General features: G+C 35.1%; 3 protein-coding genes across 7 annotated transcripts in view; 1 reads left to right on the forward strand and 2 right to left on the reverse strand.

Annotated features, from left to right (window-relative positions):
* Positions 1-4,693, reverse strand: part of LOC122282950 (metal tolerance protein 10-like) — a 5,076-nt gene extending 383 nt beyond the window's left edge. Inside the window, exons 1-6 of one of the 2 annotated variants that reach the window (XM_043095041.1) lie at positions 4,409-4,693; positions 4,163-4,275; positions 3,755-4,000; positions 2,869-2,949; positions 484-714; positions 1-248 (exon numbers count right to left, since the gene is read on the reverse strand). The exon at positions 1-248 is cut by the window's left edge and continues 383 nt beyond it. In XM_043095041.1, the coding sequence (XP_042950975.1) occupies positions 1-248; positions 484-714; positions 2,869-2,949; positions 3,755-4,000; positions 4,163-4,275; positions 4,409-4,592 (1,103 nt within the window). In that variant the 5' untranslated portion in view covers positions 4,593-4,693. Of the gene's footprint in view, positions 249-483; positions 715-2,868; positions 2,950-3,754; positions 4,001-4,162; positions 4,276-4,384 lie in introns of both variants that reach the window. The other variant, XM_043095040.1, reaches the window with a different exon arrangement.
* Positions 4,694-20,353: 15,660 nt separating this feature from the next.
* LOC122281152 (DCN1-like protein 2) lies at positions 20,354-49,699 on the forward strand. 3 transcript variants are annotated; one of them, XM_043092452.1, is made up of 12 exons: positions 20,354-20,571; positions 24,442-24,503; positions 33,013-33,149; positions 33,875-33,933; positions 34,076-34,099; positions 35,737-35,819; positions 35,937-36,001; positions 36,209-36,258; positions 37,121-37,222; positions 38,409-38,468; positions 39,150-39,186; positions 49,632-49,699. In XM_043092452.1, the coding sequence occupies exons 1-12, from the start codon at positions 20,569-20,571 to the stop codon at positions 49,682-49,684; spliced, it is 735 nt and encodes a 244-aa protein (XP_042948386.1). In that variant the 5' UTR covers positions 20,354-20,568; the 3' UTR covers positions 49,685-49,699. The 3 variants fall into 3 exon arrangements, with proteins under 3 accessions (XP_042948386.1, XP_042948387.1, XP_042948385.1); XM_043092453.1 differs by lacking the exon at positions 49,632-49,699 and adding an exon at positions 39,615-40,142 and having other exon boundaries at positions 20,360-20,571; XM_043092451.1 differs by lacking the exon at positions 49,632-49,699 and having other exon boundaries at positions 20,373-20,571; positions 39,150-39,575.
* A 16,781-nt stretch (positions 49,700-66,480) lies between these two features.
* Positions 66,481-72,089, reverse strand: part of LOC122281990 (glyceraldehyde-3-phosphate dehydrogenase GAPCP2, chloroplastic-like) — a 7,953-nt gene continuing 2,344 nt past the window's right edge. The window contains exons 5-14 of one of the 2 annotated variants that reach the window (XM_043093891.1): positions 69,965-70,065; positions 68,847-68,959; positions 68,579-68,678; positions 68,303-68,449; positions 68,007-68,067; positions 67,811-67,908; positions 67,571-67,713; positions 67,372-67,450; positions 66,900-66,994; positions 66,481-66,780 (exon numbers count right to left, since the gene is read on the reverse strand). In XM_043093891.1, the coding sequence (XP_042949825.1) occupies positions 66,726-66,780; positions 66,900-66,994; positions 67,372-67,450; positions 67,571-67,713; positions 67,811-67,908; positions 68,007-68,067; positions 68,303-68,449; positions 68,579-68,678; positions 68,847-68,959; positions 69,965-70,065 (992 nt within the window). In that variant the 3' untranslated portion in view covers positions 66,481-66,725. Of the gene's footprint in view, positions 66,781-66,899; positions 66,995-67,366; positions 67,451-67,570; positions 67,714-67,810; positions 67,909-68,006; positions 68,068-68,302; positions 68,450-68,578; positions 68,679-68,846; positions 68,960-69,964; positions 70,066-72,089 lie in introns of both variants that reach the window. The other variant, XM_043093889.1, reaches the window with a different exon arrangement.

The raw sequence follows: 72,089 nt of genomic DNA on the forward strand, positions 1-72,089 counted from the left end.
AGGGTCTCCCCAATATTATGTGCTTGACCAAGGGACATGTTCTCTGGTAAAACTATGTCAACCTCAACAAAGTAATTGCAGCCAAATGTGTATGCTCTAACTGTATCAATGTGCTTGATCTCCTTGTCATGGTTCCAAATGAGATATGTTAGCTTTGCTATATACTCTGGTGGGGCTGTTCTTCCAATTAATGACCAAACATTCTCCATCACAGTTTTTGCCCAATTACCCACTGTATATAGAGCTATCTGCATTGTCATTTCATTGTGCATACTGTTAAGTACTACTATTGGATTAGGAAAAAAACAAAATCTACTTGCAAGTTATTTTTACACTCTCAATACACCATTCAAGTGGGTCCCACGACGATAAAAAAGTATCGGCATTTTAACTTCTTTTTTTTATATAATTATAATGGGTCCCATAACAAGTGGTGTGTCGACACACCATACTTAAATTTAAAAACCAGTATCAAGAACTTACAATGATGGCACCAACAGGATCAATCCACCAGTAGAATTTGATAGCTAAAACTGCTGCTGCAAGACCGATTGAGTTTGTGATCACATCGAAGAGATGATCTTGAGCATAGGCTTTAACAATTTCATTTTTGAATCTGCGACAGTATGCCATGAGCACAAATTTAACTATTGTGACTGAGACCATGATTCCTATCATCCATTTTTCTTTTGCGGGGTCCCTTTCAGGTTGAGTCTGCAGGCATAAGGTCAATTGTGACTTCAGAAAATTGTAATGACTTAATTGAAAAATAGAAATGTAAGCAAGCATTCCAAGCACTTAATTTCAATAGTAATCGTTTATTAAAGGCTGTATATAACTTAATATTTTGTCACATAAAGTACCTAACAAGTTTGATCATCTAAAAACAAAATAAAAAAATATCGAGGAATATTAGAATTCCCCAAAAATTAATTTTGGGTAGCATATCTGTCAAAGTTAGAGCTGAGATAAAGAAAAACTACTGAGAGATCAGAAAAATGAATGATGAAAAATTATAAAACTAAATTGTATTGCAGTATTTCTTCTTTACATAGAATGAGCTATATTTATAAAATAGCCAAAACTAATTAGCCAACAAACTAAAATAACAGTAATATAACATAATTACATGGGTGAAATAGTATTTCTAATTCTCCCCCTCAAGCTGGAACATCTTGATTTGTACATGCAGCAAAACTTGCATTATATAGTCCATAAACGAAATATTGATTGTTTGAAGTTCATTGATTCTTAGCCAGGGAAGGCAAATAAACATAGAAATAATAACACTAAACCCATAGATATTAATACTATGCAATGTTAATGTTGCCAAAAGATTCATAGAGAATGACAGTGTCTAGGAAATGGAGTAATATTGCACTCCAGGAGTTAGAGAGAAAGTAAGAAATATATATGAAAATGAGTAAGAAAGAAAGAGACCAAAAACATAATCAGAAAGTAACAAATTGAGCATCAGATGGAAAATTGGAAACACCAAATTGGTGTTAGAATCACTGGGAAATTAGTATTGTGAAACAACAGGAAACACCAAAAAAAATATTGGAGAAGGCTGAACAATACAGCAATCATGCTGGAAATAACTTGAAGCTGCCAAAACAACAGCTAGAGCAATGCTAAAACAATAAGAAAAAGCCCTAAACCAAGAGGCAAAATATTGGATCTATTAGAAACTTCTAAACTGGGAATAAAACGATTGAATTGGTGGTAAGAGAAATCGCATGCTTAGAAAGTCCTTGCCGAGGGCAATATAGAATCTAGGACATTAGCTTGTAAATGAAGAAGTTAAAAAGAAGGCTACATCAAGTATTGGACAGATAAAGTTTGAAAGAATGTGTTATTCCAATTGAAATCTTTCATCAAACAGAAGAAGAGGAGCAATATTTCTGATAACACCATAAAAGCAAGAAGCTACTAATCAGATCATCAAACACAAAACAAATTAAACTACCATCTTGTGAGGGAAAATGATGAAAGATCATTTGATACAACAAAGAACAGGTGTAAAAAATTGATTGACCAACTTGATTAAAATCCTCAAAAAATCCAAACTTGGTGAAGAACACGTATATAATCGGAGGAACATCATATTACAAACAAAGAAACTGCAGAAGATATACAGCTAGCAAAGCTTGAAATTGCTATATTAGCATGTCAAAAATGGAGTTGGGAGAGAGAAAATATACCGAGAGAAAGAATTGAAAGATGAAAACTTGAGAAAACTAATAACAGTACAAGTAATGGACTAATATTTCTAATAATTTCTATACATCAACTGTTGACTAAATTGTATGGGAAAAATAAAGGCATCCACTTATCTTTTGAGAGATTAAAATCCATCCATTTAATTATGAGAAATGTTTAGTTAAAAAAATTACACAAGGAAGTTTACACACTGACGTGACTTAATGTAATACCTTAAGTTTGACAATCTAATAACCCACATTATACCACGCCAATGTGTACTTATGTAAGACTTTTGTGTAGACAAAACATTTCTCTTTAATCAAGTTTATTTAGATAGAACCAACTTTCATTACAATAGTTATAGCACTATTCTATAACATTCGGCTTAGGTCCCGTTTGGTTACACAGATGAGATGAGATGAGATGAAACGTTTTAAATAGTAATTAATAAAATATTGTTATAATATAATTTTTTAATATTAATTTTATATTGAGATTTGAAAAAGTTAGATTGTTTATTATATTTTGTATTGGGATTTGAAAAAGTTATAATAATGAATTGAGATGAGATTTTTGGTTTTGGTTAAACAAACAATGCCTACAACGACAAGTTTATAAACCAAGACCCGGTGTTGGCTGACCCAAACCACAAGAGAAACTTGCCTTTGCAATAAGCTGTCGACCTGATTCGAACAATATTTGTAATCCAAGAGTTGCCATCACTGATGCAAAAACCACAATGCCCTGCAAAATGGTGCATTTGAACAAGATAAGACAATGGAAGCATTCTGATTGCTACGCCTGGTAAAAGGGAAAAAGTAGGTAGCAATTTTCCTTACCCTTTTCCTTACCACAAGATAACTAAGAGACCTCATTTTAAAAAGAAATGAGGTCCCACACGATTGTAAAGGTCCATCATATTATTCTTATTTGACAATGCAACACATTTTTTAATGCTAAAAAGGGTAGGAGGAGGCAACCGGGGTGGTCTACCTATCTGGGCTTTACCATAGTAGAACCATATCCTTTGAAACCGGACAGAGGAAACCTAGACCGCAAAAAGCCGTATGCATGCGCTCATTCAAGTCGAATTTAACACATAGCATAGCCAGGCCCACCAAAAAGGCTCAATGAACCGCCTAGGGGTTAGCTCAAGTGATAAAGGTTTTGGGTTTAGGGATGTGTTCCTCCAATCTAAAGTTTAAATCCCTTTAAATGCAAACAATCTCTAGAGGTTATCGAATTGAGGGATTTTTTTCCTTTAATTATCCAAAGTGTACTTGCAAAAAACTTTTTGCGGATGGCCTATGCACCCTCGGGATTAGTCGGATGTTGTTCCTGGGACCCCGGTGCCAATCAAGTAAAAATAAAAAATAAAAATAAAAAATAAAAAAAGGTCAATAAATTTTTAGACAGCTAATACTAAAAAGTGTAAGGAGAATTCATTGACGGAATCGAACTCAAAACAATGCAATACATCCTTTCTAAAGAATCAAAATACTAAACCCAAGTTTTTGTTTATTATTTTTAAACAGGGGAAGGGGCTTACCACAGGTTGCATTCGGTTCTTTCCTATAGGATAGCGATATTGATTAGGTTTGCTCATAGCATAAGAGGTATACCATAGGATAAAACCGGATAAAAGATCCAAAAGAGAGTCTAAGGTAGAAGCTATCACTGCCAGTGATCTGCTCTCAACCGAAGCATACACTTTCGCCACGAATATCACTATGTTTGCAATGTTTGATGCATATATTGCTATCCTCTCGGTCCTAGCAACTTGGTTCGCTTCTTCCTGAATCACAAAGTTTCTATGCACATCAGAGAGAGAGAGAGATAGATGCAGAGATAAAGATAATAACATTCTGAGACCTTGTAACAGGCCATTTGAATCCCAAGTGGCTAGTCAACAAGAACTCAATCTCAATCATTGCAGGCATAACCAATATTATCAGACCTCGGTCGAACTTGTAGGCAACACGCCGATCTCAGTAAATTTGTCGACTTCATTGAATCCTTCGAGGATTTTGACCTGCCTCTTGTAAAAGGCCGCAAGTTTTCTTTCTCTCACTAATAAAAAAAGAAGGCAACAAGAAGTTTAATGTAATTGAACAAAACAAGAACTAGTGAACGATGTTGAACAAGAAGAGTCTAAACAGAACAAGAAATCATGTCTTACTTAACAGTACAAGAACTGTCTTACTTAAAGCCTTAACAAAATATCCAAACCCAAAATCAGAATTGATGTGTCTCTCTGGCAACTGAAATCCATCCATGTTGAGCTGCCATGATGGCTGCCTTGTTGCTACAACCATCGGCCCTGTCCCCGCTGGCGACAGAAGCTCCGTTCGGTAGTCAAAAGATTCCGTCCGAAGATCGTTTTCCATTTGTTCTTGTTACATGAAGAGAAAGGAACAACTCTCTCTAAGTTCTTAAATAGAGCAACTTTCATTTAAGGTTGAAAAAGAATTCAGAATTCATTAAGCACACCATGAAAAATGCCAACATAATTTTAGTTTATGTGTATACGTCACTTATAATTTCCACGAAAGTTCTTTTTTTTTCTTTTTCTGGCAATTAATTTAATAATTGTTGGTTTTTTTTTTTTTTTTATTCTTTTGCAATGAGGATGTGGGGGCGGCCGGATTGATTACCCACCCGATACAAATTTATTGCGATGCTTTTGTTCTTTTTAGCGGTTTGGACGTTATGTTGGATGAAGTTAAGTTAAGTTGAGATAAAAATTAAAAGTTAAATAAAGTATTATTTTTTAATATTATTATTATTTTAAGATTTAAAAAAGTTGAATTGTTTATTATATTTTATGTTAGAAGTTTGAAAAATTGTAATGATTAAAGGAGATGAGTTGAGAAGAGTTGATGAATCAAACGCAGTCTAACATTACTCTCATCTTACTCTCATCCGACTTGCTAATTAAAATTTACTTATTTACTGCATTATATCCCTGAATGGTCGTCGTACTCATTGGTTATCCAACTTAAATAAATTTATCTGCAACTGTGTGGATGTAAGAGCTACAAAAATCTAGTGTCGTGTGTAGCGATGGAAATCAATCCAATCCTAGAGGATAATGGACTCAAACTTTCGATTCATCATTTTTTCAGATCAAACTGTTAGCTATCGGTCTAATCAGTCCATATTAATCCCATTAGCTTTTCCTGTTCGGATCGAGAATTTTACACCCCTAGTCGTGTGCGATTAGTTCCTTCTTCTTCTTTTTTCTTCTATTATTGTTCCTTAGGAGGACTATTTAATACAATCTATAAGTATTATAAAACCAACATGTTCAATTTCTCTTTGTAACTTATTCTTAAATTATTGAAAAAATTCGACAACATACCTAAGCTATCCTTTCTCGTATTATGTTATATAGTGTGTTTAACAGATAATTCCAATAAATTAATGGTCGTGTAGTAGGTAAATTAAGCCTTACAACAGGAGCAGTTTGGAGTGGGTAGCAAGACTAAACTACCCACACTAGTACAACACAAAAGTGGCATTATCCATTTTTAGTGCATACTATTTCCTGTGCTGTGGAACGTCGAAAGAGCTGACTTTATCTGTTTAATTAATTGTAAGTATGGAAGGAATCCCACCGCGCGCAGGGATATATATATCTTCACGTCGTTCACAACTATCGATTAAGACTGCAGATAATGGTATTTTGTGCTTTTTGGCGATCTGTCTTTCTCATTCTTCTTTCTTTCCTCAGCAGAAAGTTACTGAACCATATAATAAGTTTAACAGGAATAAAAAGAGAGAGAGAGAGAGGTTTATGCAGACTTGTGGACCAAGTATAGAAGCTCGAGCTAGATATATATGCATGAGGAGCACACCGCCCATGATCTGGCCACGAATGCATACACATGGCACGCATGCATGGGGTCGGACATGCGTGTGTGCATTAATTGACTACTTGTCGTTTGAGGTATTCCAACATTCTAATTAAATTTTAGATTTTATGATCTTGTAGTTTAATTAACATGCATGACATGACCATGTAGAATTTGATCTCAAATTTAATTAAAAGACTAGGATATAGAAGGAAAATAATAGTTCATTGCATGCAATTTTTTATAACTCAAATCACCATATATCAATATTAAGTCCTATTTTAGAGTAACAAAACAAAATTGGGGATTTTGTTGCATCTTAAGAACAATTTTGTCTAAATTCTATAAAACTCAAGAAAAGAGAGAATATATTCTAAAGAAGTTGTTACAATTAAGGGTGTAAGCTGGTCGGTCAAGATTGGAGAAACTGACCAGACCGAACCGAAGTTGGGGTCTATCAGTCTCGGTCTCAAAATATGTGGACTGACGACATTCGGTCTAGTCCCAGGGTTTACAAATTTTGGATCAAATCGGACTGAACCATGTATATATATATATTTTTAAATATTTTTAATAATTTAATATATTATTTTTATATAATAATTATATAAGTTCATCTAATTTTTATCTAATTTATTATCATTGATCATATAAAAATATAACATAATACATGCTATCAATTAATAATAAATCATAAATCATATGATAATTTATGCCATTATATGTAAATAGTTAATACATCATACTTTCATACATACTCTACTATTTATACTTAATTAATATAATTAGGTAATTTTTTTAAATACATCATACATTCATACATACTCTACTATTTATACTTAATTAATATAATTAGGTAATTTTTTTAAATACATCATACATTCATACATACTCTACTATTTACTCTTAATTAGGACTGTAATCAAGTCGAGCCGAGCCAGTTTTTGACTTGCTGAGCTCGGCTCGACTCAAAATACCCGAACTTGAGATTTTTTTTATTCCTTGTTCGAACTCGACTCGATAAGCTAAACTCTTAACTCAAGCTCATCCCACAAACGAGTTCGAGTCGAGCCGAGCTCGAACTCGAGTTTTAATTTTTTTTTAATAAGATTGAATAATTAATAAATTAAAAAAAGAACTAATATTGAATTTATATAACTAACAAATAGAATCTCTATTAAATTATAGAATTTTAAAAAATTTATAAATAATGAATATATAACTAGTTGATATTTATCCAAAATAATAATATATTATATACATACATATATTGTTAATATATACACTTAATATGATAGTATATATCTATTTTATATATAGTTTCCACATACTAGTATATGAAATTATTAAATTTTATCAACTAATTATTAGATAAATTATAAAGTATATCTGTGATGTATATTCACTAAATAGACAAAAGTAATTAGATTACATATTATATATTTAATTATAAAAGTGGTATGCTTATATTATTAGCTAATACATATATCCATGTATACATATATACATAAGTGTATGTATAAATTTATCAATATATGAATAAGTTTTAATCGAGTTGAGCTAACGAGCCGACTTAAGCATAAACTAGCAAGTCTTAGTCAAGTCGAGTCGAGTTTTCTCGGATATGTATCATTTACAAATCGAGTGGGTATCTGGTTCACGAACAAGCTTTTTTTTTCACTAGTCGAGTTCGATTCAAGTTTAATCGAGCGAGTACCAAGTGGGCTATCGAATAGACTGGTTCATTTATAGCCCTACTCTTAATTAAAATAATTAGGTAATTTTTTTAAAATACCTAAGTTGTAAGCAAATATGAATCTATGTACAATGAAATTATTTAATATTCATTAACCATATATAAAATATATGACGTTATTAATAATTATGCATACTAAAGAATAAAGTCTAAATTAGTAAGTAATAACTATCAACATCATAAATATAATTATAGTAAAATATTTTTTTTAATAAGTACGTTAAATAATCCACATTGATAATTTACTTAATTTTAATTTAGTAATTTAAAAAATTATTAATTTATTTGAAAAAAAGAAGAAAAATAAATAAAAAATAATTGGGCCGGATCAATAAATATTGGTCCAGTCCTAGAAAAATGATGGACCGAATCGAACCGGGCCGATTTACACCCTTAGTTACAATCGAGACTTAAGAGTCCATAATATTTATTTTATAGTATCGTGGTTTTCTCTTATAGTATTAGTATTTCTAATTATAAGAATAAATCAAGTAGTGTCATTTGAAAGCTTTTAAATAGAATTATTCTTTCTTATAAAAGTAGATCACCTCATATTTAATGAGCTCAAAGTCAAAGTGCCCATATCTTTTCAAAAGGAGGCCCACATCATGTATAGTTCAATTCGGTCAAATAATTAGAAATGTTCTATTCCATGATTCAAGTAACTTTTCTTATGATTTTTGGTGCTCAACTAAATCAACAGACAAGGTGCAACCAATGACCATAGTAGCAACTGAAGATACATTTTGTTTACAATCATGTGCACTAAGGTTTAGTTATAAGGTATATAGTCATTGATTGATTGGCGAGTCCTCTCCATTTAGTAACGGTGGTCGGGGTGTGTGTCTCTCTCTTTCTTGTGGACAAAGAGTATAGTCTCTTGTAATTTGTCTTTGAGAATGGAGAATAAACTCTCCAAACTCTGCAAGGGTCTAAAACTCACTGATGAAGAGAGATAAAAAGTAGTGATGCCAGAGGAAGATGTTATGATTTTGGTAGAGAAAAGAAAAAGATGCTTGGTTGCTCTCATAGTTGCAGACAAGGAGGTGAACATATGTGCTTTTTATCCATAATAGCGAAAATATGGTAAACTGAATGGTGCACAATGTTCAAAGAAGTGGGATGGAATCGGTCTTTAATCGAGTTTCAAGGGGAAAAAGAGAAAATAGAATAATGCAAGGGCATGCATGGTCCTTTATTAAGTTTCTTGCAAGTTTGAAAGAATGGGTTGGTGATACAATGCCTAAAGACATCAATTTTTTCTCTAAACCATTTTGGATACAGTTTCATGTTATGCCTTTTTTTGGTATGAATAAAACATTGGTGCAATAATAGGACCAATGATCATGGTGGATGATGATGATAGTGGTACGACTTGGGGAGAATTTTTAAGAGTAAAGGTTTTGGTAGACATCACAAAATTATTGGCAAGAGGTCAATTCTTAAATATTGGAGATAAACGTTTCTGGATTTCCTTCATATATGAGAGCCTGGCTAATTTTTGTTTTCACTGTGGTAAAGCATACTCATAGAAGGTGCTCAAAGTTATTGAAATGAGACTATGTGACAATCTGCAGGATTAGTATGGCACATGGTTTAGAGTAGGCATCCAGGAGTCTGTGAAAAGGAAACCACCGGCAACCTACGAAAGGGTAGCTCTGATGAAGTTCTTCCTAGACAAAAAAAAAATGAAAGAAGTTACAAGAGGATGCAATCATAGATCTAGTAATACAAGATTCCTTAAAATCAAGAATTGCTCAGTTGATAGATGATGAATTTAGAAATAATTTAAATGGAGGAAGTCAAGGGAGTGGTAACTTGTCACAACTAGATATAAATTAAAAAAGAATGATTCTTCAATCATATCTTTTTATGCAGGAGAGGGAAAAAGTTTCCTCCAAGATTTTAGTGAGTAGCTCGATCTCAACCCTTCTAATAAGGAAGGTCACATGATTTATTTTATGCACATCAGTTGTTAAGTATGTATTCATCTCATATCCCCTAATAGTATGGTTGGTAACGCATGAAATAAAAAAGCATTATCCAATTGGAAGAGGAGAGCTAGAGAAGGAAAAATGAAGGAGTATTGTGATAGATTGGAATCACCAAAGAATCTAGATATCAAATGTTCTAATAAGAAAAGAAGTACCATGGGAGAGAAAGAGCAGATGTTGACTGTTAAAAGAATCAAATACTAAAATTTTGTTGGAGTAACCAACAAACATAATTGGCAAAGACTATCCAGCAACCCTACCAACAATTATGAATCTATTATGCTGGAATTGTCGAAAACTTGGAAACCTTTGAATAGTTTGAGAACTCCACCTTCTGATGAGGAAAAAACTCTCAATGTTGATTTTTCTTATTGAAACCAAGTGTAAAAGAGTAAGACTAGAAGCTAAACTAGGGTTGAAAATAGTTTTATGGTTGATAACATCGGTAGAAGTGGAGGCATTACTGTTATGTGGAAAAAGGAAGTACAAGTTGAGCTAAACTACTCTTTTCAGAGTCATATTTCTTTGATTATAAGCAATTATGTTGTTAATAAAAAAATGGATATTGACTAATTTCTATGGACACCCTATAACAACAAAAATGATGGAAAGTTAGCAAATGATTAGATTGCTTAAACCCAGCAATCAAATGCCATGGATATGCATGGGGACTTTAATGAAATTATTTCTTAAGAAGAAAAGTTTGGAATAACAGCCAGATCATGTAGACAAATGGAGTTATTTAGACAAGCACTAGAAGACTGTAAATTAAGTGATTTGGGATTCAAGAATTCTAAATTTACTTGGTGTAACAATAGGAATGGAATGGAGTTCACAAAAGAGAGATTGGACAGTATTGGGGAATTGTGATTGGCATTTGCTCTATGGTCTAATATATATTCATGTACTTCATGTCCAAAGTTCTGACAACTATATTTTGTTTATTTCTTGCCATAATCAAGAGAGAGATTTCATGCCTAGGAAGAAAATTTTCAGATATGAGGCTAATTGGACTAAAAAGAAATATTGTAAAGATATTATCAAGAAAGCTTGGGGGTCCTCACTTGCCTTTTCTAGTAAGGTTGAGACCACAAAGAAGTCTGGATAAATGCAGGAACAATCTAGTGAGCTGGAGCAAAAATTCATAATAATAAAAGGAAGTCCATATCTTAAGAGAGAAATGATTAGGGAGCTGCAACTTTTTAATTTAGGAGATTCCACTGAGAGTATAAAATAATTACAAAGAGAAGTTGACTGCTTTCTTGAAAAAGAGGATTTGAAATGACATCAAAGAGTTAAACAAAGCTGGCTAAAAGAAGGAGATAGGAATACCAAGTATTTTTATTTATGCGTGTAAATCAAAGAAAGCAAACTAATACTATTTACAAGGTCTCAAATGGTGAGGGCAGTTATGCAATAGGACAAAAGGAGATTAGTAGCATGTTCTAATCTTTTTATCATGATCTTTTTACTACATTCACAGCCAGGAGGGATTATATAAGCACTAGCTCATATTGGCCCAACAGTAACTGATGAGATGAATATGATCTTGTTGATCAAAGACTTTTTTAGTGAAGAGGTTGAAAAGCCAATATTTGAGATGAATCCTCTTAGCTCCATAGGACCAAATGGATTTCTAGCTGCTTTTTATCAAGATCATTGGAATATAGTGGAAGTAAGTCACTACTACAGTTAAGGAAATTCTTAGTTCAAGAAGAGGATTTAAAGATATGAATGAAACTTACATTGCTCTAATTCCAAAGAAAAAAACCTCTAAGTTAGTGTATAATTATCACCCTATTAGTCTTTGTAATTTTTTCTATAAAATCATTGTAAAGGTATTGACAAATAGATTGAAACCTATTCTCCAAGGGCTAATATCTCCAACATAGAGTGCTTTTGTTCTAGGTAGACTAATATATGATAATATTATTATGGCATATGAAGCTATGCACACAATACAAAATCGAATGAGAGGCAGAAAAGAAGGCTACGTGATACTCAAGCTAGACATGAGTAAGACTTATGATATAGAGTTTAATGAACTTTTCGGAAGTTATTATGCAAAAAAAGGGATTTGAGAACAAATAGATTAATTTAATAATGAAATGTGTGAGCACTATTAATTATTCCATTATCATAAATGGTATCCCACAAAGAGGTTTCAAGCCATCAAAATGAATCAGACATGGATCCTTTATCTCCCTATCTATTCACTCAATACTCAGAAGTATTAAGCTCTATCCTGAATTATGTTGAAAAATATGGACATATCTCAGCAATTCCACTTGCTCGAGGCTCTTTACACATTAACCATTTATTTTTGCATATGATAACCTTCTTTTTTATAAGGCCATTTCATGGGAATGGAGCAGACTTTTTAGACTTTTTGAAACATTTGAACAAGCCTCAAGTCAAAAATTAAATTTGGGAAAAAAAAAAATCAATCTTCTTGAGCAAAAACACTAGTCAAGAAGTGAAGGAACTAATCTTGGCCATAGCAAGGATAAGAGCTTCAGTGTTTTATGAAAAGTACTTGGGGTTACATTCTTATGTAGGTAGACACAAATTAAAAGCTTTCAACTCAATCAGGGACAAGATCAGAAGTAGAATGAGCAATTGGAAGGTGAAATTCTATTCACAAGTAGACAAGGAGACCCTTCTCAAGTTAATTATTCAGGCCATACCTACTTACAACACAAACACTTTCAAGATCCCAAAGGTTATTTTGACTGAGATAAATAGACTTGTGTAGATTTTCTAGTGGGGACAAAAGGAAGATACATAAAAAAAAGAATTAAACAAATAAATAATTCACTAGTTAAACTGGCATTAATTAGGCAAGGCAAAATGTGCAGGTGGACTTGGCTTATGGGATTTTGAAAATTTTAACCTTTGCCAGCAAGATTGGGGGCTTATTCAGAATCCAAATTCTTTGGCAGCAATGGTTTTAAAAGCAAAATATTTCCCTCAAATAGATTTCTTTAAAACCAAACTTGGAAGTAATGTATCATTCATATGAAAAGGCATAATGGCAGCTAGACGACTCATGGAAAATAAGAAATGGAGAATCAATAAAGATATGGAAATTCAAATGGATCCCAAAACCATCATATTTCATAATTTGAAAACTAGTGAGAATATTAGATGAAGATGCAAGGGTGAAAAAATTGATAGATAGTGACACAAAGTATTGGAATCTACCCTTGCTAAAAGATTTGTTTTCTAACTCTGAGATTAAGGTTATCAAGGCTTCCCATAAGTCTTGCAATAGCTTAAGACAAGTTGACCTGAGGAGTATGGCAGATTGTAAATTCTCAGTAAACAATGCATATCATCTTCAAGGAGAAATAATGGAGAGAAAGAAGGGGCAGTCATCGAGCAATAGTTTCAACTCAGAGATTTGGTATAAGATTTGGAAGCTCAAATTGCCAAATGCTGTCAAAGTTTTTCTATGAAGAGAAAGTCATGAGTCTCTTCCAACAAAACTCAATTTTTTCAAAATGAAGGTGGTGGATTCCCTAAACTGCCATATATGTATGGAAAATCCTAAAAATGTAGCACATGCTATTTGGAGTTGCAAATTAGCACAAGATGTATGGGGGCTATGCTCAAGAAGATTACAAAAGTGCATCATTGAGGAGAAACCTTTTAAGGAAGTGTTTACATATTTATGCTCATACATGAATGAAGAGGAACTTGAAGAGATTGTAGTAACAACTCAATAGATATGGAAAAGAAGAAATATCTCTGTCTTTGAAGGAAAATGCATACCTCCTTGCATATTGGTGAACCAATCACTCCAGGCAATAGGTGACTACAAAAGATCATCACAATAGATTCCTAATAGTGTAGCAATAACACAATTGATAAAGTTCATTGCAAAGTGGGAATAGGAATTGTAGTAAGGAACTAGGGAAGAAGATTCATAGCAACACTGAGAGATATATCTAGATGGTCTATTGCGGGAATTCATTGTAGCTCTTAAAGCCACTATCTTTTGCATTGAGTTGGGCTTGTAGCGAATAATGTTTGAAAGAGATATACTGACAGTGGTTAATGCCATTAAAAGTTGTGAGGAGAAATGGAAATCAGTGGGGATGATTGTTAGAGATGTCAAGAAATTGTTTTAAAAGGTGGACCACGATTATCTTTCTTATATTCATTCTTTGCTTTAATGAGAACAATAAAGACAATCTTTTTCTATAAAAAAGAAGTTATAAAGTATAGTCTCACCAATACATCTTTGCCAATCCTCACTAGTTTAAACTATTGAACTAATTTTAAATTCCCTAATTTTAGGGTACGAGGATCCCCAGTACCATTTGAAAGATACATTAAAATTTTATTTGGCCAAATTTCTATCCATAGCAACATAAACAAGAAGATAAATACTAACGGTACTTACAAAAAAATTTAATTCTCTACATGTCAATTATTAATATGCTAAAAATTATAAAATTTGAATTTCAAAAGAAAATTGACAAAATAAATTATGCAGGTAAAATTATAAATATATATAACACTACTCTATTGTTGAATATAAGATTTCAAGTTTCGTGTAATTATATATTTACATATAGATTTTGATGATAACAAATGAATTCAAAGAATAAATGAGTCTCAAATTCAAGTTGTCTACACAATAGAGTTAAGCACATCAAGGAACCAAATATAAGCAAGAAGGGAACAAGTTCACATTAAAACTCATAGAGTAATATTGTAAATCTCTTAAAAATTTGAAACTAAAATTAAGACTAAAAATTAATATTTTATCATAAAAGATTAAAATATATTTTTCACATGTGCATGAATATTTTGAAAATTAAATTTGAAAATTTTGAAAGATGATTGATTGTCATCTTTCATATGTGCATGACATGATTAAAGATTTGAATTTTAAAAATATTAAAGATGATTGATTGTCATCTTTCACATGTGCATGTTTTATTTGAATATTTTCAAAAGTGATTGATGCTCTTTTTGACTTATGTAAAAAGTAGATGATTTTGTTTGAAAATTTTGAAAATATTAAAAATGATTGATTTTCATCTTTCACATGTGCATGTTTTATTTGAATATTTTCAAAAGTGATTTATGATCTTTTTGACTTATGCAAAAAGTAGATGATTTTGTTTGAAAATTTTGAAAAGTAAATAGTACTTCTTTTTTCATATGCAAAAAGTAAAAAGATTATATTTGAAATTTTTAAAAAATGAATGATGTTATCTTTGACAAATAAAAAAGAAGAAACTTTTATTTTGAATTTTTTGAAAAAGTGAATTATGTTATCTTTGGCATGTGAATCTTTTTAAATTTGAATATAAAGTCTCATATGCCTATAAATAGATCATTTGAGAGTTTTATATTTACAACACCAAGAGCATACAACATTCATTCAAAGTTTTCATTAACTCTTCTTTAAGTATTGAGTCTTAAATCTTGTTCATTTTGAGAGAGATATAGTTTGCGTTGTATTGTTCTTATTTCACTCATTAAGGAGCATTTTCTGATAACCTACCCACTATTAACTCTTGTATCAGTAAAAAATTGTGTATACTCATTGTGTGTGTAAAAAGTGTTTTACATAGGGAATAGTTGAATCACCACGTGTAAGTTAATTGCAAGTATAGAAAGTGTTCTACACAAATCCTTTGTAGCGGTGTTGTTCAAAGGTGTAATAGATTTATATCTCCATCTAAAGGAGGTTGAATAGTGAATTTGGGAATACTCAAGGGGTAGCTTGAGGTGAGAACGTAGGCAGTAGGGCCGAACCTCGTTAACATACTAAGTTTGCTTCTCTCTTACCCTTACTATTTATATTTATTGCTGCTTCGTATTTTGTTTATACCTTATATTTTATATTTGATTTATAATTATTAATTTTTTTTAATATAACCCAATTTACCTTCCTTTTGTATTAGTCATTTGGGCAACATCTATAAATAATAGAGAGGAAATAAGCTAGATACAATTTCCTTCAAAGTTTAGGGTTGAAAAGCATTTGTCGTATTCTAAAATCCTTAACAAATACATTTAGAAATAAAACATGGAAACTTAGATTCTTAAGATCATATGTGAAGAATAATATATTGTTAACATTTTTTTTTTCGGTATAATAAACATGACAAAGTCATTCTTTTAATCTAAACTTGAAATGAAAGACAATGGTCTAGCAACCTATGTCATGGAACTAAGAATTTCTAAGACAGATAATTCGAGGTTGTCATTTTTGAACCAAAAGAAGTGTTTGGAGAAAGCATTAAAAGACTTAGGTAGGGTTTAGATAATGAGTTGTAGGTAGGGTTTAGATAATGAGTTGAGATGAGATGAGATGACTTGATATGGTTCGTAAATAGTAGTGAGATAGTTGAGTTGATATGGATTGATAGGAGATGAGATTGTTTTAACTTTTTTGGGATTTGAGAGTTGTGGGTTCTACCAATGATTGCATAGTGTTTATAATAATTTAAATATTGATTTTAAATAAAATTTAATGGATAATTGGTAACTAATAAAATACATTCTTATAAAAAAAATAATAAAATATACAACCAAAAAAGTTGAAAAAGCTGAAAAATATATTACTCAGCATCCTCTGTAAATTGAAAAAGTTGCATTCGTCTAAAAAGCAAAATGTAGAAAGACATTAATTTGTCTTTTGTGAAAATAGATGAAACATTGTCTGTTAGCGTTTGGTTACGAAGATAATCTTACAATACAAACAAAAACTATGTATCCAAATCCAGCCTTAGACAAGAAAATATTAGATATGATTTGAGTGCTTTTATCTACAAGGGCCAAAACATTAGTAAAAGATGTGTTCACAAGATGAGCCATAAATAAAGGAAATAAAATGCTAAGTAATGTTTGATTGGCAGGAAAACGTTGGCTGCACATGCACTGAATAATAAGTCAACTCTCTCTTTTCAAACAAATGAGATGTTCTTAATGCAATTAGTAGGCAAAATGAATGTTATATGCTTCGGCGTTACCTTATATATGAAATGAATGTTATGTGCACTGAAGAAGGTAATGCCGAAGCATATAAAATTCAAATGATCAATCAATTATCTTAAAAACGAATCACAAGTGAATGCTCTTTGCTTAAAAAGAAGTAAACGGTAAAACATGACGAATTTAGTAAATCCCATATATATATATATATATAATGTTATATTTATTAAAACAATACCAATATATACAAAAATGTTGGGAATTTGGACCTCCAAATTCACCCCCCTAGGATCTATCATTTGCAGGAATAATAAGAAAAATAGAGAAATAATAACAACACAAGAAATTTACGTGAAAACTCCAAAACAGGAGAAAAACCACCAGACCCAGAGAAGAAAATTCACTATGTGAAAAATTGTTACAATCACACAATTTTTCTCCTCACCACACCTACAAAGCTACCCCACTAGTAAATCTTTAACTCTACACCTCTTCCCCTTTTACAAAAGGTTAATAGAAGAATTTAACTAAAGCCAAAAGTTATTAGATAAGCTTTCAACTGGTACACTTAAACTAAGAGGCTAAGCCCCTTATTTATAGCCTTAAGTTTTGCCCCTCATTTAATAACCCACCGGTGTGGGACTAAAAAGAAGCAAAACTCAACAATCTCCACCTTGCGACTTTGACTGGTCCCACAGCCAAGCTCCACCTCAATGAAGATCTTCATAGCTTCCGCTATTATGCTTCACCATAAAAGCATACCCACTTAGAATAAATCAATTTCAAGCATTTCACTTCAGCCCATGTCGAAAATAACCTTGTTGAAAATTATGGTGTAACTTCCACGTTTGGCTCTCCTGGAAGTTCATCAGCCATCGACATGAATTTCCACCACACCCTGCATCAATGCCAAACCAATGCCTGTGTGCAAACTTGTGGACCCGCTAATATTAACACATCCTCTATCATGGCAACTTTGGGAATTAGCGGCATGTTATGAGGATGTACATGTCTCTTTTTAAAGATCAAAATCTTCCATGGAGAGAGACACAATATTAGCATCAATATCAGTATCTCCATTTACTGACTTGGAGCCACTTGCCGAACTTGCTCCAACTCTTGGACAATTTTTCTTGACGTGCCCAGATTGTCCACATCCCCAGCAGACTACTTTCTTTTTCATGGAGTTCTTTATCTTCCCATTTCCAGCTGCTACCATCGCTAAGTTTTCAAGTGAAACATTACTTCCACTACTTAGTCTTCTCTCTTCAGAAAAGATTTTACTGGTAACTTCTGAAAAAATTATTTTCTCCTTCCCATGTATCAAAATAGGTTTCATGTGCTCATAGGAAGGTAGAAGAGACCAGATGAGTCTCAAGGCTTGATCCTCATCATCAATTTTAACTCCAATAGCTTCTAGTTCAGCGACAATGCCATTGAGATCACTTAAATGATCTGAAATAGTTGTACCTTCACTCATCCGCAGTGTATGAAACTGCTCCTTCAGGTACACACAATTTGAGACGCCCTTCGTCTGATACAACTCTTCAAGTTTTTTCCAGAGTTCCTTTGCCGTAGATATTCCATGCACATTTGCAAGAACATTTTTGGCCAGGCACAGACGTATTGCACTTGCTGTTCTCAAATCCAGATCCTCCCAATCTTCATCGCTCATTTTATATCTGCTACTTTCACCAGTCACACTAGTACCAGTGCTGACTTCATGTGTTGGTCTGCCCTTCAATACCTTGTGTAATCCTGATTGAATCAAGACATCCTTGACTTGTACTTGCCACAAGCCAAAATTGATTCTCCCATCAAATTTCTCCACTTCAAATTTGACAAGATTTGAAAGCCTACTTCCTGACATTGCTTTGATGAATTTACTGTAGAAATGAATAGTACCTCACTAAGTCAGTTCCTAGGAAAGATTGGAGGGTCACAATGGACACACTTAAAATTTCCAATCTCCTAGACAGAACCTCCTTAGACTGTACGTATCCACACTACCACATCAAAGCTCCACCCCACAAAAACAACTTAGTGGCTCTGACACCAATTGTTGGAAATTTGGACCTCCAAATTCACCCCCCCTAGGATCTACCCTTTGCAGGAATAACAAGAAAAATAGAGAAATAATAACAACATAAGAAATTTACGTGGAAACTCCAAAACAGGAGAAAAACCACCAGACCCAGAGAAGAAAATTCACTATGTGAAAAATTGTTACAATCACACAATTTTTCTCCTCACCACATCCACAAAGCTACCCCACTAGTAAATCTTTAACTCTACACCTCTTCCTCTTTTACAAAAGGTTAATAGAGGAATTTAACTAAAGTCAAAAGTTATTAGATAAGCTTTCAACTGATGCACTTAAACTAAGAAGCTAAGCCCCTTATTTATAGCCTTAAGTTTTGCCCCTCATTTAATAACCCACCGGTGTGGGACTAAAAAGAAGCAAAACTCAACAAAAAACAACAAGTTGCCCAATTTTCATAGGAGGTGGCCCAACTTCCTTACTTACGTAGGTAAAATTTGCCAAAGGCACTCCCTTAACTCGATTTATTATTGTAATAGTAGTTTCCTATAATACCAATAGTAGCAGTACTATCAAGATGAATTAATACGAATGAAACTAGTTTTTTCCATAAAATAAATTCATGGTATAAATTTTTCAACTAAGTTGCCTCCTCACTTGTTGAAGCCAAAGTTACAAGTTCAACTTCGTTAGTTGAGTTCGCAATAATGACTTGTTATTTATATTTCTAAAATATAGCGCCACCAACCAAAGTAATAACATAACTAGTAATAGAATGACAAGGCACCTTATAAAGTATTCAAATCCGCATTATTGAAGCCTTCAGGTGTAGTATGATACCTTTTATAAGGCAAACCGTAATTTTTTGTATCAGATAAATATTTCATTATCCAACCCTTTACATGCCAATGATCATTTCCTGGCAAAGTAGTTAATCTACTAAGTACTATTGCATATGCAATGTCAAGTCTAGTACAATCTGTTGCATAATGTAAACTATCAATCAAGAGAATTCCATCAAACACTTTTGGGACCATCATATCATTCTTTGCACAATACTCTCGAAAACGTATTTAGGTCGAGAATTTCATATTGGCTCTATGTGTAATGTGTGAGCGTGTGGTTGAGATGAAGTGTTAGTGGATTTTGTGTCATCACACCACATGAACATTGGTGAAAATATTTACTCAAGAGGACACTACTCATAGTGGGACAAATCATTTTAGTTCCCTCAAATGATGTCCTAAGAAGAAATTCCAATGCATCTATTGATTCTTTTTACTTTTGAGTGATATTTTCAATTAAAAATTGGCAAAAAAATCAATTAAATAGTGAAAAAAAGGGAAGAAATGCATCATGGGAGAAGTAAGTGGTTCCACTTTTTTTAAGTTCTTGCTTTGGTTTGCTGCATAATCAATTCTTGTCATTCTGAGAATTAAGGTAGCTTCTTAGAGTCGATCAAGAACGTCATTTCCTTGTGATCAATGCTGGGCAGAGGGCAAAGAGGGGGGCAAAAAATCACTGAGCAGCTTGGACAAGCTTAAACAGCAGCAAACAGAGGGGCATTTTGGTAAACTCGTTACAGGACCGACTGGGAGACAAAAACCTCCACGGAAGAAGTGAGAGAACAAAATCCAACCCAAACTTCTACACTCTAGAGAGGGGGGCAGAGAGACGGAGACAGAGAGAGGAACCCTAATTCTCTCTCTCTACATCTGCTGCTTCTTCTGAATCAGAGTTTTTGTTCACGACGCCTAAAAGATGGTCAGTGATTCGATTATTTTGTTTCAGTTTATAGTCTGTTTTAAATTTTGAGTTGTTTCTCGAACCTTTCTAGAATTGTGTTTTTTGCGATTCCCATTTTTTTCTTGGTCTGTGATTTATTTTAGTTTCTTGCCCCATTTAATCGGGCAAGTTCTTGGTTTACGGATTTTAGCTCGCTTCATTTAATTTGTTTCCTCTGCGGAAGCCTATGTTTGGTTTCTGAGAAAACTGAAGTCAAGAGAAAGAAGTGTAACACTCCCCAGTCATTTGATAAAAATACATTGAGATCGCTCACTTTGAGGGGAGCACCTCCTGTAAAGAAGAAGGAGAATAGAGAGAAGAGTAGAAACTTCTTAATGCATTTCGATAGATCCCCTCTGAGTAGGGAGTCCTCCTTTCATGGTGATATCCCAAAATGGGCCTAGCTTGACAATAGGAAAATTAAATGTAAAGGGTTTAATTGTTATGGGTCGAGGCCCAATATTTGTTACAACCCAAAGTAAATAAAAGCAACTAATAACATAACAGAAAAATAGATGTTGGCCCATGGCCCGTGGCCTTCTCGCCCAAAGTTCAGCTTCTTCCTTGGGCTGTGACAAACCCTTTCCCTTCAAAGCACCTTGCCCACAAGGCGCGGTTGTGCTTCCAAAGTAGACGTCAAAAGGCTGTTGAACCTTCCACCACCCGGGTCAAATACGAGGATTTTCTTTTCACTAATTTTGTCATACTTCTGTCTTGTAATTTCTGCCTTCGGTCCCTGCTGAGGAAGAATTTCTCTCAAGAAGTACATAAGGACAGATACGCGGGCTTCTAAACCATTCAATTAATTTCTTTTCATCAAATCCTGAAGAAGATTGACTATGATTTCCCTTCATGCTCAATTTGAAGACTCCTCGGCAGATTTCCACAATTTTATCAATATTTCCAGCACATATATATAACAAAGAGTAGCAGCCAATGCATTACCACCATTCAGGCGTTTAGGAGCGTGTCATAGGGCTCAGTCCTTTTCTCTGTTTGTGCAAAACTACATAGAAGAGCAAGGGTTTCCTTCCAGAATCAAAAGGGTCTAGTATAAACCATGCTCAAGAGATCATTGTTCACCATAGCAGAAACAACCCTTGGGCAATGTGAATGGCTCATCCTAAGTGTTGGTCAGGAGAGTGCTCTCCCACAAGGATGCACCACCATCGTGGGGAATTACTAAAGCATCAGCCATTTTATGTGCAGATATGCACTGTGCAATTGCCCCCTTGTAATCCTCAACAATTAAAGCACGTTGGACACCATCATTAAATGCAGGGTCAACACTCTCCCCAACTCCAGCTGGTTCTTGTTTCAATTGTTCCAAACCCCTGCAGTTCAAGAAATAATAAGCACTTAGGGTCAGATTTTTTAACTTCTTACAACCATTGCCAATAGCCTGTATTAGTAAGTCTCTGCAAATTATATAGAGGCAGCAACTCCAGCCATGAACAAGAAGTGCCACTAGCTGCCAAAGCCTCATCAGTAAACTGGCAACTCCAGTCCCCTCCTCTAACTCCAACTAAACCAGCTCTTTTGCTAAATGTACAAATTACAATTAAATTGTCATGCTTCTTTTGCATCAACTGAAAAAGATGTATGGCTTCCTCAAAAAAATCAGGCTTACCATAAACCATTAGAAGGGTATTGTAACTGACAATAATAGGTTCAATTCCCATCTTCTTAAAAACACTTTACAGTCCCTCCATACCTCCCATTACTAGCACAAGCAGTAATCAAAGAAGTATAAGCATAAACATCAATATCAATCTCAAATTTCTACTAACCTCCATATAAACCACCAAACCCAAGAGTGCTAGGAAAAAAATCTTTAACACCCATTTTATCAAACACCATTTCTGCATATTCCAAATACCCATTAGAAGCAAGAGCAGCTAAAAGATGGTTACCTAAAACTTTGAGAACTTTGAGGTTAGAGAGGTTGGTGAGCTCCCTTAGAATTGATCCCGTCAGCTTGTTGTTGCTTTAGCCTTAGAAATCTGAGTGGCTTCAACTTGGATAAAGATTTTTGGATTGCTCCTTCATATCCATTTTCATACAAATCCATGTTGACACAGTTTTTTAAATTACCCAATGCTTTTGGGATTTTACCTCCTATCTCATTCTTATAAAGCTCCAAGTACTGTAGATGCTTGAGCTCCACAAGCTTTGAACCTAAAGTCCTAGAGATATTAAAATTTCCCAATTCCAAGCGAATCATGTGTTGGAATCACAGGTGACACGGACCCAGGTGTAGGGATTAACCAGGGAGGGGTCCCGGCTCTTCAACACATTTGTTGGATCAGAAAGCTTGCTTCTCAAAGCATGCAACACATTTCCTAACTGTGCGGGATGAAATATAGTTTGGATGGGTTTTTGTGGTGGGGTGAGAGAGTTGCAGAGATCAATCTTGGAGTCAATCTTGAGAGAGGAGGGTTGGTTGCGAGATAGATCTATAACGAAAGGCCATCGGTGGAGATGACTATGATAATCCATTACCGGGGTCAAGCTCCCATATGTGGTGTTGGGAGTAAGTGTTGGGGTTTAGAGTGTGGTGCTGGCTTGGATGGATGTTGGGGTATCTAAGAGGTAGACCTAGTTTCTCTGCCCTGAGAGAGAGAGAGAGAGAGGGAGAGAGGTTTTACAAGGTATTTGGCCTTCCTCTTCTTTGATGAAGTCTTCGGCATGGCCCTCCTTACCGACGCCGCTGTCGGCCCTTGCATCTAGAGCTTTCCCTATATTTTTAAACGCTGCTGCTTGTAACAAATCGAGTTCTGGATTTTCGGTGGTGGAGTTAGCAGGGTCATTGTCGATTGCACAGCTTTTTCTCCTTTTGTTTCCCCTTTTTCTTCTATAACTACTTTTTTTTTTTTTTTTCCTTCCTTCCTTTTGTTGAACCTATAGCCTCTTCCTTCTCTTCTTTTAAGTCTATAGAGCCCAAATCTTCACTCATGCTCATATCAAGAAAGAGATATCCATCTTCAAATACCCTTGTTTCTGTCAGCATAACATCATCTTCCAAGAGAAATTCACCGTACATCAATTTTTGTTGCTCCAATGGATATATGTCTTCCATATGCATATTCAATGTTCAACTTCACATAGTAAATGGTAGAGGAAGGTTCAACTAAGATCTTTAAATTTTCACCATATAAAGACTTTACTATGAGAATTCTTTCTCCAAGATCTCTACGTATTTCATCATGGAGTGCATGATGATAATTCTGAAAACAGAGTTGAAGTTCTGCATTACTCAATTCAACCATATCAGGACCTAACTCTCTGGTACCAATTTGTAACACTCCCTAATCATTTGATAAAAATACATTGAGATTGCTCACTTCGAGGGGAGCCCCTCGAGTGAAGAAGGAGAATAGAGAGAAGAGCAGAGAATTCTTAATGCATTTTGATAGATCCCCTCTGAGTAGGGAGTCCTCCTTACATAGTGATATCCCAAAATGGGCCTAGCTAGACAAAAGGAAAATTAAATGAAATGATATGGGCCGAGGCCCAATATCTGTTACAACCCAAAGTAAATAAAAGCAACTAATAACATAACAGAAAATGGTTACCCTCACACATATTAGAGGATGGCAAGAGGTTTACATATGCATGATCATTAGACATTTGCTTTATATTTCATTAGCTTCAATTTAGTAACCAGTTTAAGTTGACGTGCGATTTGTATACAAATAAACTTTGTACTTTTGTTTTAAATTTTTTGATCTTTGTTTATTTGTAATCAGAATTCATATTGCATTGAGTTTTGGTTGTGGTATTTTTATGCATATATTTATTCCATAATATTTATACGTGCATACCCTATTTTTCATCTTTTTTTGACAGCATAAATTAGGTAGAGGCCACCGTGACAAACTCCAACAATTTATGACAATCACTGGTGCAAGGTAATACCCCGGCATTTTTGTTTTATAAATTTTGATCTGGAGGCTTATTGATACTCCTTTAATTTACTCTGCCAAAGTACTTGCAACAAAGCACTTTTCTATGGTGGAGGTTGGGCCTGAAAGTATGACCTTAATGGGGTACTCTATCATCTTTGTGCAATTCATGCATGCTTCTGGGATAATCATCCTGCACAATTCCCTTTATTTCTAGATGGCTTTTTTTTTTTTTTTGATAAGTAATAAGAAAATTTTATTCATATGAATGAAATAGGCATAGCCCATGTACACAGGAAGTTTGTTTCTCTAATTTTCTAGATTTCATTGTATTATGTTCCTTTTTGTCCCCTTTGTTCTTTTTTGTCTGCCCCCAAGTTGGGTGTTTCCTATTGTATACTTCTTGTGTACTCGGTTGGCCCCTCTGCTTTTTGAATATGATTGCCTTACGAAAAATATAACAATCCACCTGCACAATTTATTAGTAATGTTAAGAAATGCAAAAATCTGGCATAAATTTGATTTATAATCCAACTAGAGGTTATCAATTTTTGGCTGTTCCAGTGCAACTTTACACAAGAAAGGTTTGTGGTCTTGGGTATTTTTGTTTTAGCTTCAGATTGTGCTTATTCCTCAGATATTTGGTTCTTACAATGACTTCCTTAACGTTATCTTTAATGCATATTGAACTTCTAATCTAGAAAGCTTTTTTCTGCTACCTGTTATAAATGGATTATTTCATGTATGAATTATTACTGTCTTTTGGGTGCCTCTTCTAGTCATGAGTTTCTTTGATCTCCAGCATGGAAAATCGTTCTATTTCGCATGTGTTAATTTTTTGGACAAATTACAAATGGATTTCTTGTGGGGGTGGTGTGAGGAGTAGTTCATTCCATGTGGTTTAAGTGTTCCAAGGCATGCTCTCTAGTATCCGTGGGAGGATGAGAGTCTGAAGTTAATTTTAGAGTAACACTGTTATCGAGCTCTCTTGGGAAATGGCTGTTGCATTATGCAAATGAGTGTGTTTTGGAGAATGATAGTGGATGCAAAATATGGTAGCTCATGAGGAGTGTGGTGTTCTAGTGAAGTTAATGGGCTGTTTGGAGTAGGCCTTTGGAAAAATATCAAGAGGGGTTGGGTGAAAGTTTTACTAGATATGTTGTACATGATGGATCAATGATAAAATTTTGGCACAAGGTCAAGTGTGGGGATTAGAATCTTTTTTTTAATTAGTAAATCAGATTTTATTGATCTTAGGATTAGGCAAAAGCCCAAATACACGGGTTGTATACGAGAGCAATTTCGTTGGAGGAACTTGTTCGGAGGACAGAATTACTCTTAGATCTGGAGAGGGTCACCCCATTGGAGGAGATTTCTTGGTAGCAAAAATCACAGGCTTTGTGGCTGAAAGAGGGTGATCATAGCATGAAGTTCTTTAGAGTGGCAAACTCCCATAGGTGAACTAATGCTATTGAGATGCTGAATATTGATGGAGCTGTTTGTACGGAGATGTAACAACCCTGCCCTACGAAGGGTGGAATTGCTACGTACATACTTGTACCTCTTCCTTTTCTTTCTCCTTTTTTTTTTTTTTTTTCTAGTAATATGTGATCAGCATGAACATTACACGTGTACTTTAAATTTCTAATTTAATAAAGGGAACACTTGATAGACATTCTATTCAAATATTCATCCATAAGAGACTGTTAAAGTCCATCATACATTCATAAAAACGTAACTGTTCTAGTTAGGAAGGGACTCCATCTCTACCATACATACAATAAGGCACTAAGTTGATGTATAAGGGTTTACCATCACCCCACCATAATAGTTAAACCATACTAACAGATACATGGTTTAAAGTCAAACCCAACAAAATGTCCCGACAATGAACTCGACCCAACATAAAATATCCATAAACATAACCTATCATCCATGTAAGGTCGAACCAACAGGGAAGACACTAAGCGTCTACATCTCCCTCTACAGTAGTGCCTTGCTCCCCAGCCTCTTCGTCATTACTTGGACATTTAAAATATAAATACAAAGTGAGTCAAATACTCAGCATGTAGTACACCATGCCGTTAATGTAATAATCATCTATTCTTTTTCTTTTGAAAACATGCATACACAAACATTTTGAGGAATAAGCAATACTTTCATGCATAAACATTTTTTTGAGAAATAACTATGCTGTCATGTTTCACTTTCCTTTAGCCGGTATACACTATTACGCCCCGTGTGTTAGGGTTAGCGGTCTTTTGGAGCTGGACTCCGCCCGTGGCACGGGTTGGAAATCCCTTTCAGTTAGGGGGCAACACTAGGTGCGTCGCCAGTACTACTTACCCGGCATTGCAATCTGTCCTGTCTTTTGGTACCATCATTCATTTATTAGTCATGGTCATTACGTAATTTCATATATTAAAACATTCATTTCCTTTCAATCTTTTCTTTCTTTCATTCAGTCATTTCCTTTTCATTTAACAATGCATTCATAGAAAAAATCATTTAAAAGAATGAGCTTTAACATCATCTTTCATGGCATCCATAAAGCATCAGTTCATGGCATCTTTTAAAGCATCAGTTCATAGGAACATTTAAAACACTTTCTTTGCGTCATATCAGGTCATGGCATCGCTTAAAACATCAGTTCATAGAGACATTTTAAAACATTTTCTTCGCGTCGTTTAAGGTATCGTGTTAAGCATAAGGCATAAGTCTCACATTTCATTTCATGAAAATACATACAATGCATACTACGTATACCATCCATTTGCATGCACACTCTTAATACTTTGGGTGCATAAAAAGGGGATGCCAAGAAAGGCTTGTACATACCATATTCATTTACTCTTTTCTTTAGAAGAACATTTGCAATAAGAGAGAGAGATAGACATTTTTTCATAAGGAAAACTTGGTGTAAGAAGTATGGTCATAGCTACTTATCTCTATGCTCCTCGATACTTCTAACATCAATATAGGTCCTATTCCAATAAATAGCATAAGTGTGTTAATACTCATACAATATTCTTTAGCCCTCCCTTTAAAAGAGAAAGCCACTATATTATAATCTAACGTCCATTCTATGGTTAGCATTAACCTAATGACTACTCTTCACCTCAACTTTCAAGAGCAATAAATTAAATATTAAGACATGCTAGCTGTCCATGGAAGGCTATTTAAAAAGCTTACATGAAAAGTAGTTAAGAATTCATAGGCTTCAAGCAAGGTCTCTAAGCTCACTTTGGGTTATGGATATTAAGAGATAAAATCTGGAAATTCTTAACAATGAGCTTAAAAATAGATTTTTGGCATCTCAAGTAGGCTAAACAAGCTTAGCAAACATGCCTTTTAAATCAACTTGTGGTCCCTCATAAAAATGTTACTTATCAATATTTTCGACTCTTGCGTTAGGCAGAATTTAACCAAATGAGGGACAACATACATGGGCTATTTTTCACTTCAAGATAGGGTATGGCATGACATGGGCTTAGGGGTACTTGGACAGCTTTACATATCATAATATATTATGCACAATTAATCTCCTATACCTAAACCAACTATGCTATACATAAGAAATATTTAAATAGTTTAGATAACATAACCCATTAAAATTAGAGTAGTATAACAAGGTTACCCATTAAGCAACATTAAAACCTTTAAACACTCAAGCTTATAATTTACTCATTTAATACTCTTTTTGAAGCAAGCTGTAAAACCTTTAAACCGATCCTCTAGCATCCTAAAAACAAGTTGCCAACCAACCTCAACAAAAGACACATGGTACCAACATAAATAAACGAAAATCACTTTAATCATCATGTATGATTAAACCAAGTTTAATAGTAACATAGCATTTTCGAAATATAGGAAAATACATAGCAAAACTACTTCAACATTTTCGGTTTGGGCCAAAAACAGAGCATCCACATTTATTTGCAACATAGACAATAACTATATTTAAAATACAAGCTAAAACAACTTAGTTGGCCTCCAAAATAAAACTAAAACCAAATGGGTCAAGTTAGGGTTTTTACCTTAATCTCTTAACCTCTTTCAAGAGGTAAAATGGAGGACCAAATGGTAATGTAGCCGTGTAGATGAAGAACACAATGACACTATTTTTAAAACCTCAAAACTGAAACATCAATATGTGAGAAAAATGGTGGAATTCGAAACTCATAAGAAAATCATAGTGAAAATTAAATCAAGAGGGTCTTACCTTCAAAGTTTTCCTTTTGGGAAGATGAAAACAAGGATCTAAACTCAAGCTTGGAAGCAAACTGAAATGGGTATGGAGAATGGGTATTGCACAGCTTGGGGAGGAAGGAAACCGTTTCCTCTCCTCCTTGTGGGTCGCACGGCTTGGGGATGAGAAGGAAAATCTTGGTCTTTTGAGCTTGAAGATGAGAAGAAGAAGAAGAGGAAAAAGAAATGGAGCTGAGGGAGGGCGTCGGCTTGGAGAAGAAGAGAAGAGACTTTCCTTCTTGCTTTGAAGATGACTGATGCGTTCAACAAAAATAAAGACTTACTTTTAGTCCAACCTTGTTTCATAAGCTAGGAAAGTGACCGACGGATTGAGATAGAATAAGAGCTTAAGTCACTTGGTCAAACCTTACCTCATAAGCTAGAAGGATGACCAATGGGTTCAAAGAATAAAGACTTAAGTTGTTTTACTTTTTGGTCAAATCTTGTCTCATAAACTAGAAAAAATGAATGGTGGGGATTAAATGTGGGGAGATTTTTCCTTTACATACTCATTCACGAGTGGAGAATAATTGGACTATTTCTTAAATAATTAAAGTTAAGAGGGCTTAAGAGAAAAATATTGTGAGGTCTTAAAATCACACCCATAATTTATTTTAATAGCCCACATAAAAAAATAAAAGCACACCCATCTTAAAATAAAATAATAAAATAAGAAAATTTTTATCTTAAAATATTTAACTTAAAAGAATTAATAAAATGACGTAAAGACTTACGTAGTAGGACTCGGGTATTACAACTCTCTCCCCTTAAAAATAATCTCATCTTCGAGATTGAACGTAGTTCAAAGAAAAATGTGGGATACTTTTCCCTCGTATCGTCCTCATGCTCCCATGTCGCCTCTTGTTCGGTGTGGTGGTTCCATAGCACCTTGACCATCGGAATTGTTTTGCTGCAGAGCACTTGTACTTTCCGATCTAGGATCTAAACCAGTGCTTCTTTATAGGAGAAACCCTCATGTACTTCAAGGACACATACTCAATCACATGGGAGGGATCATGCACATACTTTTGAAGCATTGAAATGTGAAATACCTCGTGCATGGCTGAGAATTGTGGAGTGAGTGCTAGTCTGTAAGCCACTGCTCCTATTGTTTCCAAGATCTCAAATGGGTCAATAAATTTGGGAGCTAGCTTGCCTTTCTTCCCAAACCTCATCACCCCTTTCACAGGAGCTGCCCTTAGAAATACACTATCCCCAACCTCAAAAGTGTAGCTCATTCCTTCGGCAGTCCGCATATTTCTTTTGTCGTTCCTAAGCCAATGCTTACGTAGGTCCTTACGTCATTTCCTTTGAGGTACGTTCAATCTCGAGGACGAGATGAGTTTAAGGGAGGAGAGTTGTAATACCCAAATCTTACTATGTAGGTCCTTACATCATTTCAATTTATTCTTAAGTTAAATATTTTAAAATAAAGATTTTTACTATTTTATTATTTTATTTTAAGATGTGTGTGCTTTTATTTTTATGTGGGCTATTAAAATAAATTAAGGGCATGATTTTAAGACCTTACAATATTTCTCTTAAACCCTCTAATTTTCATTATTTAAGAAATGACTCAATTAATCTCCACCCTTGGATGAGTAGGTAAGGGAAATAAGACCTCCGGTTTGGGTGTTGAGAATTCTTAACCCTCTCCACTACTATTCATTACTTTATTAGTACTTTTTCACTACTATTAACAACATACCTCAACACTTATCAACACCCAAACCCAACCGGACCGTTTATTTCCCTAGCTTGCAAGGTAAGATTTGACCAAAGTGACTTAATCCTTATTTCTTGTTGAATCCATCGGTCACCTAGCAAAGAAAGAACAAGTTTCCTTTTCCTCCAAGCCGACACCCCCTCCATCTCTCCATTTCTCTTCTTTTTCTTCTCATCTTCAAGCTCAAAAGACCAAGAATTACCCTTCTCATCTCCAAACCGTGCGACCCCAAGGAAGAGAGGACACGGTTTCCTTCCTCTCCAAGCCACAGAAGTTACTTTCTCTCATACCCATTTTCGGTTTACTTCCAAGCTTGAGCTTAGATCCTTGTTTTCATCTTCCCAAAGGGAAAAATTTGAAGGTAAGACCCTCTTGATTCACTTTCCACTATGATTTTCTTATGGGTTTCGAATTTCACTACCTATCTCACATATTGATGTTTCAGTTTTGGGGTTTTAAAAACGGTGTCATTGTGTTCTTCATCTACAAAAAACTAGAGGTTATTTGTATTCCTTGGAAACCCCCGCCTACATCACCAATCAATGTTTCTTGGCCCACTATTGGCCAAACCACCTGGGCACTAGGTCCAATGTGAGTAGGATCACTTAACCATGCTTCATAATTGGAAAAACGAGCACCGTGGAAATACATGCCACTCAGCCAAAGAAAGATGATGGAAAGTTGTCCGAAATGGGCACTAAATACTTTTCGAGATATCTCCTCCAAATCGCTAGTATGGCTATCAAAATCGTGAGCATCAGCATGTAGGTTCCAGATCCAAGCAGTAGTATCAGGCCCTTTAACTATTGTTCTTAAGAAATGACCGGGTCTGGCCCATTGCTCGAAAGAAGTTTTTATGGGATCCCTATCTACCAAATTTTTACTTCTGGTTCCGGCGAACGAATAATCATTGAGTCCCATTTGGTCCTCCACTTTACCTCTTGAAAGAGGCAATACAAGGAGGTGGGGTTTATTACCACATTCTTGTATCGCTTGTATTCGGTTTCACCTAAAAGGAGTGGAGCGGATAAGATCTGGTTGGCCCCTCAAAGTGCGTGGTGTTTAATTTGGTCATTCTATAATGTGTAGTATTCATAGGACTCTTTATAGTGGTTCAGGTGAAGAGCTCATATTTCACCATGGCATAGGGTCAAGTGTGGGGATCAAACTCTCATGGTAGCTTGCTAGAGTTATTCAACATTGTTCACTTTTGAGGAATCTTTATTTTTAGATCATTTGCAATGTTGTGGCAATGCACCCCAATTGGATGTCATGGGAGCACAATACAAGGAGGTGGAGTTTATTACCACATTCTTGCATCGCTTGTAATCGGTTTTGCCTAATAGGGGTGGAGCAGATAAGATCTGGTTGGCCCCTCAAAGCACATGGTGTTTAATGTAAAATCATTCTGTAATGTGTTATATTCATAGTGGGTCTCTTTGTAGAGTGGTTTAGATGAAGAGCTCAAATTTCACCAAATAAATTGGGCTAAGATGTGCCCTTCAATTTCAAATGGTGGTTAGGGAGGCACTTACTTTTGTTCAACCATGCCCTTTTAGAGAAATGGCTTTGGCGGGCATCAAGTGTCAAAATGAAAGGGAGTCTTTGTGGGAAGCATAGTGAATTCCAAATTTAGGCATGCCTGGGGCGGTTGATGTTCTAATGAGGTGCATGGGCGATATGGGGTGGGGTTATTTGCAAAATTCGTCCCTGGGTTTTACGAATTTGCAAAAAACTCTAATTTTAGTAATTACCTCCTTGAGTTTACAATTTTTGCAATTAAATCTGTCCATCTTCTGTCAAATTCACTAATGGCAAGGTTGCCATGTGGAATGATATGCCATGTTGCAAGATTGCAAATGCTATCTATAAAAAAATTTAGAACATGAATGTGAATTTCTTGCATTCCTTTTTCGTTTTTGGACCGAATTCAAATGATTGCCTTTAAGCATTGAACTTGATGCAACTATTCACTGATAAAAAAAAGCATGGAACTTGATGCAACTATTCTTGAGCTTGAAGTAAAGTGAATTAGTGATTTTTTCAGGATCATTGACAGCTATAATTCTGATTTGAAGAATCATAAAAAATGCCAAATGATGACATAAATCTGACAAAGTATTTGGATGATGTTTGAGTGTTGCAAGCTTATAGTCCTCTTAAGCTTGTAACAATTTGAGTTTTTAATTATTATTTTATTATCATCCCCCTCTCCCAAATCTCTCCTCCCTTCCCACCCTCCCAAGTATCATGCATTTGAAATTGGAGGCTTAGGTCAGCTTTTATCATGTGTGTTTGTGCGATCTTAGCCGGTCATCTTGTACTTGTAGTTTCTATAATTTCCTGTTTATTGATAAGAAAATCTGGTGCTTTATACAAATGCTTTGCTTGAGATCATGTGGTAGTGTTTGTGTATTCTCACATGCACGTTTCTATTGTGTCAGAGAGTGCAAAAAAGAGAGAGAGAGTAGCCTTATTTTTGTATTGTTTTAAGTTGAAATGTTACTGATATTAGAATCTTACATTCCAATCCTATTTCAGTGAAAAAGTTGCCCACCAGACTTTAAAGGCCAGTGATTGGAATCTTGAAGGAGCATTCGATGTATTCTACAGCCAGCCCCAGGTTAAAAACTTTACCGACTCTAGACATTTGGAGGAGCTCTTCAATAGATATAAAGGCAAGCTTTACTTATACTCTCACTTGGGCTACCCCATCTAGCATCGCACTGCATGTCTTCTTCCCTTAGTACTTGGCATAGTTTTTTTTTTTTTGGGGGGGGGGGGGGGGGGGGGGAGGTGTTGAGGGTGGGGTGTGGTGTGGCTCGGCTCAAGATTACTTGTCATAACCCCCTAGGGGTTGGCTTAAGTGGTAAGGGCCTTGGTCTTGGTGGTATGCTCCCTCCAAATTTAAGGTCTGAATCCTCTTGAGCGCAAACAATATCTAGGGGCCATTGGGCTGGGGGAGTTTCTCCTTGAATTATTACGATGTGCACTTGCTGAAAACTCTTTACCAAGGGCTTGTGCACCCTAGTGATTAGTTGGTGCTTTGCTCTTGGACCATGGTGTGCCAATAAAAAAAGGGTTTACTTGTCATTTACAACAGTGTTATCAGTATGGACTTATGTAGAGCTTATTAGTTTTTTTACCCTTTTTGTTGAGCAAGAGCTCATGACTTGGTGCGGAAAGTTCAATATGTTAGTTTTTAGTGGAGCAGGGTCTTTGTAATGTCGGTTTCAATTTCAGACTGTAAGCATTGGTGAGTGGAAATGACTTAACCAACTTCAATTTAGGACTTTGTAAGCATTGGGCGGTGGAAATGACTTTTTTTTTTCTTTTATTCTTTTTTTTGTTAGTGTTTAAAATATCTCTTGGCTAAGAAAATTGTGTCTGATATGTTTCACAGATCCATACAGTGATATGATACTGGTTGATGGTATTACTCTCCTTTGCAATGATCTTCAGGTAGCTATTACGAATCAGTTTTCTAATACTGCTTTCAAAATCTGGAGTTTAGTGATTACTTTTGACTTCTGTAAATTCTAAGTTTATCTTAAATAAATTGATGCTCATAGTTTAAATGACATGAACCCATTTTTTTTGGCAGGTGGATCCGCAAGATATTGTTACGGTATGTGTAACGCTTTGAGATTATGTCTCTGAGGCTGGCATGCCTAAATATCTGTTTGTTGCGGAGGAATTATCCTTAAGCTTGATTTTTTTTGTTTTAGTTTTACAAAATTTCTCATCCTCCAGTAATAAAGAATGTACAATTTAAAACTCAGCAGTCTAAGAAAATTTTAGAAATCTGGCAGAATCAGGAAGTTTATAGTTGGATTCTGATCCCTTCTCCCTCTGTCCCCCTAAAAAAAGGACCAAAAGAGGAGTTCAATCATGGCTGTAACTGGCTGTTTATTGAGTTGATATCAGAAGTGATATGTAGCTCGTTTATTTTTTTTCAATTTTCATAGTTTCCTCATTTTTTTTTTTTTTTTGTCTTTTGCCTGAGCAGTTAATGCCCCCTTTTCCCCCTTTTCTTTTCTAGTGTTAACTATAATTTAGGTTAATCAAGGAGGTTGGCGAGATGCAGATTTATATAGTTCTGAATTCCTCATTTTTTATAAGTAATAAGAGAACTAAATTTAAAACAGAAAAGAAGCAATCTAAGCACACAGGATGTATTCAATTAATTCACCTATCTAGAAAGAGAAAATAATAGAAGAAAATCATGTAAATTAAGCTCATTGAAATCTATAGATGCTGTCAAAAAGAGTAGAGCATGGAGAAAGATAGTCTATAGCTCCTCAGTTGTTGGTTCACAATACTCAAAACTTCTTTCATTTCTTTCCCTCCAATACGTCATATGAGGCAAGTAGGAACCATTTTCCACTCTGCTATGATTTCTCGACAATCACAAATCCTCTAATTCTTTTGAGCATGATCCATCCCATCCCAACCTGGTTGAAAAAAACTCCACAAAACACTAGGAACCTCACAATGGAGTAGAAGATGAGCCACGGACTCCCCACTCTTTTTACACAAGCAGTACCAGTCAAGCACAACAATGTGCCTTTTCCTCAAATTATCGAGTCCTGAAAGGCTGTTCATGCAAAATACCTACAAGTCTGCCAGATGCTCGGTCAAGGAAATGAACTATTATCATTAGGGATAAGAGCATTATAGAAAGAGCAGACCTTGAATATCCTTCCTTAGAAAGGGCCCAAAGGAGCTTGTTTCCACCTCATGTCACACCAATGGAGTGAAGCATATCAAAGAATGCAGTGAAGGCTTCTACCTCAATGCCACGAGCTACTCTGATGAGACTAACATTCCACTGAGCGAGGTCACCAGATATCTCCAAATGGTCCCCCAAAGAAGCATCCTCAGCGTGAACAGCATGCTTATTATGATTTTGGTTGCTCCTATTCTTTTTTGAAACTGTAAATTCTCAGAAATTGGAGTGAAGGCTTGTTTCCACTCCCTCATGTCACACCAATGGAGTCGAAGATTAAAGAATGCAGTGAAGGCATCTACTTCATCATGAGCTACTCTGATGAAACTAACATTCCATGTAGTGAGGTCACAAGACATCTCCAATGGAGAAAATTTTGACAATGCTTATTATTAAACTTCTACATCAAGATATGTTGTAGTTGAATACATACTTATGATTTCTATCTGTATATTTGGTCTCACTTTATGAATGCTTACGATGATAATGAGTGGCTTGGCAATACTTAAGAACGTGGGTTGCCGCTGTTCTTGCAGTTGGTGGTTTCATGGCACATGAAGGCTGCCACCATGTGTGAGTTTTCCAAGCAGGAGTTTCTTGGTGGACTTCAAGCACTAGGGTAAGTTTATCCATAGATATGTTTGATTTACTTGTCCTTTTCTAATAATCATATGGTTTGGGAGTTTTGAATTATCATGACAAAACCCTGACAATGGTTTATATACTCTAATGACAGGATAGATTCTTTGGAGAAGTTCCGTGAAAGAATACCTTTTCTGCGATCTGAGCTGAAAGATGAACGTATGTTCAATGGTTCATGATGTTTGTTATTACTTGAATTTATAATTTGGTATCATTTTTTATGCGTCTTTTCTGGGGAAGTGCTTCCGAAATTGATGTTCTTAAAGGTGATGTCAAAGATATTTTTGTGATTATCATTTTCTGACTCAGAGATAAACAATTGTGCTTTTGTTGCGGAAATGATCTTTGCTTCTTGTCATTGTCCAGAAAAGTTCTTTGAGATCTATAATTTTGCATTTGGCTGGGCAAAAGAAAAGGTACTGTTTTCTCCATATAAAGGCTTTCAATTGACGAATGAATATATATCTCTACTTCCACAAATGAGAACTGTGTTTGTGTGTCAATTCTTGCAGCATACCGTGGCACTTGGGCTACTCATTTTGCCTATTCTTAATACTTCTTTTAAGATAAAAACCCTAACCTTAGTTCAGTTATTTTAATTTTAGATTTAGATTATTTGTCTAAGCATCTCTTGCAAACTTCTTTGCCGTGGGTTTTCTTGGGTTTTGTGAAACTAGTGGGCTCTGTAGAAAATATATTTGGATCGAGAGTCTATTAGTTTGATTTATTCTGGCTTTTTGTCAATGCTTGGTTGCTTTTTTTTGTTTGCTCCAAAAACCAAGGTAAATGATTGGATGAATTATTGTTTGTTCGAGATTTTTTTTTTTTGGTGTTTAAAAGATGTTTGAATTGATAATGAAAAAAAAAAAAAAAAAGAAGCTAGCAGCGCATAGGTGTTGGTCTTGCATATGTCCCATATGCTTGAGCTCTTGCCCATTCTTATGATAAAAAAAAAGATATTGTTTACCGATAAAAAAAAAAAAAAAAAAAAAAAATCTAAAAAAACCTGAAAACCTTTGGAATCTAAACATGGCCTTAAACTCACAAGGACGCATGTGCATCTTTTGACACACCATGTGCACTCACAATTAAAAGGAAATCTATTTTCAACTTACTGGACAGCTCTGAACTACATTGTAGCAACTGTGAATTATATTTGACACTATAAGTTCAATTATTCACATATTATCTATCTATTATATTAATTGACGCCCAAATGGTCTTCACCTCAAGTATCTCTAGGGTATACACAGGCTGATTTGTCTTTGCGTATTTCAGGGTCAGAAATCTTTAGCATTGGATACGGCAATTGGAATGTGGCAATTACTGTTTGCTGAAAAGCAGTGGCCGTTGGTTGATCACTGGTGCCAATTCTTACAGGTAGCTTATCATCCATCGTGTGATCTGTTTTAACCACGTTTTCAAACTTTTGGATGAGAATCGATTAATGAATTCCTGTTACCTATCTTGAAAAGAATCATGTAGCTGGCAGTGTATAGTTGGGATTAAAGCAATGTTAAGCTGAACTGCTGTGGGAAATGAAAATATTGTGCTAAGTGTATTGCTTAATTTGTCAAAGGGGCCTCTGTGGATCTACTTTCAGGTCTATGAAGCTATAAATGAATAGGCGTATATCTCACATAGGCACCTATGACATTGCTAGATTTTTTCTTTTTCTTTTCCTTTTTTCCTGACCCCCAAAAGAAGTCACTCATGCCTTGTATACGCACCCCCCACAGGTCCCCCCAATCACCATATTGGCTTCCCCTTGCATAAACACAAGCAGACATGTGTATCTTTAATTTACATTATGTTCTCTCTCTCTCTCTCTCTCTCTCTCTCTCTCTCTTCTATTTTTTATTTCTTTTTTCCTTCTGTTATTATTGCTCCCTAGCTTTTAATTTTTATTTTGGAACTCCTAAGTAGTATGCTAAAAAGAATTTTATGTTTGGAACGAAAGGGCATTGCCAATACAAGCTTGAAGTTTAAAGGCCACATTACTGATTGATGAAATATTGGATGATGCTGAACAAAGAACACAGTCAGGAGGGAGAGGAATGCTGGCTGTGGAAATGCAGCACTGTAAAAGTTAGGATCTTGAAGAAGGAAATTATAATGTCCAGTTGAATCAAGGGGACTAATCTGATTATGACAAAATCATCAGAGAATGTACCTAGAAACAAAATCATCGGAGAATAATGAAGCTTATACTACTTATTCAGAGAGGGGGTGAGAGGGAAAGGGGGGTAGGGAGTGAAGGATTTATATCCCAGTCAATTTTGTGATAACTATGCCATCCTTAAATTTTTTGTGATCCAATTGAGTCGATGTTGGGCTAATGAATTCTTGGAAAACTCTGGTCAGTTAGGCAACTAGGTAAATTGCCTTCACAAATTATTCAATCCAATGAATAGCTCGGTGTCTAGTTAGGGATACTTTTGACAAACTTTTTTGATTGAACTAATGTTATGAACTCCATGAGTTTGCTTACTTTCTCTTTTGTGAGGGGATTAATTAACTTTTTTCCCTTTGGTTTTTGCTTTGTGTCTTTGTATTGCTGACTCAGGCCCGGCATAATAAAGCAATTTCTAGGGACACATGGTCTCAACTTTTGGAGTTTGCAAGGGTAAGATATAAAGCGTTAATAACTTATAAAAAAAAATATAAAGCATTAATAAACGCTTACCTGCTCATTATTTTAGGGTGAAGTGCATGCTTTCGTTTACACCTGCATATGCAAAGGGAGGGAGGGAAAGTTATATACTGATATATTTACTTTTTTTTATTTTTCTTTGCACTTTTCTCTTTATTTTATTTTTCTTTTATTGCAATGCTGGCTCTTTCCATATGTTCTTTATCTTAGAATCATGAGCAAAAGATGAAATGACGCAAGTCATACTGACTCCCATCCCTACCATTCATCATGTCAATCATCTTTTTGCTTATTGATGAGATATGAGGTAAGCAAACTTGTGCAGTGGAAGAACGAGGTCATAAATTCTGGTTTCCAAATCAATTTTTATCTTGTTGAAGTTTACAAATAAATTATAATTTGAAGTCTTATACTTAAATTGCATTTCTGTGGAGGAAGGTTAAATTTGGTTGATATCGTAGTTTCACTTTACCATGGAAATGGAAGCATATAAAGCCATCATTATAGTCATAGAGAATAGGACTGCTCTTTTGAATCTGTATAGATCTCTGATGGAAATTCAAAGCATATTAAGGTATCATTATAGTTATAGGTTACTTGGAGGACTTGATGCCGGTCTTGTCACTACTAACTTTTTTCATGTTTTGTATGCAGACAGTGGGCCCAACATTGTCAGACTATGATGCCGAAGGTGCGTGGCCCTACCTTATTGATGAATTTGTTGAGTACTTGAATGAGAATGGCATCATCGAAAATGGTCAATTGAATGATTTGAGCCACAGACGATGATGGGTTTCCTGGAGTGGTGCTTTATCATATCATTATTTAGTGTTATGAAATGTGGTGTTATGTGACTGGAATTTGGGTTATTGAAAGAGTAAGCCCACCCCCACCCCCCCCAAAAGAAATGAGAAGTCATAAGTCTGAATTCAACCTTCGTTTTCTAGTGACATCCATATGCAACTTATATAGTCAGTGCTACTGTTGATGGCATAAATGCATTCTCTCAATGTTTCGATTTTCTATTGTCTGGAGAAGTTGTTTCCTCATGTTATTTATCTGTATGCTGGAGTTGAAATATCTCTTCATGTGTATTGATCCAATATTATGGATTCACAGTGCTGCTAAAAGTAGTTTAATGGAATGGTCGACACAGTTCAGAATAGATTTGGGCATTAATCTCCTCTTGTGATGTGATTAATGGAATGGTCGACACAGTTCAGAATAGATTTGGGCATTAATCTCCTCTTGTGATGTGATTGCATAGAAATCCTTGCGGCTTCTAGAGCATATTTTATCCGAGTTATGCTGTGTATCGCATATTCATTCTACCTACCATGTTGGAATAACATCTCTCATTAACCTTTAGATTCGTTTTTATCTTTTGAGATGATAAATTTGAGAGTTAACAGATGATGTCACGTCAACGTAAGTAGAGGAGGGTTGAGATTATAGTATATAAAATATATTGCTATGATCGCTGTTGTGCTCTTAGTTTCAGAACATTGAGTGACAAATGTAGGGTCAGCAAAATGGAAATGGTTGTGGTGCAGTTGCGTTACATTGAGCACTCTTGAATCTTCCAAGGACTGATGTTATAAGTAGAATTCTTCTATTTGGAAATCAAAACAATGCTAATTTAGCGAAGTGATGGTTCTATTTCTACTGGTGGGATCTATGAGTTAACATTAAAGAATAAATGGTGTTTTTATGCTAACCAACCAGAATTTCCCTATAAGTTATAGTGTTGGATGATATGATTCTCATAACTTGTTCCAGAAAAGGGGGGGAAAATGCCATTAGACTACTTACACTATCAACTACAGCTTTGTCAGTATACTATATTTTGAATTAAGTGCCTGAAAATGTGGCAAAAAATGAGCAAACCAGAAAAATATTCAAATAATAGATAAAACTCCCCACCCGGAGCATCTCCCTTTTTTTGTCTTTTTTGCTCTTTTCTTTTCTTTTCTTTTTTTTTTTTTTTTAAAAGGAAGCTTTTTAGCTCATTCCATTATATCAAATCTGAAATACATGGAGGAAATTCCTCCGTAGTAACAATTACATCATAAATGAATAAAGCATATTTTGCCAAGACGTGCAAAAACATTGATATTTCTTCTAATATGAAGAGTATCCCATTTGACAAAATTATTTAAATTCTCTTTAGCTTCAGACACAAGCATTCCTGTACTAGTCCACGCAGCATCATCCCTCTCCAAGGCCTGGATGATCTGAAGGGAATTCCCTTCAAGAATAATATTTCTAAGTCTCAATTCCAAGCCAAAAGTTGTTGCTTGCAATGCCCCATATGCTTCAGCCAGTAAAGGATTTGGAAAAAGACTTGTTTTTCCTCATAGTTGCAATAATCCTTCCATCCTCTCTCACCACATAATTCAAATTTTGGATTGAATCTTATCTACAGTTGCATCTCAGTTTAATTTGTAAGTGTGCATAGGAGGGGGTTCCCACATGGTTCTTGTACTGCTACTTAGCTATGACGTATGCTTTTTTGGCTCCTCCGTGTAGCAATTGCAAAGTTTGATGCGCTAGACTCACTACTTTGTTAGGATGGTTGAACTCTTTATTGAATATGAGTTCATTTCTTCTCAACCAAATCTTTCTTGCTATCATTGCAAACTTCCGCAACAATTTAGTTTCCATTGTATCTGACATAGTCTCTATTAGTTTCAACAAATTCTTGTGAAAGAAAAGAATTTTTTGCAGCCTTTTTGAACATTGACACCAAACATCCTTAGTAGATTCACATTCCCAAATAGCATAAACAACAATCTCTTTGTCATTAGAATGGATGAGACACTTTGGATGCTTCACTATTTTCCTCTTAAACAAATTAGCATGAGTGGGTAAAGCTTCTAAGCATGCTCTCCAAAGAAAGACCCTATCCCCTGGAGTGACCTTCAAACTCTAAGTCAGCTACCACACCTTTTGAAATCTATTACTACTCAAGGCCTGGCCCTTTGCAGCCAAAAACAGTTCCTTTTGCATATGGTAGACACTCTTAACAATGAAGGACCAGTAGATGTATATTTCCAAATTAGTTTATCAAGGCTATTAAAGGAACTAAGAGGGATCTGTACTATCATTTTTGCTTCTTCATTTTAAAAAATCTATTCCACCAGCACGGTTCTCCATTTCTTTTCACCTGCCTCAATCAACTCTTGGACTTTGGCCTTGCTGTCTAGTATCAACACAAGACTATGAATCTTTGATGGTGTGAGCTTTGGAAGTCATTTATCATTCTAAATACTTAATGTTACACCTATGCCTATTCTCCAGTAAGTTCCAGCTTCAATTAGATGCTTGGTTGCCAGAATATTCCTCCAAATATATGAAGGCTTTTGTCCCAGCCTAGCATTCAAAAAAGAAGATCCTTGAAAATACTTGGTCTTTAAAACTTGATATGCTATAGATTGAGGGTGTTGAATCAACCTCCAGTCTTGTTTAACAAGCAGTGCAAGATTGAAGCCTTCCAAATCTTGAAACCCCATACCTCCTACTAATTTAGCCTTCCCCATTGTACTCCATGAGACCCAATTAATCTTCCTCTTAGCCTCTTGTTGTTCCCACCAAACATTCTGCATAACACTATTGATATTTCTAAACAAATTGCTAGGCAGTTTAAAAACACTCATGCTATATGTTAGGAGAGCTTGCACTGAAGCCTTAAGGAAAATTTCTTTTCCTACTTGAGAAAGTGTTTTCACCTTTGGGCTACTGATTCTCATTCTCATTCTATCCAGGATACTTCTAAAAGACTTTTCTCTTGCTCTTCCCACTACTGTTGGCAACTCAAGATATTTCTCATATGATTGTTGATCTCACACTAGAAATACTAAGATGAAGTCTTGAGTTTCCTTGGTTGTGTTTCTATTGAACTGGATTGAGGTCTTTTCAGGTTCAGTCTTTGTCCTGAGGCTTCTTCATAAACTTTTAGGATACTGAAAAGTCTGCTCCATTCTATGGCATTAGCCTTGCAAAATAAAAGTCTATCATTTGCAAAAAAATAAATGAGAGAGTCTAACTTTTCCTCTTGCAAAAGGAACCCCAGTAATCACTCCTTCATCTTCAGCTTTTCTTATCATTGTACTCAATGCCTCTGCACATAGAATAAATAGGTAAGGTGATAGGGGATCACCTTGCCTAATACCCCTTGATGGATTGAAGTAGCTTTGAGGGACCCCATTTACCAATATAGAATAGGACACTGATTCTATACAGCTCATCACCAAATCTACCCACTTTGTATCAAAACCCATTCTGCGCATTATTGATCTGAGAAATCTCCATTCAATTCTATCATACGTCTTACTCATGTCAAGTTTCAAAGCCATGTACCATTCTTTCCCTGTCATTTTGCATTTCATAGCATGCATTGCCTCAAAAGTAACAATGATATCGTCAGAAATGAGTCTGCCATGAACAAAGGCTGATTGATTCTAAGAGATGATGTTTGGTAAAACCTTTTTCAACCTATTGGCTAGGATTTTGGAAATAAGCTTATAAATGACATTACACAGAGAGATAGGCCTGAAATCAGACACCTTAGTGGAGTTATTCTTTTTTGGAATTAGAGCAACAAAAATGTTATTTATGTCATATACATCCTTTATGATTAAGCACAAATAACACTGACTCACTAACTTGCTCTCCTACTATACTCCAGTGCTGCTGATAGAAGGCTGCTGGAAAGCTATTAGGACTAGGTGAGCTCAGGCCATTCATTTGAAACAAGGCCTCTTCAACCTCTTGGGAAGTATAAGGTTTAATCAATTCCATGTTCATATCTTCACTCATTCTAACATTCATAGCTGCCAAGCACTCTTCAATATTATTTGGATCAACAGTTGTGAAGAGGCTCTGAAAAAATTCTTGGAATTGCTGACGGATTTCTTCTGGTAGTGTGATCACCTGACCATTTTCACTAATAAGCCTTCTAATTTTGTTTGCCTTCACCATCTGAGATGCACATGGATGAAAGAACTTAGTATTTTTGTACCCTTCCTTTAGTCATCTATGTTTGGCATGTTGTTTCCACTTCATATTGTCTTCTTCAAGGAGCTTGTCAACTTCCCATTGCTTTATTTTTATCTTATCGTTCATGTCTCCTTTATTAGACTGCTGCAAGTTGGAAATATGTGCCAGCTTTTTTTGGATTTCTCTCTTTGAATTGCCAACTTGCTATTTACTCTAATTCAATAATTTTTGCTGACATTTCTTTAGGCCTTCAGAAGTGTAACTAAGCTTGTTTTCTGCTAGCCTCGGTTTTCTCCACTCCTCCTCAATAAGTTTGGCACATTCATTTCTTTGTGCCCGGCTAGCTTCATACCTGAAAGGTTTTAGGTTGCTAATCATGTCATTAGAAATATTGTCCATAGAGATGAAAATTGGACAGTAATCAAAACTTTGTGCGGGTAATGTATGAACCATAGTTCTAGGGAAAAACTCAGACCATATATTATTACTTAAGGCTCTATCTAGTCTTTCTTTAGTGAAAGCTTCTCCATATCTATTATTAGACCAGGTAAATCTGTTATCAACGAAACCCAAGTCACTCAATCCACATGCTTCCACTGCCATTCTAAAATTTTCCATTTGACTATAGGATCTCATAGCTCCCCCATACTTCTCACTGTTGGTAATGATCTCATTAAAATCTTCAACACATAACCACCCCAATTCACTTTCAGGTTTCAATCCTCTAAGGAGCTGCCAACTTTCCTGCCTCTTAACAGTAGATGGGCTTCCATACAAACTAGTAAGTATCCAATTCATCCCATCATTTACATTTTTAACTTTGAGGGAAATATGATTCTGAGTGTATGACTCCAGGTTGGCATCAACATCATCCTTCCATAAGATAGCAATCCCTCCACTAGGCCCTCTACAGTCCACTATAAAGTTGTGATCAAGCATTAATCTCTTCTTAATCCTCTCTATCTTGTTCCTTTTACACTTTATTTCCATCAGGAAAATAAAGTTTGAGGCCTTATTCTTCCACACAAGATGAAGATCTCTAACAGTACGACAGTTCCCAAGCTCTCGGCAATTCCAACCTAGGCAATTCATGGCTGTTGGTGGGGCTGTATAACAGCATCCACCTATTCTTTATCGTTTGAGTCCATCCCATCCATCCCCTCCCATTTCTATTTTTTAAGAGCATTAGTGATGTGAATATCATCCTAGGTTCCTTCAGAGCTCCTCTTCCTTTCACCAGTACCCTCCACTTGTTTACTAGATTCATTGACAAATTTTGCATAAACCTGTCCCTTGCTCTTCTTTTCCAACTAGTCTTCTTTTATCTTTCCAAAATAAGAACCTGGTCAGCCAAGAACTTATCTAATGAACTTAATTGGGAAGCCAATGTGGATTCTAAGTGATGGGTCCCAATTAAGCTATCTCGCTGACTATGACTAGTAGTTGCCACCACTGCGTTGAGACCTTCCTTTTTTATGACAGTTTCACATTGAGTAAGACTAACTTCCCTTCTAGCCTCTATTTCATCCATTTTGAAAATTGTTTCCTTTCCCAATCCCCACATTCTTGGAGTTGCAAAAACCATAGAATCCTCTCTCTTTCTTAATCCTTGCTCACCTTCCTTCATTGCTGCCAGTTCCTTTGAACAAAACCTTGCTTTTACTTCCTGAAATTGCTCCTGCGATGAAGACTTTCCTTTTTGGACATCGTCCTTGTCACTCTCACCAGTCTGCCATGGTTGGCCATCTTCCTTCTCTTCTTGACCTCTTGCACCACCGTATCTCTTCTAACTATTCCCACTGAGAGTTGCAGTAGGAGCACGTAGCCATGGTCCATATTGGGACTGATCTACTTCATCACCTTTAGTTGCTGCCATTCTGGGGCAGAACTGTTTAGAGTGCTTAATCATTTAAAGCAAAAGTTTGGCAGCCTCTCGTACTTGAATTGGATCCAAGTTTGTTGTCCATCAATGATTAAGAGAGTACCACTCATTAGAGCTTTAGTGATATCCACTTCCATTCTCAGCCTTAAGAACTATTCCCACCTAAGTCCCCTTTGATTTGCATTAACTTTCAACACTTTCCCAACACATTCACCAATCTGAATTCCCACTTCTTGTGGCATATTGCTAATGGCATTTTATGAACTTGTAACCAAAAAACTTCCTTGTTGAATGTGATGTCATTCAAAGGTAAAGTATCCTCAAACTCCTGCAGGCACACAAGCTATCGATCAAAAGACTATGGCCTCCCATAGATTACCCTCAGCAAGTCTTCTTCCTTTTGAGACTCAATCAAAAACTTGTTCTCACCTATGTCAATGTATTGCAACTATCCTTCGGTCTACCAAATCCTTGATATAGTCGTTTTGAATGCTTCTCTATTGACTACCTTGTCTGCTATGATCATTGTAAACAAACAGCATCTCCTCGTGCCTTTGCCTTATCCAGGATAGAAGAAGACAAATTCACCTCCTTTTTTTCCTGATCTGTAAGGTTAAGTCCTTCCCACTGTTTTGCCAACTCCTCAACCATGACACCCTCTTCAGACTAGAATAAACCAGCCTAAAAGACCCTCCTCTATGTAGAGAGAAAAACTTCACCCTTCAAGGAAGGAGAGGACCCCATGAGTTATGCTTTTAAAACATCAGTAAACCTCCCACCACCTAGAGCATTAGCATTGGCTTGTGCATAATTGTTGCCAAATTTGAGCTAAAAAGGACATTCAAGTGGCTTTAGGTAACTTTAATCAATTTTATCCCATAAAGTTAGCTATGAGATTGGTTAAATTATTATTTTTTATTATTTTAGCCAATGTAGAGTATTTTTTAGACATCTTAGCCGATTTTACATTGTACTAGCATTTGGCTAAACCAATGTTAGTGCTCATAATTGTAGTGATTACATCTCAATGGAAATCTAGCCTTGAGTTTCGTTACTTCGTATCTTGTGTGAACTGTACTTGAATTGTGATTACAACTACTCTAACCCCTTAGATGGATTTCCTTGGAGTGGTGAGTTTTATTTATAAATTGGACTTTGTTTTCCTTCTTACTTTGTCATTCTTTCACTTTTCTCCACATTTTTTGGCATCATTTTCATAGAGGTTTTGCAATGGGGAGGGAAATAATTTTGTCTAAGACTAGAGTTGAAGGGGCCATGCTGAAGTTTAGTGAGAATTATGCCCTTGTTGTTTTAGAGGAGAATGAGAAGTATGAGAGAGATGCCTCCCATCATGAACACTTGATTGCAAGAATTTTTAGATGTTGTACTAGATGAAATTTTATCTGGATTACTACCCATGAAAGATATATGACATTGTGACGCCGGACAGAATAGCTATTATTCTGCAAGTTGTTTCAATAGATAATTCACAGAGAAGAACATAATAGAATCACTTAAAAACACAGAGAAATACTTCTGATGTTCAAATCAAAAAATATCGAAAATCAACCCACAAGCCGAGCTATATAACAGAAAATCGTCATTATCAGAATTTTACCAAAAATAGCAAAATAACAATAATCATGCCAAAATTCAATACGTAATAAAAGAAGTAATCTGTCAAAAATCTGGCCTAAATCGAGTTCAGAATCATTTCCTAAATGATAAATGAAATATTACCATAAAAAGAAAAAAAAATAACTAAAAATGGGGATTCATAACGGAAAACAATGGATTTTGACCTTAGATAGATATATGCACGCCGAAAAGAGCTTGCTGAATTGGGGTCATATGTGAGGTTCAGATACATATAGCCAAAGTTATGGCCAAAATACCAAAACGCACTCCAAAGTCAAAACTGTCACAATTAGGAAAAGATCACAATTACCTGCCATCTTTGCGCTGATCTATCAACTCAAAGTATCTCAGTGCCATTAACATGCCATCTGACAACTTAGCATCATCTAACTTGGATCCTCCTACATTACATTGCATCTATTTCATTGCTAGTGTTGGTCTTCCTAACCAGGCATCCATAATGAGCAAGAAGAATTATAAAGACAAGTAGCTTATAGCTAAGGGGTTGGTGAGGGGAAGCATTGTTCGATTATGGATCTTAGCATGTATGTTGATAGTAGAATATTGAACAAGGCCACAATCAAGTATTAAATAATCAATTTGGCAACTTGATGACCTTTTGTTTTGACTCCGACTCCGATTGAAGTTTTTGGAGTCGGAGTCTAAGTTGAGCTTTGACTTCAACTCCGATCAAAGTTTTTGGAGTCCAAGTCAGAGTTGGAATCAGGGTATCAAAGCCACAGAGAGAATTCGCCCATAAAAAAAAAAAAAAAAAAAAAAAAAAAAAAAAAAAAAAGGCCCCAATCCAAATCTGATTGCCAAAATCACCCACAAAAACAAAAATAATCCAAATTGGATTGCAAAAATCACCCACATAAAGAAATTATATGCAAAAATAAAGCTACAAAGACAGAGTGGCAGCAAAACATTTGAGTTGAAGATAACCTACAAGGGACCAATGATTAGGAAGAACATGCACATGACATCCTTGTAGCAACAAAACACTTGAGTTGAAGATAACCTGGCCTTGGGCTGAATCTTGAAGCGTTCGAGCTAGCCAAGTGAGCAAGCTCAAGGAAGACCAGAGGAAGAGGGATGATGGAGAAGATGAAGAAGAGGAAGAGAATGGCGTTTGACTCGGTTTGATCAAAGAATGTGGAGGTGATGATGGAGTGGCAGACATAATGAAAGGAGTGGAGGCACTAGAGGGGGAAGAGAGAAAAGAGAGTAAATGCGTAGGGTTTTGAAAGAGACGAATATATAGCCTATTAAAAACAACGTCATTTGAGATTTTCTTAAAAAAACATTTGCAAAACATGAAACTGGGGGACTCGAAAGTAGGTTCTCCTATTGCCAAAATACCGTCTCAACCAATAGGTCACTCAACCTATTATATACATTACAATATTAAAAATATCAAAAATAAATATCAGAGTCAGAGTTTGGGGGTCGGGGCCAATATTGACTTCGACTCTGACTTTGATTTTTTTTTTTTAGAGCAACCCTGACTTTGATTCCAAACTTCAAATTTTTTGACTCCGTCAAACTCGGACTTGGAGCGAGCATCGGTCGGAGTTGAAGCCATTAGAGGTTTTGCCCTCCCTACATTTTAGAGGCAAGAAGAACAAGAACAACACATAAGCTCCTATTTTATCTAACCAACCCCTTAGGTATAAGCTAGCCTACTTATTATTGTAATTCCTTTTGCTCCCTGGGGTTCATTTTAGAGTGTGGATGCTATCAAGATGTGATGTATAATCTAGGTTTTACATTCTACAATCACAGATTGCAACCTAAAGACTTTAACCTTTTTATGAAAAGCAAAAAACTTTTTTTAAAGTCTTAAACTAAAACCCTAAAATGTAAAGCTTAAACTCCTAAAATCCCCAACTGTAATTATTTATAAGACCATTTGTAGTTACCACTCTTGTAGTCCTTCGACCATAAATCTGGTAGCCCTTAGGGAGGTATCCACCATTGCCACCCCGATGAAAGTCCACCTTAGCTAAAGTGGATATGGCCACCCTAGTGTCAAGGGGCCGCATACCACTCCAAATAGGGTTGCCAAACCTCCCCAAATGGGGTGGACAACCACCCCTATTTTTTAAAAACTTAAAATTCTTTTTTTAAAAATCATAGTGTGCGTAATATGATATGGTTTAAACCATGTCCTATTTTAGATTATTTTTTTTCCTTCATTTCATAGGTTGTCTTGTTAAGAAGAGTAGTACTTGGAATGGAATCAATGGAATGTTGTATATCTATCCGCCCATATAATATTACTTTTGCTTATAATATATTGTGTTACTACATATATTCAAGTTTAATTGTTATAGAGACAATTTCGACAAACGCCCCTATGTCTACATTAGCTGCAATATGACTTCGTAGTTAGATCCATCATTAATGGTTCTCTTATTTATTCGTAGTATTTATGTATTGTTTGTAATTCTAATCAATTTTCAAATTTTTTTCAATTTTATAGTCTCATCCCAATCCCAATAATCTCATCTTGATCTAAATCTCATCTTGATTTGTAATTTTTGTTTTTTTTTTAACTTTTTATATATCTATATAATTTTATATTTATGATTTCTTTTCCTTATTTTGTTTTTCAGGTTTTATAGTCTCATATTCACAGCCTCACTTTCACATAATCCCAAATTCTTAATGGTCTAATATGCAATCCTTGATAGTCTCACTTGGTTTGTAATTGTAATTTTATGTTTTCAACTTTTTTTACATATGTAAATATATATTGTTTATAATTCTAATTTGCTTTCCTATTAATGTTTCAGGCTTTATAATCTCACCGTCTCACCTGCCCACCAGCCACCACCCCCAAACTCCAATCTTAGGACTCAAAGTCATCTTACTAGCTATAATTTATAATATTGTAATACTATTCATTTAAATTATTTGACAAATTGTAATATTTTTTATATTAATTTGTAATAGTTTTAGACTAATTTGTATTATTTTAATAGATTAGAATACTTAGATTTTTATGTTTTATGTTTCATTTTATAGTTTCATTTTAATAGATTAGAATTATAGTCTCACTTGGTTTGTAATTGTAATTTTATGTTTTCAACTTTTTTACATATGTATATATATATTATTTATAATTCTAATATTACTTTCCTATTAATGTTTCAGGTTTTATAATCTCACAGTCTCCCATGCCCACCAGCCACCACTCCCAAACTCCAATCCTAGGACTCAAAGTCATCTTATTAGCTACAATTTGTAATATTGTAATACTATTCATTTAAATTATAGGACAAATTGTAATATTTTTATATTAATTTGTAATAGTTTTAGATTAATTTGTATTATTTTAATAGATTAGAATACTTAGATTTTTATGTTTTATGTTTCATTTTATGTTATATGTAAACTATATTTTTATTTTTATTTTTGCTTTTAGACATTTGCTTTTTAAAATATGGACCCAAAATGGCCAGAAACGTGTTCTGGGCTATTTTTGGGCCAAGAACAAGGTCTGAGTCCAGTAAGCCATGGGCCCATTTGGGTTGGACAGACCAGGAGTCCAAATCCGCTGCCAGGCACTTGGACAATGGGCCACACCCTAGCAACAGATCCTAAGGGCAAATCCCACACCTAGCAAGGGGCGGGGGCGTGGTGCAAAAAGCGGGAATCCCCACCCCGAGGGATGCAGGTAGCACTCCAAATTCCTATGACATGATGTCATGAGTTTTACACAAGAATGAGAATGCCTTGTGGTGATCGGGATGAAACGCTTTTATATTCGCCTCACTTGATAGATGGGAAGTAGAATTCTTCGAGTGTATCACGTGTGGTGTCTTCAAGTTTGTTAGCCGAGTAGAATGTGCCCAATGCAACATGTATATTTCTGTGTGTGACTGGATGATTTGAAAGAAGCAAATCAATTTGTACATTGGTCGGGTGAGACTGATTCCCCGAGTCAAACGGTGAAGTGATTTCCACTTTTGGCATTTTATGCAATGAGATTCTTTGTGATGATATTCTCTATGACGTGATATGAAGAGATTTTACACGCTTGGGAAGAGGGTAATTCATCGCCTTGATGATATATTTATATACTTGTGATGTTTTGCATAGAAGATAATTCCTCGTCATGCTTATATATTTGTATTTTAATCAGAGTGTGGTTTTTCGCCTTCCCCTTGAAAACATGTATTTTTGCTTAGAAGGTAATTCCTCACCATGCATAAATATGTGTTCACGAACATTCTACATGTAAACTATTCATTATATCCTCACAAACATTGTCTCTTATTAGGAGTTTTGTCATATCTATTTAATGTACCTATGATTTCATTTATCGAAACCGTAGACTTTAATGCAGAGGTAGGCCCAAGAGAGATACCCAAGGAAGAAGGACCAACCCTACCCCAGCAATAGATACGGAGGTATGTCTCCATTATTAAGTAATTGTATTGTTTTTCTTTGGAATTACACTAGTTAGTATGATGACCAATCATGTTTGGTTTGCCATATATGGAGACAGGGAACAAATAGATGAATCTGTATATTATTATTATTATTTGGGAAATGAAGTGAAATATGGATATTTGAGTGATTAATGAATGAACTTATTTTCGGTTTAAACCTCTAGTATAAATAGTGTTTAGCCTCTTACTATACATTTACCTATTCTACTACGGTTTTAAATGATTATTCACTTATACATACACTTCCTTGTAAATATTGCATGCCTATTCTCAATCTATATCATGGGCAATGCCAACTGACTAGTACCCTTGGCATCACATATCCTCACCAAGTCCTTTACCAAAGAATGGGGCACCAAACCTTAGTATCAGAGTGCATTTATACAGCTTTAGGTAAATCTATATTGTCACATAGGAATATCACCTGAGATATACAATTTGATTTTTAGTATCATACGCTTGAATTTTAAAGTGTTGTAGGCTTCATCTACTAATGGTAGGTGAGGGTTAAGCTAGGAAGTGATAGGTTGGGTTATGTGGCAGGGTCTGAGTATGGCATGATCATGAGTTCTACGAGGCAAAATAGGTAGTAGTAAGGGGGAGCTATTGATTGAAGGGAGGGATAGCAAGTAAGGGCGCTTAGTCGCATTCCAGATGTGCTACAAAAGCAACACGAGCTTTGTTCACACCACATGCAAATTCAGCAAGTCAATTCCCCTAGGGATGAGCAGTTGCATGGGTTGCGTATATGAACGATTGTTAGCCTACCGTTACCCAAGATTCTCTGGTAGCAAAGGTCCTATAAAGGCAAACAGGTGGATTATGGAAATTGAGAGGCTTTCGAAGAGTTTTGCTACACCAAAAGTCAAAAGGTGTTATATGTGAGCTTCTTGCTCCAAAGAGACGACACTTTGGTGGAGTGCCAAGAGAGAAATTCTTACTATTAAACTGGGAGCGATGGAAAGGACCTCATGAGAAAGATTCAAGAAAGAGTTTGATAATTGATACTTTCCCACCATCATAAGACAACAAAAGTTGAAGGACTTTGCTAACTTGGTCTAAGGCGGCATGACAATCGAGCAGTATGTTGCTAAATTCATAGAGTGATGAAGGTTTACCCATCACCTCGTTTCTACAAAGAGCATGAGAACAAAAAGGTTCTAGGACGGACAACAAATACATATCAAAGCACAAGTGGTGTGTTTGGGGATTAAGGATTTTTAGAAGTTGGTGCATGTGGCCTTTATCATCGAATGCAAGCAACATAATGTGTTGGCCGTCTTAACTAGCCTAATAAGGAGGACGTCACAAGCAAGGGAAATAGTTCGGGTTTCCCTCAGAAGTTTGTGTTAAGAATGGGAGTATGTTCGCCAACTACTTTTGAATTATGCATGGGATAAGGAAGGACACCGGTGTTCGGTTTATGTCATAAGGCTCATGAGAGAGAGTGTTGCCAGACCCTATGCTCATGCTATAGGTGTAGGCAGTCGAAAAATTATGCCAAGGATTGCCCTCAGGCAATGCCAATGTAGCAAACAAGCCTTGGTGGAGGATGAAGAGATCAAAGGCAGGTAATACGAGAAAAAGTGTATGCCCTTACTCCCAGAGAGGTTGACGAGGACACCCCAAGTAGTAGGTATCATCACAAGTACAAGACACCGACTTTAGTTAGTTAGTTAATACTTGTAGGAACATAATATAAGCATTGAGTTGTTCAGTCATTCCAGTATGGTTAGAGTATTGCACTACCGCGCAAGCACCCTATTTGACTCAAGTGTGTCTCAATCATTTGTGGCCTTTACATTCGTTAGGATAAGCGGTCTTCAGGCAAAACCCATAGAACAAAAAAATTCAGTAGCATTATCTAATGTAGAGATCATATTCTACACCAAAAGGCTTGCAAAGTGTCCCTTAGAGATACACAAAATCAACTTGGAGGTAGATTTTAATAGTATTTGAATTATTAGGTTTTGATGTTATCTAAGGCATGGACTATTTATTTAGACACTTCGGGAGTATAGATTGCCAACAAAGAACGGTAACATTTTGAGTGTCTGGGATGAAATATAGAGTATTCCAGGGCAGTAAGTTGTGATCAATGCTGGGAATAATTATCTATTTACAACCCAATAAGGAGTTGGCACGCATGGCTGAAGCCTATTTAGTACACTTTGTACTTAAGGAGAAAGAGCCTAAGGAGATACAAGGTATACCAATGGTAAGTGAGCTCTTAGAAGTGTTTGGAGAATTTCCAAGACTACCACCTCCTAGGGAAGTTAAGTTTTCGATCGAGCTGAAATTTGTGATAGTTCCAGTACATAAGGCACCCTATAGGATGGCCTCAATCAAGTTGAAAGAGCTAACAAGTCAATTACAAGAGTTTATTAGGCCAAGTATATCGCCTTGTCAATGCTATTTGTTAGGAAGAAGGATATGACCCTTAGGATGTGCATCGATTCAAAGATGAATAAGTTGACCATAAAGAATAGATACCCTCTAACAAGGATAGATGCCTTGTTCAACCAATTGAAAGGAGCTATGGTGTTTTCTACGATTGATTTTAGGTCTAGTTGTCACCAATTGTGGATTACGGAGCACGACATACCAAAAACAACATTTCAAACAAGGTATAACTATTTTAAATTTACAGTAATGCCATTTGGGTAGCTAATGCCCCAAAAGTCATTCGTGGATATTATGAATAGGGTGTTCTAGCCATTTTTGGATATGTTTGTGGTGGTGTTCATAGATAAAATTATACTGTATTTCATGGATGCCAAGGATCATGAGAATCATCGGTGTGAAATCAAGTACCACCCAGGGAAGGCTAATTTGATCGTTGATGCACTAAGTTGTATTCAAGGTCGAAAGGCATGGAAGCTTCCACAAATGTGAATTGCTTCTTGAGGGAATAAGGCACCTATTAGTGAAGGATTCACCACATGAGGAAATTCTCACTACAATGTAGGAGGGTGAGTGATTTCGTTGAACTAGAGATCCAATAGAGGAAGGATCCAAATCTACTAGAGATTCGGTGAAGAGTCCAAAGAGGGAAAGGACCTTTGCATTTCAACTTGGGCAAGTATGGAACCTTGTTGTATAGAGGGCAAAGAGTAGTCGAGGCTAATTCAGAAATTTAGGGATGAATAGTAGTCAAAGTCCATTCCTCACCATATTCAATACATCCTAGAGGCACGAAGATGTATCAAGATCTCAAGAAAAGATTCTAGTGGAAAGGGATAAAGTAGGACATCACCCACTTCAATGATAAGTGTGCTACATGTTGAAAGGTGAAGGTTGAGCATCAAAGACCAGCTGGGAGTTTATGGCCCTTACCCATTCCAAAGTGGAATTGGAAAGATACAGCTATGGGATTTGTGGTCGAATGACCCCAAACCCCCAGTTAATGCTATTTGTGTAATCATAGATAGATTAACTAAGAGTCTCCACTTTTTACTAGCCACTATTATGTACATGCTGAGTAAGCTTACTCGATTATATAGAAAAGAGATAGTTAGGCTTCACAAAGTACCCAAGACTAGAGTGTCAAATTGAGATCTGAGATTTACGTCTCAATTTTGAAAGAGGCAAAAGTGAGAGAGGCAAAAGTGATTAGACTAGAGACCATCCAAGAGATAATGGAACAAGTCAAACTTGTACAGTCAATGATGGGTACAACTTAAAGTAGACAGAAGAGCTACGTCAATTTAAGGAGAAGAAAGTTTTGAGGAGGGTGACTGGGAATATCTCAAAGTATCACCCATGGAAGAGGTGAAGAGATTTGGGTTGAGAGAAAAACTAAGCCCAAGATACATTGGACCTTACCTAGCAGTGAAAAATGTAGGTCCAGTGGCATACCGAGTTGTGTTACCTGTGGAATACGAAGGGATTCTTAACATATTCCACATTTCTTCGTTAAGGAAAAGTTTCAAAAACTATCAACCCCAAATTATTAACCCAAATCTAGTTCCACTGTAGCCAAATCTACCTATGAAGAGAAACCAATATGAATTGTAGATTGAAAGGAGCAAAGATTACGATCTAAAATCATACCATTGGTGAAAGTGCAATGGGGAGATGCAAGAAACTAGGAGTTTACAAAGAAAAGTGAGTGGGTCAGGAGGAAGCGACTCCCATATTTATTCAAACTACAACAACTGTGCTCTAACACATGAGATAAGGGTAATTCACACAATTTAAGGACAAAAGCAAGTCTATAAATAAGCCTTCCATTTACCCCTTTAGACCATTACACTTACAGAACCCTCAGAACTATAACCATGCTACGAGAGAAGAGAAGAAAAACACATTGGAGTTATTTATGGACTTTTGGACTCATTGGAGTTTATATGGATTTGTTAGACCAAAAACACCAAGGTTTGGTTTTATTTGACCTAATCATGGAGTTGAGGAATGTAAATTTTGGTAAGTTTTGGAGTTTATTTGCAAAATCCTTATTTTAGAGACAAATTTATAATTTCTCATAAGTAGAAGAGTAACTTTGCAAATTTATCCCTAAGTTAGTAAGTATTATTTTTATGAATTTTAAGTGAAATATCTTAACTTTAGAAAATCTCATTTCAGCTTACATCTTTTAACGGTTCGATTAACGTTACGCTACACTTCTCTAAGTTAGCTTCTAACTCACTCTCAGCATTATTATGTATGTACAATAGTAAGGATTATATTCTTTATATTCATGTCACTTATGATTACTTTAATTGTCATAATAGACCTTGCAATGTCATCAATAATCTTTTACACGTTTATATGTTAGATGAATGCCATGTTATTATCACATGCCATAAATGTCACGTCATTTGTTACATGTTATTTTGTTACATGTCACAAATACAATGTTATCTGCTATACACTTATTTGTTACATACCACGAATGACATGTCATATGTTACATATTTATCTATTACATGTCACGACTCTCATGTCATTTATTACATGAGTATGTCTTCAAATACGTCAAAGTCATGCATTAATCTTTTACTTTATCATAACTCCAAGTGCTAGGATGGGGAATTATCCGTGTGGAACTCTTATGTTCATACTAAAGTGTTTAAATTGGATGTTGAATCTCCTGGGTTGACAAAGTATAGTCAACAACCTATGAATAAAACCTAAGTAACTAGTTTCCAGAACGAAGTCAGGCACCCAATTCCGATGGTGCCAAATTACACGTTTACAAGTTTAGTTATCTTGACGTACTCACAACTGACATAGATGCCTATGATGTGATACGATACCAACAGGAGCACACAACCATTGGTCGTGGAGTATCTGTAATTCATGTAAACAAACATTTATATATGTAATAAGGTAATGTTCATATCAAGTCATGTTATGTTCATGTATAGCTATGTTATTTACAAGTCACATCTCGCATGTTAAGTCCATGTCATGATGCATACATGTCATTTTAATATCATGCATGCCTATTGATATTGTTGGTAGTTTATAAGTTTACTTGCTGAAACTTGTAAAATCTTATTTGGTAGTCTCAACTACCATTCCCCCCTTAATAGTTAATGATGTGTCAAGAGACCAGGGATTAGGACTCAACTAGCTGGACGAGATTAAGTAGACCGTATAGGATGCTCAAGAAGCTTATGGAGTCATGCTCCAACTTTTAGATTCCATTTTGAAATAGTTCGATTTCATGTCTATATTTATGGGTGTTGTCTCTAGTACTCATTTTTCTTCAAATAGATGCTATGACTTTGGATATGTGAATATTATGGAAATATATTTATGTTTTGGGATATAGCGTTCTGATACATTGTGTACTATTAAAAAAAAAGTATCCTTTACGAATATTGCATACTGTTAGATGCATACAAGGTGCACTACATTAACTATCATGAACAAGGGTATGTGACCTTATGTTGTATGTCCTGACACTTCAAGTTCTATCAAATTCCAAGCAGAATTTGGAGGTGTCACATTAAGATTTAAAAAAAAAATTAAAAAATTTAGTGACAACAAAATCAACTTGAAGCAATTCAACAAGTGTATCAGAGGTACGAGGATTCAAGCTTATGATTTCAACACAAGTGTCGATGTAGAGGGTGGAGATAAAATTAAGCTCCAAGATAGATCATTACTGAGATTTAAAAAAAAAAAATGCAGTGTGAGTTTTTCCAGACCTTTTGATATGAAGGAATTATGCTAATTATTTATTAAATGTTTGGAAGAATTTTTTTTTTTTCTTTTACTTTTTTCAGGACACAAGGGGAGTCTTAAGGTTTTTGTTAGATTTTTATGGCTTAAAAATAATTCAAATCTTAGTTTTTAAGAGTTGTTGGTAAATGGGTAACTCCATGAAATATATAATACGTACCCACATGAGTGGCAAATTTACATGTAATTAATTAATTCTCTACTTTAAATAGTTAATTAACTTATAGAGAAGTCAATTAACTACCCCTATCAGGAGACTCTTAAAATAAGAGTCTTACATACATTAGTTTCTAAAGCAGTGAATGTACAAACAAAAGTTTTTCTCTACAATTTCCTAGAATAACCATCTTAACCTCTTGATATTCAAATGTGGAATTATATTAGGAGACTGTAGTAGCCTCCTAAAAGATGTAGAGGTGCAATCACAACAAACGGCGTGGGCTGTAAGAAGACTAAAGATTCGGTCTTATGGAAATTCTGCTCCGCTTGAGGTAATTCAAATTAACCTTATCTGACATTACTACCAAAGCTTATGATGCTTTTTTCACCCCTATCAATGTGATTATATGTTTGATGCTTTGTAATGAATTTAAAAGCATGTAATTGATTATATGACATGCTTGTTTGAGTTTTCGATTTTTCATTAGAGGATATGCTATAACATGTTTAAGATCAAATCTTCTACATGCATTCCTCATTATGTCAAAAACATGTCCCTTAAATTTGGTAAAGCTTCATTGCATGTAGAGGGAGAATCTAAAACCCTAATTTTAAAATTAATATTAGAATCGACACTTTAAGCTTGATTTTAACCAAACATATGTTATACAGTTAGAAAACTGAGTTCATAATCTTTAATTGACATATCATTCGCTTGATTTAGACTTAAGATGCATAAGTTATGGCCAACTAAAAATGAGTGGTCAATCAAAAAACATACAAATGGGTTAACTAACAAGACGATGAACAATGTCATTTTGGTAACCCCACTCTCAATCTTGAAGAATGTGATCCAATCTTGCTTTTGGTCCATTTTTCCTCATGGTATGAACAACATGCACACTAGGATGAAGAAATTTTATCTTTTTACATTAAAAAAAATGCCAAAAATTGTGGATGTGACATGCACTCTCATGACGGTGCATGTAAAAGAGACCATTTTATTTCTTAATGTAAAACAAAATCCACATGCGTAGGAGACACTTGTAAGAGCAAGCAGTGGCTTTCCGTGGCCATTATGCAACACCGTTGGCAAGTGTGAGCTTGGGTTTTTTTATAGTTCATGCATATGACTGTTTGTTTAATCCAAATCCAAAAAATATTCTTTATTAATTAGTTTTAGGTAAATGTCTTAAAATATGATGATAATAAAATTATATCATGGACGTGTGTCATACTTCCTCAAATCCAATTTCTCTAGTTACATGAATGTTTATACAAATTCCTTGAATTTATTAAATATGTATATGCATATATTGAATTGTTATTGTTAAATGCATGTACATATTGAATGTGTCACAAGATTTGATGACCTATTAAAACTCCCTCTTATTAGTTGAGAATGTAGGCCCTTTATCCTAAACAATTATGCATACTATTATGATTGGATGCTTAAATTCAATAATATTTTTTTGTTAAAACTAATAGATTTGGCATTGGTAATTTGTTGTGCTCATGTGTAATGTATATATTTGGTTTTATATGGATGGGTAATGTATAGCTTATAAGTATATCAGTGATGTGGCGTCCCTATTTACTTAATTATTTATTTTCATAGAAGATTTTTAGTAAGAATTTCTTTGAAAAGTAATATTGGGAGTGTAGTTTTATTATTGAGGTCATGTAAAGAGACATGTTTCATGTCGATCGATATACTATAAGGTCACCTTAACATGATACATTAAATTACCAGCGAGACTTCAGATGGAGCCTATGCGCAATGTGTTTAGCGCAACAATCATGGTTTTTACATATATGATGAATGAATTATATGTGCATGAATTATAAATTTTTTTATGACTCCTCTATAATTTTATTCGAAATTAATTAGATTTGGTGTTCTAACTTATATAGTAAGAGATGGTTACTGGTTTTTTGCGAAATTTTATATCTCTCTATATAGGAAAGAATCTCATGGTCTAATTAGATTTTAAAATAAAATTAAATGTGTAATAATGTCAATCTCGTATAATAAATATAGTGATAATGGCTACTAAGAACATAGGTGCTAACCTTATAACTAAAGGAGAGAAACTATATAAGACCATGATATGTAGCATAGGAAAATTGAATATCTACTTAATGAATAAAGAGGTCCTAGAAAATATATCACACATTATGATACAACATGAGAAAAGTAATGCTTCCCAACATCATCATGTTATGAAAGCCTATCAGTTTTGAGCTAAAAACTATCCGTGTACACTCTTTATCATCCATAGCAGCATGCATAATGATGTCATAGGGGAAGTGTGAGAACTACCAAACTGTCCAAGTTATGTGGAACATCTAAAAATTACCTAATGAGGGATATCAACAACTAGGCTCATGCTCTTACTTAAAGGTTTGAGAAATATGTTATGGACTCTAAACATATCATGACTAAGCATTTAATGTCGATGTCTGCCATGATTCATGATCTAATGGCGGTCGACAATAATCTCACTAATGATCTAATGGCGGTTGACAATAAACTTTGCTCGAGTCAACATGGAGGCAAATGAAACTAGTTTTGACACAGTGAAAATATTAATACTTTCCCTAATTTATAGAAGAATGTCTGCTGGCAGGTAATATGTTATATTGGGTAACAGAAGTCAAGAGGAATTACTTGGAGGAAGTCAAGAGGAAGTACTTGGAGTTAGCACCTACCAACTCGAAAAGCATCTGGAGTGCTTGTTACTTCTCCATAATGTGCCTTATGAACCAATATTCAATGTAATCTATATTCAGGTATTTTTATGTTGAAACTTGATTTTAGTTTACAATTTGATGGCCCACAGCTAGATTTTTATTTGTATAGGGTTTTGTATGCACATAGTTTTTTTTCAAATGGTCTCTTTATGTTGGATTTAGATAATTCCTCATTATCTTTTATGGCTTGAAATGATGATGATGTTGTTTATATTCATTGAGACGACATGCTAGATTAGGCCACATGGGAAAAGATAGAATGGATAGATTAGCTAGAAAAGACCTATTGCGGTCTCTTGCTAATGTATGCCAACTTGTGCGTGAGTTTTGTTTAGCTTGGAAAGCCTATAGGAAACCCTTTGGAAATGCTCCTAGAGAATATTTTAATTAGATTTATCCCTTTCTAATATTTATAGAACTATGAATGTCAAGACATGCCATGAAACCTCCTATTTCCTTACTTTTATAGATGACTACTCACATTTCCGCTATGTCTATATGATCTACTATCACTTTGAAGCATTAGACTACTTCAAGTGTTTTGTGATTGAGGTTGAGAAAAAAAAAATAAATATTCTATGAACTGATTGGGGCTGTAAGTACTTGTCTATAGAGTTTTAGAGACTGAGAGAAAAATAGGATAAGCAAGCAATTAATAATTCCCGGCACACCACAAAAAAAAAAAATGGTGTTGCTAAAAGGAATAATCATATCATATTGGAAATGGCTCAATTAATGATGATGCAAGCTAACCTGCTAATATCATTTTGATATGCTTTTGCAGTTGCTACTTAAATTTTGAATCGTGGGCCTTCTAAGTTTGTTCTCTCAATCCCATACAAAATATGGAATAGTGTAAAGTCAAATTTGAAATATTTGAGAGCTTGGAGTTCTGTAGGTTATGTTCACATCACTTATCATAAATATGAAAAACTTGGCCCTAGAGCAAATAAGTATATCTTCATAAGATTTTCAAAATGCTCAAAAGAATATATAGTATATGGTGGACATTCTAACAAAAGGAATGACGAAGATAAAGTCACGTGATGTCACACATTTATTGATAATATCTTTCCATATAATGGTGAAACAAAATAAGATCTTGAGCATTTTGAGTTGTACATAAGAACTCATGGGAGTTACACCATTTTTTGCCGGGGTAAAGAATTATCTCACCCTATAATTGCAAAACATAGTGGGAGTAATTTGCATCCTAGTGAGAGTCTACCACTAGAAAGTGACTTACAAGAGTCTCAATATGAAAGTAGAACCATTCCCTATCGTCATTTTGAGATTGAAGGTGAATCTTTTATGTGTGCTCCATGTGACCTTCATAAGCCTGCTTTTTAAAAGGAAATACTAAATTCATATGCTTTAGATAAATAGTTACATGTTATGAGAGATGAGATGAGTCTTATGCCAAAGAAACCAAGTTTGTGAGTTAGCTTATCTTCCACCTAGGTGCAAATATATTAGAAGCAAATAGATATTAAAAAATTAAATGTTAGGCAGATAGATCGATTGACAAGTATAAGACTTGTCTTATGGTGAAACGCTATACCGAAAAAGAGGGTATAGATTATGAAAAAACATTCTCCCCTGTTGTGAAATTTTCTTCCATTCGTTTAATTTTAAGTATAGTTGCACATGTAGATTTGGAATAATTCTAAATGAATGTGAAAATTACATTTCTAAATTGAGAAATAGACAGAGATCTATATGGATCAACCTACATGTTTTGAGCTTGAGAGACAAGAGTGCAAAGTATGCTAGCTACAATGTTCCATTTATGGTCTTAAACAATCATTTAGATAATGGTAATTCATATTTCATGAGACCATTACTTCAATTGGCTTTAACATGCTAGAAGAAAACCATTGTGTGTCAAAATTACAAGGAAAATTTTTCTAATTTTATCTTTGTACGTGGAAGATATTTTATTAGTTAGAAATTATATGGAGATAATTGAAACCACAAAAAAGTGGTTGTCATCTACTTTTGAAATCACAGATATGGGTGAAGCAATTTATATGCTTAGAGTTAAAATTTCAAGAGATCGGTGTAAGAAACTTCTTGGTTTGTCTCAAGAGACTCGCACTAGGAAGGTTCTAAAAAGATTCTGTATGCACAACTCATAATCCATAAACACTCCAAGTGAGAAGGTTTATACATTGAGCCTAGAATACTTACCTAAGAGTGATGAGGAAAAGAAATAAATGACTAGAATTCCTTATAGAAGTGCAATTAGAAGTTTGGTGTATGTTATATTGTGTATATAACCTGACATTTGCTTTACAATTAGACTGATTAGTTGTTTATCAAAGTAACACGGGACTTGTTCATTGGCAAGCAATTAAAAGGATCTTTTATACCTTCATGGGACAACAAATCACATTCATGGCTATCAGGGTGGTGACATGAGACTAAAATGTTATAGCAATGCTAATAGGGCTAGTGATAAAGATGAGCATAAATCCACAACAGGTTACACATTTATACTTAATGGAAAAGTTGTTTCCTGGTGTATCAAGCAACCATCATTCATAGTTTTGTTGACAATGGAGTTAGAATGCATTGCTTGTTCAACAATTGTACAAGCAACTATTTGGTTAAGGAGATTTATTTTCAGTACTTAGACATTACGTCTCTAGCAGATGAAGCTGTTAATATATGAATGCTTTGACATATGCCAAAAATCTCAAATAACATGGCAGAACCAAACATATAAATATTCGATTTTACTATATTCTAGATGTTGTTGCACGAGATGATCCTACAACATATATGTACTAGCAAGATGTTAGCTAATCCTCTTACTAAAATTGCTAGTAGAAATGTTTTTCAAACTCATGTCAAGGGTGTGAAGCTTTATCGCGTTTGATATATGTTATATTAAGGATATCTTATTAACTTTATTGTATATTTGACACTGATAGTATCTATTGCATCAGTGAGATTATTTTTTTTTATCTCATATTATAAGTTAATTGATACTAAGCAAAAAGCATGCATTATAATGATATCATTAGACAAAAATCAATCCATTCATATGGATGATCACCTTGAAGCTTTAATAGCGAGCAAGATGAGACAAATAGATTATTTTGGCAATTGAAAAGCAAGCAAATAAACAACTTGATGCTTTGCGAGCATTCAAGGTAAAGTTAAATAATGTTGCCTTAGCTTAGCTAAGGTAAGACTTACAAGAGTCATAAATGAAGTGTTTGCACAATTTCATGAAGTCCGATTAAATTGTGATGCAAGATATCTTAGGCATGCGCTAAATGAGTGATTCTGCTAAAAAAAACTCAAGTTAGGACACCATTATGGCAACTAGAATAAGATTCTTACAGTGTTTGAATGTCGCAAGATCAATTGAGTGGAAGTTCCACTGTAACTTACATTTCATATTACACGTGCAATAGATGACCATATGAGGGAGTGATTGGATGGGTTCTTACCCTGTCATTATGTGAGCCCTAATGGATCAATAGATAATATATTTTTGTGCCCTTGAACTTGGAACTATGTCATGAGATGAAAACTTGATGTCATTATTTTAGCATGTTATCTCAAGGTCATGAATCATACGGTCTAGTAGAGTATGTCTAGAAAAGCAGTCAAGTATAATTGAATTGACATAAGTGTCTAGAGAAGATTATTAAAGTTCTTACTTGTTATTTAATTAGAGGGCATCTAGGTATAGTCCCGAATGGGGACTGCATGCGTACAAATGAAGTACAATTACCGGAACACCAATAAATTTTTATCAATTTACACAAATGCCCTTAGCCCCTATTTTCATTTTCTCCTACCCCTATTCAGCGTCGTCTCCACACGATCTCTATCTTCATTCTCTGTGCTTTAATCGTTCATTTCATGTTTCTCTATCTTCAATCTCTATATTTTATTATTTCTACCTGTAGAAACAATTTATTGTAAATGATATTGTCTTCCAAGAAAATCTTTAAGTTTTGTTTCAATGGCGGATCTCGTCAAAACCAACTTTGAAAAACTTGATATCTTGTTTTGTGTGTGTGTGTGTGTGGCCCCAAACCACATGCTCTCTGTTATAAAATCTCTTGCTTTTTAATATATATTTTTTTTAATCTTGCTAATTCTAAACCCAACTAGTCAATCTAGTAGTCCTCATTCAATTTATCTTTAATGGGATCCATGCATTATTATCACAAAACTACAATTTCAATACATTTTTTTAAAGATTCTCAAAATTTTTATTTACTTTTCTACATTCAAACATGGTTAAGATTAACAATTGGTACTAGATAATTGGATACATATATAAAAAGTTCTTAGTTTCGAAGGAGGAAGGGGGAAGAAATCTTTAGAGATGGGTGAAGGGGGAAGCGGGAAGGGGAAGGGGGAGGGATTCGTTTCATTGAGATGAAATGAAATGCATATGCAGTCCTAGTTTGGGGACTACAACCAGGGTTTTTTTTTTATTACTCATAGCCCAGGCGATTTTGTCATTTTGACTCAATATAATCATGAGTATATTATATAACATGAGGTCAAATTTTGTTTTGAGTTATAAAGTTGTGGGGGATTAAGTACCCTTGACCTAGTGAAGATCAAATAGTTTGGGGCATGGACAATATGATATGAGTGATGTACTATGTAAGTAAGATGGTGACTTAATATGGTACTCATATTATTTGCCTTCTCGTGTGCTTCATTTTCTATATGAGGGGTAATTGGTTGAGAGGTCGGGAGGAGATTTGTTAATGGGCATGTCACCCATTGTAGACAAGTGGGAGATGCTAGTAAATGGGCTACCCCATGACCCATATAATGTTCATATGGATGGAAAAGTTACAAGCAGTTAATTAATTCCTCACCACAAATAATTAATTAACTTCTAGGGAGGATAATTAATCATCCCATCAAGAGACTCTTAAAATATGAATCTTGCGTGCATTTAAGGTAGTGAACATACAAACAAAAGCATATCTTCTCTCTCCACAATTTGCTAGAGCAGCCATCTTAAACTCTCGATCTTGGAAGTGAAGAATCATGTTAGAGAGACTCTAGTAGCTTCTTAAGTTACTTAGAGATGCAATCACAACAATTTAATTTGGTCTATAAGACGAACAAAGATATAGACTTGGGGGAGTTCCATTCTACTTGAGGTAATTTGAAAATTATATATTATTTCACTATTATTCACATACTTTTGTTGGCTTAAGATAATTCAAATCTTAGTATTTAATAACCCATTGATTGGTCTTTTTTAATAATCACTAATCATTAATTGAAAGATTATTGAAATTTGTCGCATCATAAAGCAACAATAGTTGTACATAAAGTAATAATATATATACAAAAATATTTTACAACTATTCTTAAATGCAGTATAGTTTGTAAAATCTAAAATTCAAATTAAAAAATATATATTGGTTTACGTAAAATGATTTATAAAATAGTTATATAAAATATCATTTTTTTTTTAAAAAAATTACTAAGAGTCATTCGGGTTTTTTTATATTTTTTGGCTACTCGAAGAAGGTTGTTTTAAAATTTTTCTAGGGAAATCATTTTATGTTATTATTCTAAGGGAGGAATTGGGCCTTTTTTCCCCTTACCTACGGCCCTCACCCCCGCCCCCTGAGAACATAACGTTCAAAATACCATCTTCTATTGTGTTCGAAAATGTTATATACCATACCCATCTCGATTCTATCGTGCCTTATTAGCATGACATTGTCCTTGATCCTCCTTGGATCAACTCCTACTATTATTCTAAGAAATCAATTGAATGGAATGAATTTTTTTTTAATCTTGTTCAAGGTACAACTTTTCAACGGATTATCTTGTTCCTTCTTTATTGGAAAAAAATGAAACCTCACTTGGACACACCAAGCTCTTTAACTAAAGTAGAAACTTCTTTTTTTAAGTATAGATCACAAAGCCCAAACGTTATGTATTACTGTAATGCGCCGATACAAGTTGAAAGTATTCATTATTTTAAAATGGGCATCATGCAACAATGCCTCTAGACTCGCACGATGGTGAAGTCCATTCAAATCTATCAGATTGATGTCCTACTCTTTCCAACCAAACTTCATCGCAACCAAAAAAAATCGCAGCAGCAGTGTCATTTGACGACAGCAGCCGTCCCATGGGTATTTAGTTGTTAGATGCTACCAATGCCATGTGCTCTATAAGGTCCAACACTCGGTTGCTGTAACAAAAGCAACAAATTTAACAATTGGTCATACTCCCCATCTTATGAGAACTATAAGAAATGTGTTGGCATTTGTGTAAGCGCGTTGGTGGGTGAGGAATAAAGAGAAGCTGTACCTGTATCCCCACTCGTTGTCGTACCATGACACAAGCTTCATGAAGGAGGCACTGAGCCCAATCCCGGCCTTTGCGTCAAATATGCTTGACCTGGAACGGAACCAATCCGTTGAAACTTGAGTTAAAATACGTCTAGAGATCACAACCCATTTAAATTGGCGAACTTCAAGGTCATTTTGACAGCAATGCAAATAGGGAAGGCATTGAAAGGTGAAAGTCCAACATCCCATTACTTCGGTAAAGAACAAAACCACATAAATCACAAAGCCAACACAGCACAAAACATTAATTATATGTTCTTTCGATATATACATTCAAACAAATTGTTTAAAACGTACTGACCAAGTCTTAGAAATTTTCAATTTGCCAATAGTTTTGACCATCATATAGAAGTCAAAGACCATAAACCATTCACAGAGAGAGAGAGAGAGAGAGAGAGAGAGAGAGAGAGAGAGAGAGAGATCTACCTTGGGTCACCAAGAAAATCATTGGAGACAACATCCTCATCCGTGTATCCAAGGATGCCCTTCAGTGGCCCCTCTGAGGCATACCTTCATTGAAAATTAAAAGGCAAAAGCAATGTCATATGTCAAGTCAAAACATAACAAGGAAGCCCCATACATCAGCCAATATGATGGAATACACATGATCGCTAAAATGAGAAAACATACTTAATAGCTGCCTTGACATCTTCATAGGAAGCACTCTTCTCAAGTCGACAAGTCAAGTCCACAACAGAAACATTCGGTGTTGGGACCCGGAAGGCCATTCCAGTAAGCTTTCCATTAAGCTCTGGAAGAACTTTTCCAACAGCCTGCAATATTAAACATAAAATTAACATCAGACCCACCAAAATAAAGAGCTTTATCCAAAGTGTTGTTCTAAATTCATACATAGGGATACCATCATACCTTTGCAGCACCAGTTGAACTAGGAATGATATTTTGTCCAGCACCACGTCCTCCTCGCCAATCCTTCTTTGAAGGACCATCCACAGTTTTTTGAGTTGCTGAGCAGAGAAAAATATAAACTTATCAAAACGTTAATGCAACTAGGGCTATACAAAAGAGAGAAAAAGAAGAGAGAGAGATAGAGAGAGAGAGAGACCTGTGGTTGCATGCACAGTTGTCATTAAACCCTCAAGGATACCAAACTCCTCATGAACCACCTGTAAAACATAAGCATAAAAAACATGATAAATCAAGAAAATGGGTAGCTCAGGGCCAGAATAAGATTAAATTACATATCATTGACCAAGGATACCTATCATACAGAATTGAAAAAACAAAGTGAAAGAAAGACAATAAATTAGACATTAGCTTATCAAAAAAGCAATAATTTTTTTATAAGTAAATATAAAAGAAGAAAGAGAACGTAAATAAGCATTAAGGATGGAAACAGACCTTTGCCAAAGGAGCAAGACAATTCGTGGTGCAACTTGCATTGGATACAATGTCCATCTTTGGATTGTATGTCTTCTCATTTACTCCTACAACGAACATAGGTGCATCGGCTGATGGAGCTGATATTACGACTTTCCTGGCACCACCCTGCAGACCGAAGTCAAGAAAATGTTCTGCTTAAGTTGCATGAAAACTAAAGTGATTCTGACCAAAGAAACCAATTAGGGGCAGAGATATATATATATATTATGCAGAAGAATTAACAACTAGACCAACCTTCTTGTGTGCCGAAGCCTTATCAATTGTTGTGAAAACCCCAGAGGATTCAACAACATACTCAGCCCCAAAATCACCCCAAGGAATCTCCGCTGGCTCCCTGAGAAAAAATTATCATAGCAGTTAGTCCTTCAGTAGGTGTAAGTCCACATTTTCATTGCAAGTATACTAAATGCAGGTATGATGTTTTCAATCAACTTAAGTGCCACTGGAAAACCTCGAGTCATTTCAATAATAAAATATGAGGATAAGATGCTAAGGACAATACCTTTTGCTTACAATTTTAATCTTCTTCCCGTTAATTTCCAGAGTGGACTCATCCAAGACATTGATGGTTCCCTTGAAAACTCCATGAGTAGAATCGTACTTCAACATGTACGCCTACAAAAGAACAGTTAAGTTACACCAAATTCATTATTAAAATGAAAGAAGCAAGCTACAAATTATCATTTAACTCCCCCACCCTGTAACCAACACACAGGCAATCAAATGCGCACACATAAATGAAACCCTATATCAAGACAGGCTTGCATGATCAAGCCATCATACATTACTACATCGAGAAAAAATGTCCATATGATGAATGATAGTTATTGAACTTCCTAGGATAGTATGGTTGTATACTTTTCAATTTGAATGCACTGCTCCTGTGTAACAAACCTAGCCGTTGCTCCATATATACCTCCTCAAATACTTTTTTTGAAATGTGACTTCCTCAAACAAATCAACGTGAAGAAAGGCACTCTTGATATCCAACGTGAAGAAAGTCAAGATTAGCCACAAGATTGATCAATATGCAGACAGAAGAGATACTAGCAACAGAAGAAAATTTCCTATCAAAGACGATACCGCAGGTCTGTACACAATGTGCGAGCCTTTAAGCAGTTAATGGAGCATGATAACAGAGCTCAAAAGATCTTAAATAAATCGCCAACACCTCAAAATTGTTGACCAAACTCCATAGTTGGGGCTCCAACATAGGCATCTGTCTTACTTATCAAAAAATAAACATAGGTGTCTGTCTCATACATGCATATAATAGAACATGGAAGCCCCAAGAAAAATAGAAGATGCCATATAGTAAAGGCATTGTTACACAGACATTTGAGGGACTGGAACCCAAGTGATGTCAAAACCATGAACTGGACTATTAATACAATAGAAGATTGTGCAATCAAAATATCTAATGAACCCCATTCACTATATCCAAATGCAGAGTATGTGACTGGCAGATCACTGTTTACACAAGTAAATAATCATGTAATCAGCAACAAACAGAGGGAGTACCTATTTACATTATTGGATTCCTACAATAATGGCCCAATATTCATCCTCCAAGGGATCTTTACAGTTGTGATTTACAAGAAAAAGATCAATTGTACATACCATATACTTAGCATCAACAAAAGGATCATTGACTGCTACCACATCAATGTCATCCCTGGAGATTGCAATTCGCAATACCAACCTTCCAATGCGGCCAAAACCTGTAAGATGAGCATAATGAATAGACCGTCATTCTTAGTAAGAATGAAATATCTTCTGTATGCAACATGAACTTTATTTTCTGGTAGGTAAGCAAAGAAGTCACCTAGCTTATGAATGGAAAAGTCAAGTGGCCCTTCCTAAAAATGATAGTTATTTTTAGCAACGGAAAATAAGGAATTATGCGAGCAACCACTGATCGATGCATATTTGAACAGAACCTAGAAGCTTAAGGCCAAAACTACATCAATTGAGAAACTCCCATGCACTTTTTTATTAAAAAGAAACCAAGTTGTATATAGTCTAGATAATGGCAATGCCAAAGCTCACTCCTGATATGCAAGCCGTCCATCATGTTAGAAAAACATGGGAAGCAATCCTTCACCCCACTCAAATGTATCAGAAACTGTTTTCCATGTAGGGGGTCCATGCTATTTCACTGCATAAAGATAAACATATTGAACTAATTGTAAACCATACAACTACATGGAGTATTATAAGTCACCCTTTTAGGCAATTCTTCATCTTTTCTTTCTGGACCTTTTTTCCTGGGCCTTTGAAGGTACTAGCCAATAGGAATTTGCTTAATCACTCTTTAAAACTACAGGTGGAAATTAGGGGTGCACAACCGGACCAGATTTTTTCCAGTCTAGTCCGGTCCAAAACCCAGAAATCTGGGTGAATCCGGGCAGGTACGATCAAACCGGATCCAGTATGGACCCCGTTATGGATCCGGTTATGTAACCGGATCTTCTTTTTTTTTAAAAAAAAAAAAACACAAATTTTTAATGTTTTCAAATCTCAAAACAAAAATAGTATACAAAAATTATATTCTTAAGAGATTATTTTGGTTTGTATGGAGCACATAAGGATCGATCGAACTTAAGCTTTGATTATCATTCCATAATAATATTATTCTAATTACAAAACTAGGGAGTTATTTTAAGCTTTTTTCTTCTCTTTTGGATTCAAAAGCCAAAAAGAAAAAGAAAGGATGTCTTTTTTCTTTCTTTCTTTTTATCTTCCAGCAAGGTCTTTTGGCGTTAATTAGAGATGGATGATTTCAACGAAGAGAGAACACGTTTAATTTATGGAGATTGTTCAATTAATATTGTTGAAGTACATAGTTGATGTACTAGCTAACTATATTAGATGATCGGTTTCAATTAATTAAAGGTAAAAAAAAAAAAGGGATAAGATCATCATCCAGGTTAATGGGGAAAAATGAACAGTATGAACTTTATATATTTCAGATAAACTTATCTTGATCAAATTATCCTCTTTTCAAATATATAGATATGACGTACGTACTCTCTCCTGATACAAAAAACTCCTTGTGCATGGAATGCAAGGGACAGGATCAACATTAATACAAAAATCATGCATGCATGGTACGTACATACTACAATAATATTAATGGATGGAGAAGATCAACATTAATAACATCTAGATATTGTTGTGATGTATTATTATCTATTTTGTTCTTTGTAAATTGATGTTTTGAATTGTGATGTAACCAACAATGTAATATGTAGTATGCATGCATTGTGTGTGTTGATGTATTATTATTTACTTTGTATAAAAAAAAAATAAAAAACATAAAGGCTTATAAAAAGAAAAAAAGGCTTTCGAATTGTTAAAAAGATTTTTTTTTTTTTTTAACTTTTAAAAAGTGTTTAATATATTTTTTAAAGAAAATCTGGGTATTAAACAAGACATCCAAATTTTTTAAAAAAAGTACTATAAAAACACTCTTTAAAAGTTTTGAAAAGTCTATTTTTTTTTTTTTTTTTACAAAAAGGTAATACCCAGATATCCAAGTTTACATCCCGTTATCACCCGGATTTTTTTGGGGCTTATCCGGGTGGATACCCACCCGGATTTTAAAAACCAGACCCAGATCCGGTTATGGCTGGATATCCAGATCCAGTTCTACACCCCTAGTCGAAATGTATGACCTAAGACAAAATGCTTTTTCAAATGAGAACAATATGCACAAGTAGCCTAAATACAAGTAAATACCCAT

This window comes from Carya illinoinensis, chromosome 11 (genome assembly GCF_018687715.1).
Source record: "Carya illinoinensis cultivar Pawnee chromosome 11, C.illinoinensisPawnee_v1, whole genome shotgun sequence".
NCBI classification, from domain to species: Eukaryota; Viridiplantae; Streptophyta; class Magnoliopsida; order Fagales; family Juglandaceae; genus Carya; species Carya illinoinensis.

Bases quoted from the DNA above. Each gene is read 5' to 3' on its own strand.
- LOC122281152 (XM_043092451.1), top strand. The intron at 33,934-34,075 runs GTAGCTATTACG...TTTTTTTGGCAG, and splicing joins TCCTTTGCAATGATCTTCAG to GTGGATCCGCAAGATATTGT. The intron at 37,223-38,408 runs GTAGCTTATCAT...TTGCTGACTCAG, and splicing joins ACTGGTGCCAATTCTTACAG to GCCCGGCATAATAAAGCAAT.